Raw genomic sequence first — 72089 nt, forward strand, 5'->3', positions numbered from 1 at the left:
GCCTAAATTATTCACTCGACATTATTTATATGCAAGAGCACATGACGTCGTTTTAATTGGGTAGACCTGAATTCAGGGATATAACTCTTTAAATCAGTTTTGCGTTTGTAAAAGTAAAGTTTCATCAATGATTTTTAAGCAATTATTCGAAGCAGATTGGAAATAATCTATGTATGATAGAAGCTTATAATCTTCAGGTGTAAATAGTTGACACAAACGTATTGATGATTTTAACAGTTATTTCCCTAAACATAGGTCTTTTTCTATGTAGATATAGGAAGATGTGGTGTGAGTGCCAATGAGACAATTCTCCATCCAAATAACAATTTAAAAATAGGTAAAACATTATAGGTCAATGTACGGCCTTCAACACGGAGCCTTGGCTCACACCGAACAACAAGCTATAAAGGGCCCCAAAATTACTAGTGTAAAACCATTCAAACGGGAAAACCAATGGTCTTATCTATATAAAAAAAACGAAAAACGAAAAACACGTATATATTACATAAAAAACGACAACTACTGTACATCATATTTCTGACTTAGGACATGTGCAAACATTTGCAGCGGGTTTAAACGTTTTAATGGACCCAAACCTTCTCCTTTTTTTCTGAAATAATAGCATAACATCACAACATAGAAAAACACACGATAAAATATCAATTGACAGACTTAACTCAATTAAAAAACGTACATTAATACACAATGAACGAATAAATTTGATCTGCGATATCTGTATTACGTTTTAGTGTTGCCTACCTTTTTGTCTCCGCCACACTAAATGTATTGTTACTCTCGCCCAATGGACGATTTTATATGTGATACTGTGTAAAAGGGAAACATTTTCGTTTTCTTTTACATTACGCTTTAGAATAACCATACAACTATCTGCAGTAACGCATATGAAAGGATTGAACAGAGTGGTGTGGACAACTTTTTTAAGTGAGAAAAAAAAATGAAAATAAAAAAGAAACAATGATTTGTTTAATGTTAACATCGCAAGTGTATTACACATTTATAACGAGGTTAATTATAATTTGAAAATTAGTAGCATAGTATATTGAAACATGCACCTTTAATAAAGTTTGTATATGAAGAGTACAGTTTGTCCTACATAAATATATCTTTCCTTTACCAAAATAATCCATCTTAATTTGGAAATACAGTTGGTTATAGGGGCATGCGTTATTGTTTCGCAGGGAATAATGATGAATTCTAAATTGCAAATGATTTGTGTTTTTCTAGACACTAAGGAGATGTGGATTAAGCGGTGCACCAATAAGAACTCTGGCAGAATTCCTCAGCAAAAGTAATACATTACGGAAATTAGATATAAGTGGTACGTATACGTGAAAGTTGTGATAAGCGAAACAATGTTTGCCACTTTATCAAATCATATACATTTCCAATCAAGCTAACAACTATATCGTCAATTGTCGTTATTCAGTCTTATGATTTATATGTTAAGTATTGTTTTACTGTTAAAACTTTGTCTCTTGTTTGTGACACCGATCTTTGTCATTTTAAACTTATGAGTTTGGATATACCTTTGTTATAATTCCTCTAGTGTTAGCGTAGAGTACAAGTATTAGATTACTATACCTCTTTTCGAGTTGATTATACTGATTTGAGTGCATTCATGTTGAAATATCACACCAATATAGAAAACAGGTAAATGAATAAAGGGATGTCATTAAATTTGAATATTTTCAGGATTTTTGGAAAACTTTTTTTCTTACATTGTAGATAATCATTTTGACGACAAAGATGCTCCACACGTGGCAATGATTATTGAGGTATTCATTTTTTTGTAAATCAATTTCAGTTTTTATAATGTTATAGATCACTGTTTGTTCACGATGTTTTGTTCGAACAATTTTCCTCTTCATCAAACATTCATGTGCTTTTCAGAACCACATGACTTAATGGACCATCGTATCGGCTGATGGACAAAATAATACAAATGCTATGATAAAACATCCAATTAACGAGATAAATCGAGTTTTAAATTATATCATATTTATAATGTAAGGGTTAGGAAAAAATTAAAAAGAAATGAATATTTTTTTATGGGAAGAAAAACGAAGTACGAAAAACAATTCTTGCGATATCCCACTTTCTATGTATGCTGCTAACTGCATCATAATTACGATTATATATATATTAAGTTTATAACACCTAACAAACCCGGTCATGTTTTATCATCATATGATTGAAACGAAAATATTTAACTAAACAACCCCTTACATTATTTATCTGTAATTGTACGTTAAAATGTAACAGAAATTTTCTATCGAGTAGTTAAGATAATAAGGCTTTAACAGTATTAATAATACCAATATTAATTCACATACTCCGATCAAAACATAGCCTAATAATGCAATGTCTTCAAAATTACAGTAGACAATATTCGTTCTTTTCTGAGCGGGATACGTGCCAATGCTTCTGTTTCATAGTGGCAACGTCACTTGCACTGTGTCTAGCGTGTAACTTACACATCGACCAATATACGGCTTTATATGTATTTGTTTGTAAACCAAAGAAAAAAGAGAGTAAAGTAACGATTTTGATTTTTTTCCAGCATAATGAAAGCATAAGTAATTTGGATTTGTCAAGGAATAAGCTAGGAGATAGCGGCATTTTGATTGGAAATGCGTTGAGTAAGTATTATGTTTGCTTTTGTTAATACCATCAATTGTAAAAAAAGCCCGATAGCTTCAAGAAAGTTGAAGTATGCTGACAATAGAACAAAAAGCTTTCTAATGTGTATGATAAAATCGTAAAAGTTGATGCCGATAATAAGAATATAACAATGTTCTTGAATGTATTTGGCAAAATCTTTCGGGATTTTTAGCCCACATAGCACTTTAACTTCGTAGTTAACACCATTATTAGTCTTGTTTTTTATGAGTAATTTTACATTTCGAAGTAACTTTTAAACATTATTGCTTATGTGATACATGTAATAAAACAATGGATGAAACAAAACTCTTTTTTTATACATACATGCATTTCCAAATATTCTCTCTATTCAATTTAAGAGGACAATGAAATGATAACTACTCTTGACCTTAGTTGGAATCACCTTCGTGGTAATGGTGCCATTGGTATAGCGAGAGGGTTAGAGGTAAATACTTATAAACAAGAACGTACAGAACACTTTCAAATACCCGTAATGTTTAATGTAGATATACATGGTATGATAAATTAAAAATGTTTTGTTCGCAAGAACATGAATAGTTCAAATAGTTGAACACACAGTGATTAAAAAGGGAAGTCTGTATTCAATAAGACAAGCTTTCAATCGTACCGAAAGAGCAAAGTTGTAATAATTTACGAGAAACTTGTCATAAAACAAAAAGTAGTAGAACAGAACAAACAAACCAGTGAATAGGTTCGATACTTGAATAAGGCATATAATCCTTAATATAGTTTAAGTGAAGCATTTCTATGACATCATCCTTCAATGTATTGTTTTTTCTAAATAATTCATAGAATCATCCTTTCAGAAAAACTCAAAATTATTAAATCTTCAAGTGTCATGGAATGGATTTGGCTTTGAAGGTTGTGCAGCACTGGGACACACATTAGTTCATAACTCAACTCTTTCTACTATTGACTTAGCTAACAACAGGATACATAATCCGGCCATGTTTGAACTGCTGAAAGGAATTTGCGGAAATAAATCACTTTCAACAATAAGGGTGAGTTAGTTGTTGATGACTTAAAAATCTGATACGCTTTGTCTTGTCTTTTACTTTTAATTGCGGATCGAGAAAATACTATGATGCATGCTGAATTGAACTACATAGACAGGCCTATTTGGTTTTAACGTTATATTTGTTATTCTCGTGGGATTTTGTCTGATGCTCGGTCCGTTTCTCTGTGTGTTACATTTTAGTGTTGTTGTTGTTCTCCTTTTATTTTTAATGAGTTTCCCTCGGTTTAAGTTTGTTACCCCGATTTTGTTTTTTGTCCATGGGTTTATGAGTTTTGAACAGCGGTATACTACTATTGACCCTATCTATTTATATATCTCTTACTTTTTAAAACATGAGATACGTGATAAAATGTCAATGATATATCAGCAAAATTGAAAGGTCAAGGATATTACCAACACCATTGATTAACACCAAAACAGTATTGGAATAGATACCTTGATCCGAGATGACAACATTTAAAGCAATTCAAATGAAATTTTACCAAAGACATAGACTATAAGAAAATATGCCGGAGATCACCATAAAGGTATAAGAGTATAAGAACCAATTATTGTGCATTGAATCATATAGCTTCATGCCCTTTGTTATCTTAATATTGTCGATTTAACATTGATTAAACTTAAAATCCGCAGCTTGCTCAAAATCCAATCACAGCTCCTATGACCAGCATTATTCTCCAACGGATATCAAGCTCAAAGGAGTGTGGCCTGAAAGAATTAGATATGGAGGTATGTTTATATTTTGTATTGAATTCGTATTTATCTATTTCTGTATTCATAACAACAATTAAGTCATAACAGGGCACACTAACCAGTTATTTGAACAGGATACTAGGAGGACATATCTGCGGTTGCTGCATATGCAAAATCCAGGGTCTTCATAAAAAAACATGTGACAAGCTCTTTATCCACTGTCAAAATGAGGCGAACAATACTAAAGGAAGATTCATTATCATAATTCGAAAATATTTAAACTGACAACGCCTTGATGTATTTGTCACTCCAAACATTTGGAAAAGATAAATCACCAGTATTTCAGAAATACGTGATATTTCTACGAAATTAAATATTGTTTTTCATTATTTAGAATTTTATCCGACAATGACGTATATATAAGATTAAAATAACTTTGACAAATTATATGACATATTTTTCTTAATCAAATCTATCATATGATGTTTTGAATATTTTCAGGGTATTGTTGTTGATAAGGAGTTTGATCCATTGCTGGAAAATATACAGGACGAAAGGCTTTTCATGGCTAGATATGATATTTCACTCCCGGTTCGAAAGGGCGTGGTATCTAACATTGACTCGAAAAATGTGTTTAACATTGATCCAATCAGAATTTTATATTTCATGAAGGAACATATGAGGACAATTGACATGTTTTTAAAATTTGATAAAGACAACAGTAATTCTCTTTCAAGAGAGGAGCTACATTTTGCCTTTGAAGTAAGTTTAATTACCAAGATCTTAGAAGTGCTGTATTCAAACCTTGAACTTTTGAAAATCAAAACTTTGCTTTGTGTAAGTGTGCATCCTTAATCTCGATATATAGAGGCATTGGTTGCTATGTGGTCTTAGTAGTCGATTTACTATATCACTTTCCTATCAACACTGATGTTGGAAAATGGAATCCGGCACGTGAAACGCTTCAATCCGAATATTTGAAAGTCGAAAACATACAAGAGCCAAAAAAATAATTCATCCTTTTATTCAAATATAAAGAAACGTTCAGAATATCAGCCATCAAACTATTGCTAACTTTCTGTAGAAATTAATACGTGGATCTATTATGTCATACAAGTGAGAGGCTTAGCTAGCTATACAATCAGATTTTATCCACCATAATCTAAATAAGAAAATGCATGACCCAATGTTTTAATTGTTATCCATTTGTTTGAAGTGTTTCAGTATTTGATTATGCTATTTGACCAGGGACTTCTTTTTTTAATTTTCTTTCTTGGAGTTCAGTATTTTTGGGATTTTACTTTTTACAATTGGGAAACACTGATTACTGTTTACAATGCTCTATTTTACTCAAGCGATAATAACTTAAAATATAAATGCAAATTTTTATTACTGCAAAATGATCCTTTCTTATTTTTTTGCATTAATAAAGATATTGCAATAACTTTTGAATTTACTGTATAAAAAGTAGAATAATCTTGTGGTTAGTTTTATAAAGTGTTACAGTGATTTTTTAATTGAATTTTAGAGGGAAGGTTATCCCATCAGTACTAGTGCTTTAGATACAGTCATGGGTTATCTAGATACTAATAGAGACGGTGATGTAGACTTAATGTAAGTACTTTGTTTAAAATTAATACTAAGTACTAAGTACTATATAGTTATAACATGGTAAATAAATCAAGCAGCAAAAAACCCCCAAAAAACAACAACAAAAAGAATGGACAATCTACACCTCGTTAAAAGACAAATACAAACTCACAACACGTTTGAAAATATCATTAATGTCACACGGCATCCAACAAATAACAAAAGCAATTAAAAAACCAGTTAAAAAACAGAAAAACTACAAACAGCTCTTAAATGTACAAAACAATCACAATGAACAAAAACATAACCAGATTTTTTTGTTAGCCAGTTTTAAACTTTTTCATTTATGTCTATTCTATTGTTGTGACTCAATCGAATCTATTGTAATAAATTCTGTAGGATTTGGTGTAAAGTTTTCTTTCTTTCAGAGAACTTTAGAAAGGGTTTTATTTTGTATAAAAAATAATAGTCTGGGATATGACACTTTGATCTTTTTGTACGATGTAAATGTCATATAAATAAGCCACTTTGTCCGATTTCCAAATGATTTTTATTAATAATTGACAAATATTATTGGACATTAGGTCATTGCGGAACATTTGTATTGATATTTAGAGCTGCTGATGGTTCATTTCAACACGTTTGATTAAACTGTTGGGTGAAAACATTTACAGCTAAGACAAATGAAACTGTTTTTTACTCAACAAACATTGATTCCTGATTCCTGAGACTGCATATAATAAGGATACGTATCATTATAAAGAGTCACAAAAAGTTACGAAAGGCTCCAAGGAAATATTTCAAACTCATAAATCAAAGAAAAAGGAATTCGAGTCCTACCAAGATCCGGGAATCAGACGTGCTTGACAAGGGGAACAGAGCACCAAAATCTCTCAATTTAGAAATCTGTAAATAGTGTTTGTTTCATTTTGATTCATCATTTACTCTATTATTTTTGATTATCTTTGCTATTCAGACGGACAAAAATTGAAAGTGAGAGAAAACGAATAGAAAATATTATATCCAAGAAACGATCAGGGTAACATCAGCGCTTATGACCATACAACGCTTATATATAAATGCTTTGCTTCCTAGTGTTAAATAGATAGATTGCTATTATTATCACAATTCAATCACATATCTAAAATATAGTTATACGCATCTTTTGCTTTGTTTATCGCTATTTTGCATCATAGAAACATTGTACAGTAGATATGTAATATTACTAGAAAAAGCGGAAAAGTAAATCATATATTCCAGAAGAGCGTATTGTCTATCAACTCTTGTAGATCTTCCCTCTTACAGCAAAATGCATTGAGTGTGTAGGCAAATGATATATCTTTTGCTAGCTTGTTTATTAGCTGAACCGTAAAAACATCATTTTAAGGTAAACTGTCCTTTCGGAGAAGTCTCGTCCAAACGAACGAGAGAGTGTTTATCTCTCGGACTAGTCTACTCTTAGAGGAGGGTAGTATACATAACTTTATAATGACTGCACGGTTCAAGCTAACCAAAGACATCACGTTTACATACAGACTCCAGACATTTTGCTGTAATATTTAAAGTCTGTTTGCATATTTTGAAATACATGTTTGATAAGTAACTGTTAAAATAGAAATATATGCAAATAAACTCATCATAGATACCAGAAGTAAATTTAGTATATTCGCCAGACGCGCGTTTCGTCTTCAAAAGAACCACCAGTGACGCTCGAATCCAAAAAAGTTTAAACATGTTAAATGTGTTTTCACTTGTTTTGAATAGATGCATGTTTAGTTATTTCTTGCTGATTTATATGATACAATGATGCCTCGCCATTTTGATTCATTAATTTGTATTAAAACTTTGGAATGTATTTTTAGCAGTTATTGTTGTTTTTGTTTTATTCATATCTATGAACATGGGGCTTCATCAATGAAATTGTTGAATGCTATTTTAGATACTCGAGGGTATATACGCAAAAGTCACTTTTGAAATTTAAATCGTGAACATTTTACAACTTAATAAACATTTTACAATATGTTTGTGATTTAACTACTAAAAAGTTATTTGTATGGATACGGTTTTTCTCGTACTGTGAATTCATCTATTTTCGTGGGTACCAATTTACGTGGATAATGGAAAACTTGCATTTTCGTTGATATGTCATATCTTGGTTTTGCCAAACTCTGCATACGACCCGATTGAAAATTTGTACTTCGTTGAACATTTAAATTCGTGGTTAACCTGCATCCACGAAAATCACGAAAACTGGTATCCAACGAATAATAATGAATTCACAGTAACTTCAAAACAATGAAATATATACATTAATCAAAACATCAACAAGTGCTATTTAATCCGCCAGACATTTCTAGCAAAGTAAAAATAGTTGAAGGCAAAAATATTTAATCATGGGTTGATTCATTAATATATATTCAATATACTTTTAATATTTCATTTAAACTAACAGGGAACTTATAGATGGTGAGAGAAGATTAAAAAGACACTTGATTGCAGAAGCTCAAGAAGCGAGACAACATTCTTCAAAATTAGCTCCCTCGCCTTCAGAAAAGAGAGAATACTCAAAAACATACCTTAAACCAAGTGAAGCATTATTAATAAAACAAAATAGCGATCTGGTGTCACCGAGGAGAATTGACATTAAATCACCGAGACGAAGTGACATGAAATCTTCAGGAAAATTACCACAGATAAATGTACATACAAACTAAATTATATAGGATGTGTCTAATAAGTGTTTTTCAAATCAGCATATGTAATATAAATACTCATTAGGCTATGGTGATACTAACGTTTACAGAATTAAATATTTTGTCATTCAAGGAAGTTATCTGATTTAATTGGTGCTATAGTCATTATGAATAAAAGCTTAAAGTAGCCTTTTAGGGTAGACAGTCTTACAGGTATAAAACAATCGCCTCTTAGTATCTTTTGTCAAATACTATAAACAATTTTTATGCCCCACCTACGATAGTAGAGGGGCATTATGTTTTCTGGTCTGTGCGTCCGTTCGTCTGTTCGTCTGTCCGTCCGTCCGTCTGTCCCGCTTCAGGATAAAGTTTTTGGTCAAGGTAGTTTTTGATGAAGTTAAAGTCCAATCGACTTCAAACTTAGTACACATGTTCCCTGTGATATGATCTTTCTAATTTTAATGCCAAATTAGAGTTTTTATCCCAATGTCATGGTCCACTGAACATAGAAAATGAAAGTGCGAGTGGGGCATTCGTGTACTGAGGACAAATTCTTGTTTAGGACACTTTCGTTAAATAAAATCCCAAAAATACTGAACTCCGAGGATAATTAAAAACCGAATCCAATGGCAAAATCAAATGATAAAACACATCAAACGAATGGACATCAACCTGACTTAGTACAGGCATTTTCAAATGAAGAAAATAGTTGATTGAACCTGGTTTTATAGAACTAAACCTCTCACTTGTAATTCCGTTAAAATTTACAACAGATTTTATAGTTAAAATAGTCAAAATATGTGTACCGCAGTCATCACTGTGTCACAAACTCAAAACAAACAAATATTTAACAAAAAAGCTTCTGATCAAATCTAAAAACCACATTCATTGCTTCACGTGTTTGACGTCAGAAAATCCATTTAAGTACGCGGCGATTAAATTTCAAAATTTTCAAATTACTTGATATAGTTGAACATGTTAAAGAAGAAAATATTATTTGATATATATTCGCAACGATTGATATTTGAGTTATTTTTTATAACTTGGGACAGCCGCCAAAATTCATTATTATTGAATATCGGTAAATTTAAAGTATTATCAAAGTAAAAAAGCATGAAATAGAAATCTGATTAGTAAATTTTAAACAGGAAAACAATTACTGTAAAAATCTGGTGAAATATACTCCGTAACTTTGATACATTATTTTATTTTATATTCAAATTTTATATAAAAAAACAAGTGTCAGTGAACCAAAGAAGTCATTTGAGATTAACTTAAACTACTGTTGCCCCTAATTCATAATGTAGCTAAATAGAGCGACCCTTTTCATCAAGTGACATTTTTTGCATGCAAATCAGGTTATGACTAATACACACAACACTTGTACCAGAAAACGGGGATACAACTGATTTTTATGCGAAACATGTACCACAACAACTAGGGTGTCGATTATGTCCTCATTTAGAATCGCACAATAATTGATAGCAGACTATTGCAATGCACGGAATCAGCCGTTTCAGAATCCAAAGGTCAATTGGGAAATTTTGTCATAAAAATGAAGACAACGTCACGTCAGTTATGCTTTATGGTAGAACATCGATGATTTGTTTCGATATCGGACATTTCCAAATGTCATTATTCCTTTATTGACACGAATCTGATAGTCAGCATTATCATATTGGTCTGATTTTCAAAACAAAAAATGGAAACTTTGAACAAGCTGACTCGGAATGTCGATGATTGATTCATTTAACCAGCTTATATAACTTTCATTATTTAAATATTTTGAGACATATTGGTCAGAATAACAGCACGTGCCATTAGACGCATTGGACATTTCTATTGATGAAGAAATAGTTGTAGGCAAAAACAAAGACAGAGAACAACATAATGCTACTGCACTGGCAATAAGAGAAGTTTTAACTGTGAAGTATGTTTGAGCCCACATCGGGAACAACATAGCAAACGCCTTCTGAACACTTAACAAAGTTGTTATTAATACAGATGTCATATGGAAAGCATACGCACCATCGTCTAATACATGAAACACTACACATCCTGGATAAGTCCTATTCCATATCAAAACACTGTCATTCGAGTACGTCGACTTACTAATTCTATGTGTATCGTCATGAAATACATATTATCCACAGAAATCGGTGATTGCAGTCAAAACTGCAGTTAAGCTATCAGTAACAGCCAAACATGATAATAAAACAGTGGCAGGAGAACGATTTTCCTTTTGAGCGAATACATATAAAATACACAAGTTGACAAGTAGTATCTCCAAGGTTAGAGCAAGTTCAATGTTTAACATGTTTATGTCTGGAATCAATGTTGAAATTTGATTACAAATGCTTTCGGCCATGATGAAAATTGAAGCTGTTTTATTTGTGCATCGATAAAAATAGTGTTTACTCCTGTAGAAAATTATTCTGATTGTGTACACGTAAGCAAACATGCAATTTCCTTTGTTATATTCTTATTAATAGACACTGGGGCTATCTTCAGTATGAATTTACAATGCAGAATTATGTCACTGAAATTATATCATATTATAACAATACATGAAATGAATCTATCTTACCGTAACTTTGTATGCATATTTAGATTGGGATTTAGATTGAATCAGAATTGATTATATGAAATGATTTTTAATAAGAAGGCGTACATGTCTTATGAGTATCAAATACATGTACATGAAATATTGTCACGGTGTCTAGGATAGATTAGAATTCATTTACGACAAAATATGCTTTCATTTAAAATTGATTGCTTAGCATATTCATTGTGAAGAAGATTGACCCTTAGATAAACATGTTATCGGATACGAAAAACATAGCGGAATACACGTAAATGCGTTTTAATTGACATTACTCTGAGCCAAGCTGAAACCTGTAACATCAGAAGTCGCTTTGTTGTACCCTTAAAACAATGCGAATGTTTGATATAAATGTTTTTGAAATCGGATGGATGACTTTGATATCAATAATTTATTACGATTGCAGCTGTGCTATAAATCGATTTCATAACTGACATGTAATAAAGTTATCTTGTACCTTACATGATTGAATAATATTCCGGAAATGTGTGTCGCGCAGTTAATAAAAAAAAAAGTTTTGATAAACAGCCTAAGTGAATAAACATACACTTGTCTGTGTGAAGGGTATCGCATTGTGGTATTGATAAAAAAGTAAGAACACACGTTAAACGTTAACAGATCCTCCGTTAATAATTATTCTGTGTCACAACATCGTGCCTTGTGCTTCAAATGCTTAAATTTAAAACAGTAGTATAAGGAACACATTAGAAAACTACACTCCATGACCTAAAATGTAAAATCATAAAAGAGTTACAAGGGTCAAAGGCTCCCGACTTGGAACAGGCGCACACATGTTGCTGGGTGTAACATGTTTTGTGAGATCTCAACTTCCTTTACTTCTAGCCAACGTAGAATAAACAAACTCACAACAAAACGCTAAGTGAAACTCATTTTGTTCTATTGATTTCATTTTGAAATTGAGAAAGGAAACACCTTTTTCAATCTGCTTCTCTTAAAACAAACTGTATAACAGTAATGCAGGGATCAGGAATACAAATATATATGGTACTTGTCTATCCTAAATTCATGTATTTGGTTTTCATGTTATTTTTGTTATTCTCGTGGTGTTTTGTCTGATGCTTGGTCCGATTCTCTGTGTGTTGCGTTTCGGTGTTGTGTCGTTGTTCTCCTCTTATATTTAATGTGTTTCCCTCGGTTTTAGTTTGTTACCCCGATTTTGTTTTTTGTCCATGGATTTATGAGTTTTGAACAGCGGTATACTACTGTTGCCTTTATTTATAGATTTGAAATCGTATGGATTGATCAAAACTCAAGATTGCTGTTATATAATTTGTTTAATTTTACACTTACAGTTGTTTATGTTGTTATTAATAATTTTGTTCTTCTTGTTTTAACTTAAAGCTTGCGGAAATTGTGGAATGATTTTGTAAATACACGATATTAATTATAAAAACAGTTTTTGCAAATAAATCATCAATTTACAATATGTTTGTGATTGGAGAGGCGGAAGGCAGTAGATTACAATCTTCTAAATAGGCTCAATCGCCTTCAAATAAGAAAGAATAATCAGAAATATAAACTTAACCCCTTCACGTTCCTATCGGTACTCTGGTACCAATGGACTATGTTTTTGGGCAACTAGCTTGCGTAAAGTATTTAATCTTTGACATTTGTTTACGTACAGCAGTGGTTGAGGGCTCAAATACATACTCTATATCACAGCTGTGTGTTTCATGGTGCCTTAAACTTCTACTGAGTACAGTTTGGTATCAAATCTCCACTAACGGACAACATATACTCTGTGAAAACCATTTTTTTTTATTAATTTGAACTCAATATTTCCCTCGAGTATGGAAAAACATACTGTTGATTTCGAGGGAAATTTTACTTATAAACTATGCCGTGTATTTTGAAGGTAACTATTTTTAGTATGAGTAAACCGTGTACAAAAGTACCAACGCAATGATAAACTCTAAATTTGTGGTACATTTCTTACCAAACTACTTGAAAAAGAGACAAAAAAAAACCCAAAAAGATAATGAAATTGTTAGCGAAGTTGAAATAGATGTAACAGAACATTGTTTCTGAAGTGCCTGGTTATGGAAATACCGAAAACACTTTTGTTGAAATAACGGAACCGGTATATATTAAGAAAAAAAATGGCAGATATCATCTTCTATTTGCTCAAAATGATGAGATTTTCAACAATTGTATGTTGTATCGACACTTAATTTTTAAACGAAAGCAGGCTAATTATTTTTTACTTTCACTTCGTTAAGGATAGTGTTAAATACTAAAATTCTGATACTTTAACCTGGTATTCCAGTGGTGCAGTGTTAGGCTGTACAAACTAAGATTGCATGTTCGAATTTCAAAGCCGGATGTGAAAATTTTATTTCCTATATTAAAAGTAACTTAACTTAACTTTCAATTTCAAAAAGAGAGGCAAGGATATATGCAAAACTAAGATTTAAAAAAAAGTTTTTTTTTGTTTTTTTTTTAAGAATATGTGTCCTAATTAGACAGCTCCACATTATAGACCACAAACACCATATAACTATTGGTAATTCATTGAATCTTTAGTTTTAAAGTCAAAATTCTATTTGCTTCTTGCAAGAACATGATTGAAATTTGTGTTAAGGATGTCATTTGGACGAATCAAACGACTGAAGTCCGTTATTTTGCATGTTGCAGGCATCATCATTGCGAGGCATATAGAACGTTTATCCTCTATCCATACCATAATTGCAACTTTTCTGTTTCTATCAGACTTGAGTCATTGCTTTGACATTAAAACTATATCCTATTAGACAATAAAAATGTCTCGTAAGAATTTTGTATTTTTGGCCTTTTTTTCACGCAGGTCACTTGACTTTTGGAAAGATAAAACGTGACTTCAAAAGACAAATATTTTGAAATATTCAATCAAATTATTTTTCATAAGGACCCAAAATGACCTACGTGTGAGCTTAAGTGCGATTGCAATATTCGATTGAATTTCGATATTGTCTTTTCCATAAGTTAACGGTCAATTTGTCGGAACGTGAAAGGGTTAAACTCACTGAAACATTGGCATAAGAACAAAAAAGCGAGATAGTGTCAACAATACAAAGTACAGATATTGACCTTAAATCTTCTCGAAAATTAAAGATACAATCAAGGTCAAAGAAGATAAGTTAAACATGTATAACAAAACCGCATTCTAGTCCATTGAACTCGTATACTGTAAACGATCTCATTTTCACTGATACTTGATTTCGATTTGAGCTCATTCTTATTCAAATCGTGCCGATTTAATATTTTGCGGTTTTCAAATTACTTGATGTAGTTAATTCAGGCTGGTCTTGGGTGGAAATTTTCACGGTAAGTACTGTTCGCGTTAATTTGATCGATGGAAAAGCTGCAGAAATGAGATAGCCGGCTCTAAGTCTACATTTAACCTGTTGTGCTAGCCATGCTAGACGTCGCTGTGTTGAAACATCAAAACACACATCATCTACTGCATCAATACGAAAGTTTGATTTATACTAAACTTTCTTTTAAGCGAGCTATCAATGGATTTTATTACAAGACTTTTATGAATTTTTTTTCGAGCTTTAAACTTTACGAGCCATATTCAAGAATTGCGTAGTGCGTCGTGACCACAAATAATGAGTACCAGCCTAAATTATTGTACAAACCAGTGTCAGTTGAAAGGGTTTCGCTACTTTGAGTTAATAAAGATATTCATGAATTATCTAAAGGTGTATCATACGATTGTGTTGCTTCTATTCTGTATTGATATGTTAGGTCCTGTTCTTCTGAAGCTAAACCAACTTATACACAGACACGAGGAATCACAATTGAAAACTAAGACTACATAAATCCGCTCACCTTCTATATTTTGTTGATTGATACGATATGTGTGTGTTTTCACTCAGTAGAGACATGTTTTCGTGGTCATAGTTCTTAATGTACTAGGATTGTCGTCTGCATATTTCTAGATTTAATCCTTTGCCCGATTTATACATTTTCAGTTGCTGTGGATTTACCTGGGTCAAGATGCGTATTAGTTTCTCCATAGGTGGTAATGGTAACGATTTTCTGCTGTTGCTCAGTCCATATCGTTAACTTGGAAATGTGGGATGGCTGGTTTCGAAGCTGAGATATTTTAACGTATGTGGTTAAATTTTCGGGGTACGAAGTGAGATTACTTTTTTCGTAAATTAGCAAAGCTCGAGTATCCTTTTGTGATGCGGCTCCTCATCGTAAAAATCCAATTTTTTTTGAAAATTTAATACTTTAAACACATTTAATAGCTCCATAGAATTTACACATTTATTTTGTGTTCCCCTACTTTTAAAAGTAACTCAAATGGTTAAGCTCAGTCACTTGTTTATCATAGAAAAGTGTCAAATATCACTACACAGAGATTTTTTGTTTACACGTGACTTTTCCGTTTATGTGTGTGTTACATTTCAGTGTTGTGTCGTTGTTCTCCTCTTCTATTCAATGCGTTTCCCTCGGGTTTAGTTCGTTGCCCCGATTTTGCTTTTTGGCAATGGATTTATGAGTTTTGAACAGCGGTATACTACTGTTGCCTTTATTTTGAGTTCCTCATTTCAAGGCGCATTAGGGATATTGTCCCATATTGAAATCCGTACTTTTGATTTTTCCTAATATTCTTATGTGATCTTCATCGGTACAACATTCTGAATAAATCTGTGTATTTTGTACTTTTCTGAGAAAGAAAAAACAAAGTTGTTTTAGCACTATAAGGCATTGACACTTTCGTCGGTATCTTCATTTATTTTGAATACAATGTGTATGCATAATTAATTTCTTCCAGAATACCTTCACTAGTCAAAACAAGGACAAAACTTCTGATTATAACCTTAAATTACAACACACAGACCCTGTTAAAGCATTCTATAAAATTTTCTTGTGCCTGAAACATGTTAAAGTGCATTTTGACAGAAAAATTATGCAGAGAAATCATATAATTGGAGTGCAATATAGTGCAAATTTTCAAAACTTGTCCTTTCACATAATTCTATTTTTACATGTATTTCAGGAAAAACTTTTACTAGTGAGTAATCCACATAAGGTTTTAAATGAAACATTGTGACATCACATGCATTTTGGTGTCATTAAATAACGACAGGTCAAAATAGTACAAAATATAGTTTGCAGTGTTACGTGAGAAACTGTTGTCCTAAGATTTAACTCGAAATATTGAGTCGAAACCATCTGTATTAAGCCTTTTCATTTAATACCGAAATCATAGCAACAGTTTTCATATTAGCATATTTTTAACATACCGACTGTAATTTCAAGTGCATAAATACCACAAATAAACAATTTAGAGCTTGCTTAATAAAACAAAATGCTTACCAGTTATTCAGGACTTTTTAAAACCTCTAGTTTGCAATCTAAGGTTTAAAAGTAATGATATGTCTGGAACTGAAATAAGACAAAAAAATTACTCAGGCTGTATTATCATTTGATTTAAATACAGGTGTATTATTGAGAGAGAAAAATCTAATTCTTGAAATTGAATCACAAAGAAAGACAAATGCTTCTCCCTTGTGGCTTAGCCACCTTCATTTAAACCTTTTATATTAGAAGCAATGGGTAGTAGCTAACTAGCTTAATAGTTGAATAGGTACAGAAATATTGTTTTCAAAAAGGTTTGACCTTCCCCCTTTTTCACTGAGAAATGACAATATCTTTTGTTTTTCTCAAGTGCATTAAAATAATAGTTCATGATTTTCTTGAAACATGTAAATGTTTTTTTCTGTTTTTTGCATATGATATCTACTAACCAAGGTCAAATTATTGGATAAAAGCACATGAGATGATGTATTTCACTTTACTCGTATAAAGTGTGTTATTTCCCTTGATTATCAAGTATTCCTGTAGACCAGAGTGATCATACCATATAACAAAGACTGTGTCATGTTTACTTACAACTTAATAATATTTAAAAGTAATTTCTTGCCTTTTTCAATATAGTAAACAAATTCCTTTCGGATCTCTCGGAAGTAAACAAAGTGATGATTGTGCCTAAAAAAGTGTTCAGCCCCGTGCCAGTAATGCATTTTAAAAGCGAAAATTTCATTGAGATTTTTGCTGATCTTTATCAATAATATCTATCTTAAACCATTTTTGATAACTAGGTATAAATAATAAAACTACTAACCATCATTTTCGGTGGTGTACAAGGTGAAATCATCCATAAATAAGTCAGAAAACTTCTGAAATTAAGCCTCTAATTTGGATCAAGATGCGTATTAATTCTCCATAGGCGGTAATGGTAACGTTTTCGTCTGTTGCTCAGTCCATACCGTTAGCTTGGATATGTGTGATGGCTCGTTTTGAAGCTGAGACATTTTGACATATGTGGTTAAATTTTCGGGGAACGAAGTGAGATTACTCTTCCGTAAATTAGCAAACCCCGAGTATCCTTTTGTGATGCGGCTCCTCATGGTAAAAATCCAATTTTTAACACAATAAGTTCTTTGAAAATTTAATACTTTGAACACATTTAATAGCTCCATATATTTTACACATTTTTTTTTTATTTTGTGTTCTCCTACTTTCAAACTTTACTCAAATGGTTAAGCGTAGTCATTTGTTTAACATAGAAAAATGTCAAATATCACTACACAGAGTTTTTTGGTTACACGTGACTTTTGAGTTCTTCATTTCTAGGCAAATTAAGGATATTGTCCCACCTGGTGGAACATGTAGTCATAATTATTGGCACTCATACCTCATTTTCTTATATTTTTACAAAGAGTTCGGACGATTCTTTCAGGTTTTATTTTGTTTTATGGTAATAACTATTTGTTCTTTTTTTTTTAACGTGATTACTATATTTATTACACTCTATTGCTGTTAACAATTTACTTCGTGTACAGCATTGCACTAAGTATCCCTGTTATATTAGTTACTAGGTTTCCAGGGAGAATTTCTAATAAAAGTCAGTTGATTTTATAATACAATATTAGATCATATTACAATATTTTAAATTATTTTATGTTTAACGGAGAATTTCACTTCCATCCGATAGTGGTTTTAATATCAGATATTAACATTTTTAATGTTTTTAAAGATTCGAACTTAGTTAAACAATCGTAACTTCTGATTTATCAATTCAATCGTTAAATAAACAGGTACTGTTTTATACGTATCACTAAAACTTTTACTCACACACAGAGAAAGGCCACATCGCACTGCTAGAAATAATGAAAATTCAAGAAAAATCTGTTATACACAAATATAGATTGGAAATGACATAAAAAACGTAAAATTCTTCAATATAGAAAAAAATAACGTTTTTTTATTTATAAAATTTGACAGATATTAACCAAAAACAACCACTGAACTGCAAGTTCCTGGATAACTTACCAAGTGCATGTAGGCTATTTTATACAAAACAAAAAACCCCAATACCTATATATCTTGAGTGCAATATAACTATAATCGAAAAGACACTATGCACCCATTTGATTATTAATCTCGTGCGAATCACATATCAAACTAAAACAAGGTACACTGTCGATCATACTAATTTCATTGTTAAATGAACGCAACCTGCAGTTCATTTTGAATAATGAAAACAAATAAAAACATTAATAGTCCTGTTTTGTTTTTTTGTGTTTTTGTTGTTATTGTTGCTTTGACCACAAATGTGTGCATACCAACCCGTAACTTTTTTTTAACATAATGCATGTACTGTATTGAATCGATGAACGAGAAAATAAAATAATTTAATGTAAAACTTATAATTGTACGCAGGACATTACATAATTAGTAACATCAATTTCCTGTAATAATTGGTATTTAAACAATTTTGAAAAAAACCCAATTGTATTCGAAGTCTCGTATCATGTAAAAAAGAATTCTGTACAAGTATTTTAATTTTACACCTTTTGATCTATACATGAATTGATTCTTAAAAAAAGAATATACCTTTATTAAGTGCTATAAATAAGCTTACCTGTACACTTGGTCCACTTGAAAGTGTTTCCATATGAACGATTATATGATTCGACACCGAACCTGTCTGTTGTAAATATGTAAGTATTGTTTCGGATTATGATTGTATATCTGTTTAATATGTTTTTTACAAGAAGCACTGAACATATTTGTTACATATTGGTGCATTAGTATTCACCACTTTCTTAGTTTATATTAAATCGTATTTCAGAGGAGATGAAGACACAAACCTCATGTAACAAGTGGTTTGTTAAAAATTTATAGTATGTTAATCCAGGTTGATCTAATCAGAAATTATCATTCTATCGCAGAGAGAAAAAACTGCGACCCCCGAATTCATACATTGACTATCAGCCCTGCATTCGCAAACCTCAAAAATTGTTAGTTGAAAAATCATTTGATATCTAGAAAAAAGTTTTCCGGTGGTAAAGAGCAATTATGAGAGTATCGATAAAGATACAATGGTTATATAAATAATTATTAAATGATATGAGCAAATAAGCCCTAATACGGATAAATCAACAAGTGCAATACTAAAAACGTTCCACTGTCGATATAAATCAAGATTTAATATTGCTCTTCGAACAGGGCCAATACGGAAAAAAACAGGGCCAATACAGAGAAAAGCGGGAAAAAAGCCGTATTAGCCCTAGGGCTAATACAGGACGTTCACTTCCGGTTTCAATTTTCTTACGCCATTACTTAACTTTGGAAGTATCGTTATGCATAAAAACATTTGTATAAAATTGTTGAAATTAAAGTCATAAAATAAACAGGTTAAATGATGTGCAATGTTTTGTAACGTCTTTTAGTTTTGAAACGGAAAAAACAGGGCCAATACAGAAAAAAGCGGGAAAAAAGCTGTATTGGCCCATGGGCTAATACGTTCACCTCCGGTTTTTAATTCTCTTATAATTATTTAATAAAAGTGTTATGAACTGGCTGTTTCTGTATTGGCACTGGTATAGATTCTCGGTCAGCTGCATACAGCAAACCTTGAATCTATACCAGTGCCAATACAGAAACAGCCAGTTAATAACACTATAATACACAATGTAAAAAAAAAAACTAAAAAAAAACCTCAATACCACCCCACCCCCCAGCCCCCAATTTTTTTCAAAATCCAGGATATTCAATCGAACAATAGAAAAAGAATACAGTTACGTCTGCGTCATATTTTGAAAATGGGAGTCGGTTTAAAACAAAACTTTACGGCAAAAGAAATACGTCCAGCTTCCTCATTGTGAACTTCTTATACATTTTTCATGTAGTAACATCCAAGTTAATACGATATTCGAGGTTTCGTATTTCCTATCATATTTGTCTTGATAGATGGTTGCTGCTGATAAGGGAGTTATTAAACGAACAGGACTAAGAGGTGTAGTTAAAATCATCCCTTCATTACATTTAACCCATGGCGTTTCTACTTATGATTATGAAAGTCATCTTTGTTTTTTTTCTGGAAAATAAAATTGATGAAATCTGCTGATGTCTTCAAATCTATACACTTTTCCGTTAATTTCCTATGCCACGATGCTAAGGTTTTTACGTCACAGTTAGACTAATCTGTTGAAGACGTCGCTTGTAATGACTCTGAATAAACCACCGGTTTAACTTATTCCGATAGCAATACACACGTAAATAGTTATCAAAGATACCAGGATTATAATTATTACGCCAAACGCGCGTTTCGTCTACATAAGACTCATCAGTGACGTTCATATCAAAATATTTATAAAGCCACACAAGTACAAAGATGAAGAGCTTTGAGGATCCAAAATTCCAAAATGTTGTGCCAAATACGGGTAAGGTAATCTATGCCTGAAGTAAGAAAATCCTTATTTTTTTTTTTTAAATTCAAAGTTTTATTAACAGGAAATTTATAAAAAGGATCACATTTATTGATATTTTTGTTTACACCGTAAAAATTTAAATATTCCATTTTGTTTTTGCTTTCTTACAAATCAGGTTTACTGTTTGTGTCATATCCTTGCATTTGTTTGTATTCAGAATCTGCCATAGATTTGACATACAGTAGTTAAAATGGTTAAAAAAGGAATTCTGTTTGGTGTATCCATGGCAACAATACGCATTTATTTGCTATGTAATAATGCAATACGGGGGTAAAAGATGTCTCTGATTTCCCATGAATTTTGCAAGAAGTAGTACATTTTTGGTAGAATTCTAATCTCTTGGAATAATACTTGTTCTGAAACTGTTTTCATATATCGATCAAGAAATAAAACAAAATTATTAGGTCATTTGATTATAAAATAGCGTAAAAAGTTTCGCATAGAAAGTGTTTATAAACATTGCAATAATTTCTGGACATACGGCCAGTTTCGCTATGAAAATACGGACAGTCACAGAGAAAACATCCTATAAAACATGTACTTAAACTCGAAACGCGCGTTAAAAGATACCAGATACTGTTATAAACCAACTTCGGAGGCTACACAAGTCCTGAGCCGTATAAAGATGAATTTGATTGCAAAATAACTTTCATATTCCACAAATCAACAGGGACAGAAATGAGAAAACCACACTTAAAAGGGTGTATTGCTACCTCAAGAAAAATAAGTCAAGATAAATGTATGTTACTTTTATGAATATCAGCCGCCTTCAACCTTTGTAAAATGTGAACAAAATGTTGTTTTACAATGTTAAAAAGTCATCAAAAATATTTGATAACATATAATGTTATATCACCTAAATAGTTCATTTTGGTAATATATAAACCCAAAAACAAATGAAGTTCTAGTACAAGTTAGAAGTACATAATTTATATATTCTTAAACGGATGCTTTAAACAAAACGGTTTAGAATCAAAATATATGACGTTTCTCAAACTCGTCAGACAGACCGATTAAAAATAAAAAAAAAAGAACCAAAGTATCGTCATTTATCTAAAATAGACTTGACATAGTGTCGTGGTGTATCAAAAGACGCTCTTTCCTCGTCTTATAACATTTGTGTAAAAGGGTAAAATCTGGAAAAAATATCTTGTATTTTATTTAAACATATGTATGAATGTTATGGACACTCGGAATATCACATTTTGAAAATAATTTTTGAAATAAATAAATATGTACATAATACACCTATGTATAGAATTTAGAAATAAACTTCAAAAACTTCCTAGTGGTTTGTCCACATAGAGTCATATAGTAAACAAACATACTTGTTTGGCTCTCTTACTTATTTGATCTGAACGTCAATGATATTTTAATAAGTCGAAACGCTCATATGACGTATCAAATTATAAGCCTGATACATTGTACATATGATAACTATACCATACTACATCACAGCGTTAAACCTCTTATAAGAACCTTATAATGTTCCGTTTATGTATTGGTTACTTACACTACACATCAAACTAGTAATATGTCGGCCTCTACAACTAATCTTTTTTGTATTTTTAACTAGTTTCTTAACTCCTTTTACAGAACTTGGAGTAAAACATATCTTTCTACGGTTTGTAAGTTGTAAGTATTCATATGGGCCCTCATTGTGCATCTGTTATAGCCGACTTGTTTTGTACAGTTAATGAGCATTCTCAAACCCGCCGATTTCTACATGTATTTGCTGTTCTAAGTCAGGATCCATCATTTATTAGTTGTCGTTGTTGCTGTGTTACATAGTTGACATTCGTTCATTTTTTCTAAATAAATTAGGCCGTTAGGCTTCTAGCATGGTATACTTGTTATTTCGTGGCGTTTTAATAGCTGACTGTGCGGTATGGATTTGGCTTATTAATAAAGGCCGTGCGGTGACCTATAATTGTTGATTTCTGTGTCATCTGCATGATCTTGTCTCTTGAAAAAAGTTGTCTCTGCATCTTCTTTTTTTATAGTCATTTTTTTTATTTTTTATATTTCTTTCTTTTTATCATACTTGTTCATTATTATATAGTTTATTCTCATAAAACCATGCAAGTATAAAGGTTACAGAGAAGTTAAAAAAAATATACCTAAAAATAAAAAACTGCATTAAAAATACTAGAAACTAGGTTATTTTTATTTGTTATTAGAGGTATACATCGGTTAGGGCTGCTATTCGACTTTTCGTGTTGAGAATTCTAATTCAATCAGCTTTACCACTGTGCTTTTTATGCCATACTTTCGCCCTTATTGTATCAGATGAACCAATCACTCTACATGTGTTCTCTTGTTTGATATTCGCATTTATAAACATGTTTAATATCAAATGATCATATTCGACATACAATTTGCATTGGATTTGATTTAGAGCAAGAAAGCACCTGTATGCCTTTAATAGAGTGATACACCTGTATAGTTTTAATTTAAAAAAGATTTGAAAAAAGGAATTAAACCAACACAATACAAAGATATCGATTTCAATTTCAACTTGTTTAAATTATCTAACTGACATGTGCATTGAATGTCTCTCCAGCTATTTAAAGTGTCCGTATATCATTTAAAACGTATTGTTTTAGTGTAAACATTTTAATGAGCTCCAATGCATGTATTGTTTTTGATTTATAAAACACTGTAGTGTCAAAACGTCGCAGTTGATTAAACAACAATTTGATTGTAACTAAGAACAAATCTGCGTTTCTCGTTCAATTTCACTTAATCTTTACATAAATTTTGTAATCAACATACATAGGAACGGTTGTTAATAAGAAAATAAAGCCATTTCACTAGTCTCATTGGGAATCATACCTCATCTCATTATTTTTATATGTCATTATTAAAGATTCAGACTATTGCTCAACGAAATATTTTACGTCATTCATTCTAGGTAAAAGCTTTTTGTAAATGTGAGCATTCATTATCTAGTTTGATATGAATGTTGTCGTGTGCAATGTTAGTACATAATTATGTTCATTCTGGGCACAATAGTTATGTCTAATTGTTTACATGTTTAATTTGTTAACACATTGTTATCAATATAATATAATTTTATTCAACTGTTAGGGTTAGCTAGTTTAAATAGTTGTCAAAGGTACCAGGCTAATATAAAACCTTGTTTAATCAATAATTTTCTAAATAAGAAGATGATCGTACCAAGTCGGGCAGTTGTTTTGCATTCGTTCCGTGTGTTTGACCTTATAATAGTGTCATAAGTTGGATGAGGGAATTCTGTTACGAAAGTTACATTCTAGGTCGGTATTTCATTATTATTGACTAAACACGTGCTCTTAACGTGACTGAAGAACCAAGCGCAGTTCCCCCCCCTTTTTTTTTACTTCCGTCTTGACGTCTAAACCAAACATATTGCTGCAACATTGCGAAAAGTTTAATCTTGTAGTCTTTTTATTTGTTATCCAAGATGAAAAAGGGAACCAACATTTTGAACGTAGGAACTCTGACAAAACATCAGCTGAATATATCTTTGTTTGTACAAGTTTATTCTGCGTTCTTTACAGGTTATCATGGGTTACATTCCTACGATATCGGATTAAGCTGTGCCAGATATATACTCATGGGTTGGTATTTTGTTCGCTTTTATTATAATCTTTTATATACGGCGAAGGAAATACATTTACATATATATTATTTGTTTGATATCTTGTAACGTATCATTTGTAAAGACAATGTGAAAAAGCAATTTTCACAAACTCGAATTTTTTTATTATCTTAACTTGATTTCACCTCAATATGTACTGCACAAACATAGTGTTTCATAGCTATTTAGAGCATTAAGAACCTGCTGTGTTTTAATGATCATTCATTATCTTTATCATATCTATCTTAATGTTAAGATATTATAATAAGAGATCTTTAAGCATACGATGAAGAGGAATGTTCGTGATTGTTTGAGTATTTACGCTCTTTTAAAATTGGCTGTAATTTCATATATAACAATATATATTGTTGGTATTAAAAATGTATGCTCTCGTAAAATTGGGAGTTATTTCATATATTACAATACATTAAATTGGTATTAAAAATGTCCCGCGATAATTAAATTTACAAACTGGTGTTACATTTAAATGATGTGTTCCTGTTGTGTTGCATATTTTCCTCTTAAGGTTATGTTTTTTTTCTGACATCATTTAACATTTCACAGCAGTATACGAATGTTGACTTAACGTAATCACCCTCTTATTTTATTAATTTTGTATTTACCTGGGGTCATACATCAAATGTATTATTTGTGTTAAAGTGGTGTAGACGGAAATGAAGATACATTTTATGTTAGTTTCCCCAACGAGCATGTTTATCAACTTTCAACTGATTTTAAAGTTCGTTCTTATGTTGTACTGTTATACCACTGTCCCATGTTAGGGGGGGATGATATGATTGCCAATGAGACAACTATCCACAATAAACCAAAATGACACAAACATTAACAACTATAGGTCACTGTACGGCCTTCAACAATGAGCAAAGCCCATACCGTATAGTCAGCTATAAAAGGCCCCGATAAGACAATGTAAAACAATTCAAACGAGAAAACTAACGAACAACAAATGTATAACACATAAACAAACGACAACCACTGAATTACAGGCTGATTGAATTCTGACATTAAAGTGCACATATGGTCAGTTTTAATTACATCCGATCAAAACCAGACCTGTTCCAGATAAGCTCGTTAACTTCGAAACCAGTCTTGCCACAAAGTTAACATAAGTTAACTTTTGCTTTGACAAATCCGATCAAAACCATACCTGCTCCCAAGTTAACTTTTGACTGGTCTGCTCAACACTAAGTTAACTTGCAACCAAGACCGCTCTACGTCGATTTTTAAAAAAATATTTTTTAATATCTCTGTTTCGTAGTATGAACGTCGAAAATAAAGTAAAATTGATACTTCCGTATTATAAACAGGATTTAATACAAATATTTGAAAATAAAGTATCCATAAAACGTTCCTTGTAACACAAATTTATCTGTCATCTGAAAATCTTTTAATTATAAAAACGATATTGGTTACAATAATAACGGGTACTGAGTATATATTCCGATACCTGTCAAATTCAACCATATTTGCACTTTATTATGTATATCTTTGAAAAGACGTATATTTGATGTTAGTTGTATACGTCCTTGTTAGTTATACACCCTTAAACTATACAGCCACAATCAGCAATAATCTAATTCATTTAAACACATGACTACAAATTTTTGTTCGCATACATTTTGGGTGCCAGCATGTTCACCTTTTATTCAAAATATTGATACGTAACAAAAATTTCAGTGTGTTTGATACTTTATGCTAACATGTACAACAAAATTATTTGACCGCATCTACTAAAACTGACCATATGTGCACTTTAATTTGTAAATCTATATAACCGCATAGTAAATCAGCCATATTTTTGATGTCCATATTAAATGTATAATACAATGGACAGCATTATTGCAATACAATAACAAACAATTTTTGTTCGCATCAATTTAGGATGCCAGTATGTCCTCCTTTTATTCAAAATATTGATACGTAACAAAATTTCAGTAGTTTTGATTCCTCATGCTGACTTGTACAACAAAATTATTTGACCGCATCAACCAAAAACTGACCATATATGTACTTTAATTTGTAGATCTATAAAAAAAAATTAGAATGGAAATGGGGAATGTATCAGAGAGACAATAACCCGACCATAGAAAAAACAACAGCAGAAGGTCACCAACAGGTCTTCAATGTAACGATAAATTTCCGCACCGGAGGCGTCCTTCAGCTGGCCCCTAAACAAATATATACTAGTTCAGTGATAATGAACGCCGTACTAATTTCCAAATTGTACACAAGAAACTAAAATTAAAATAAAACAAGACTAACAAAGACCAGAGGCTCCTGACTTGGGACAGGCGCAAAAATGCGGCGGAGTTAAACATGTTTATGAGATCTCAACCCTCCCCTATACCTCTAGTTAATGTAGAAAAGCAAACGCATAACAATACGTACATTTAAAATTTCAATTCAAGAGAAGTCCGAGTCTGTTGTCCGAAGATGTAACCAAAGAAAATAAACAAAATGACAATTATACATACATAACAACATAATACTAGCAGTTAACTGACATTCCAGCTCAGACTTCAATTAAACTGATTGAAAGATTATGATTTCATCATACGAATATCAGGCACAATCCTTCCCGTTAGGGGTTAAGTATCATACCATCATAACATATATGAGAAGAACATAACCCGTGTCATGCCAACAATTGTTTTTTGAATAAATGTGTTAACTTCCGATGCAAAGACCCTATAAGTGAATTAATATTAACGCCAAAATATGCAATCAACCAAAACTGAACATATGTGCACTTTTATTTATAAATCTATAAACCGACCTAGTAAATCAGTCATTTTTTTATGTCAGGATTCAATGTATAATACAATGGAGAGCATTATTGCAACACAATAACAACAAATATTTGATCGCATAAATTTTGGGTGCCAGCATGTTCTCCTTTTTTTCAAAATATTGATACGTAACAAAAATTTCAGTATGTTTGATACGTTATGCTAACATGTACAACAAAATTATTTGACCGCATCTACTAAAACTGACCATATGTGCACTTTAATTTGTAAATCTATATATCCGCATAGTAAATCAGCCATATTTTTGATGTCCATATTTAATGTATAATACAATGGACAGCATTGTTGCAATACAATAACAAACAATTTTTTTTCGCATCATTTTAGGATGCCAGTATGTCCTCCTTTTATTCAAAATATAGATACGTAACAAAATTTGAAAAGTTTTGATACCTCATGCTGACTTGTACAACAAAATTAATTTAATAATTGTGTTCTTATTGATTTTTTTATAGATAAAAATGACAACGAATAAAACAAACATATTTGAATGCCCATTAACACCAGAAGAAGTAAACTTCTTACGGACAGCGAACTTAATACTTCGAGTGGCTCCTACTGCTGTCAGATTTAAGTTTGACAAGGAATTTGTCCCTATTGGTCTTCAAGTAGCACTTAATCAAGCAAGATGTAGAGTGTTAGAACCTTTGAAGAAAAAGAAAGTTATAAACCAGGCTCAATGGAACTCGATGTTTCCTGTATCAGGTCAGTTAAGAATAAACATATTTAACAACAGCAAGACGAGATAAAATAAAAAATATATAATCAAATTTGATTAAAATGAACTTTGGTTTGGGTCGAAAGCATGTATCTTTGGTGTTTTAAAGCAATTAAAATTCTATTTGGTGTTTCTCTATAAGACGTTCGGGAAATGTAATCGGATATTGTTACTTAAAACAGGAAGACTAATTTGATTGGTTCACTTTATATGCAATGCAACGTAATTTTGTTTTTTATGCACACTTAAAATAAAAAAGGCTATTAAACAGAGACGTACTTGGGGAAAACAATAGTGGTATTAAACCCTTTATCATGGTTCCAATAATGAAATTTTCTAAATTTCCTATAAATGTTTTGTTGCACACAATGCTATTCAAATATTACTTCAATACCTTATATAGGTAACTTTGAGTTAACATTATTGTTATAGGTGTCCATTCATTCATGTTTTACAACCTTTAACATATTTTCATAGACATCTGGTTTTTTACTCCATGACATATTAAACTAATTCCCCCGAAACGATATTGCCTTTCTAACGCCATGCCACTCTTCTGGGTCACAGATTATTAAAAATATCATTTTACAGAAAATTCTTAAAGATGTATATATATAATTGAGCTGATCTGTAATAATAACATCTCCATGCCTAATATATCATGTACAGTAATACGCTGCTAGATTAAAACTGACGAGGAAAGGTAACCCACGGCCACTGGAAGCTTTATCCTAGAGCCTAGGTGGTCGTGTGGTCCAGCGGGACGGCTGCAGTGCAGGCGATTTGGCGTCACGATATCACAGAAGCATGGGTTCGAATCCCGGCGAAGGAAGAACCAAAAATTTGCGAAAACAAATTAACAGATCTAACATTGTTGGGTTGATGTTTAGACGAGTCGTATATTTATACAACCCGTCTAAACATCAACCCAACAATGTTAGATCTGTAAATTTGCTTTCGCAAATTTTTTATTCTTCCCTCGCCGGGATATATACAACCCGTCTAAACATCAACCCAACAATGTTAGATCTGTAAATTTGCTTTCGCAAATTTTTGATTCTTCCCTCGCCGGGATTCGAATCCCGGCGAGGGAATTGTTGGGTTGATGTTTAGACGAGTTGTATATATATACAACTCGTCTAAACATCAACCCAACAATGCTAGATCTGTATATTTGCTTTCGCAAATTTTTTATTCTTCCCTCGCCGGGATATATACAACCCGTCTAAACATCAACCCAACAATGTTAGATCTGTAAATTTGCTTTCGCAAATTTTTGATTCTTCCCTCGCCGGGATTCGAATCCCGGCGAGGGAATTGTTGGGTTGATGTTTAGACGAGTTGTATATATATACAACTCGTCTAAACATCAACCCAACAATGTTAGATCTGTATATTTGCTTTCGCAAATTTTTGATTCGAACCCATGCTACTGTGATATCGTGACACCAAATCGCCTGCACTGCAGCCGTCCCGCTAGATCACACGACCACATGGATTCTAAAAAAAAGAGCTTTCGCTGGCCATGTGTTACCTTTCCACGTCAGTTAATATATATATATAAAAAATGACTGAATAAATAGTCAACGATCAATCTGACAGGGCGATGGATCATGTAATATGATTCTGTACACTACAAAATATAGTATATAACAAGTCAAAAAGGGTACAACATCACCATTAAATAACTATAAAATATACAAATATTAGATATTTCGGATAACAGATATCCTTCTTTGGTAAATGCACGATGACAAATGAATCATGTAAATTCAAATTAAGACTCTATCAAAATCTTGATTTATACAATTAAAGCAAACGCTGGAAAAATTTTAAAATTTCCAAACACACTGCAAAGACATAAAATATACAGAAATATGCCAAAAATAAAAATAGTTATTTACGATGTGAAATGGCACAACTCTAGATTTCCAAAGGTTGTGACAGTTGAGATGTTTTGACTGCATTGAGGGCAGTCTTCAAACAAAAAAATCAAAAATGTCCTAACCGATCCAGGATGGTATATATTAGACAACGGTAGGGCAATTACAACATTAACTACATATTTAAGCCTCCCAAACGAATAGCAGTCTAATAATGATTGAACACATAAGTTTTATATAATGAGGTAAAATAATTGAACGTGGCAACGTACTTATACATCGTCCCGAATCAATGGAAACCTGTATTTTAAACTGTTATTTTTAAAAATAATTTCGAACTGTAAAGCCAGTACTAAATCCGGCGTTGTTTGAAACAGGTGGTCAAGGGAATATGGTGGACTCGTTCTATGTTTTTTCATTTATGCCCTCTGGGGAGACTGACCGTAACTTTCTTATCCAAAATCTTTCCCGAGCGACTCTGTCGACCTTCGACCAATCCTCGTTGTGGTCTATGATCGTGATGGTAAGGTTTTTTTTAGATCAGCTTGTGTGTGTCCAGGTGATCTCAAATGACGACTTACGGGTAGGTCGGGCTTGCAAGTGTAGTCACTTCGATGACCATTCATGCGTTTGTTAAATGGCTGCTCTGTCTCGCCAACATACTGCATGTCACATCGACACTGAAGGAGGTATACAACATTTTGGGTTTTGTTACCTTGCAATATATAGTGTACACAGACCCAGTCGAGTGGCAAGTGAATGTTTGAGTATTCAGTATTTGTTGACAAGTCAGGCAACGTATGTTACCACATGACTTGCACCATTCTATGCATCAGATCGTCGATTTTTCTACATGAAAAGGTCATCTAATAAGTGAACATACTAACATTTAGAAATATAGGAAATAAAAATGAAAAATAACAATTAAGTTATTGAAAATGTATGACAGAAAACAATGTATATGCATTATAAAATTTTGAATAACTCTATATATAACAAACAATACTTTCGTTTAATGGGAGAATAACATGAAAAAATCATCATTACTGGATTATAAACTAATGATTAGGAGAATAATTCTTGAATGTTATTCCCCTAATTCATTTATCAAACGTTCTATTTTATACAACGTTGCAATTAGAAATGGAAACACTCTGTATATTTTTGATTTCTGATTTAAATAGGATATGTGATTTTTAAATAGGAAATGCTTCATCAACATCTTTTGACTTGACACTGATGATTTGTTTGATAAGAAACCTGACAAAAATAGCAGTAGCAGATGTTTTACCTCATACAACAGATAGCAGTGATGGGGCTGATCTATCTAGGTTGAAATATTATAGGAACAATATTGCTCACTGTGATGATGGTGTATTAACAGACAGCCAACTCAACGATTACTGGAATGACATTTCTCAGGTAAATCCATGTCCTTAAATTTATATTTCCCAAAAATCTTTTTTGAACAGAAATAAAAGAGCAAGATGCAGGTAACATATACACAACAAATTATTACAAATAATTTAGTAAGTGGCTACTAACAGTATCATCCCTGTCGAGTTAGTTAATGGCTTTTCCTCCTCCTCTCACATTTATGACTCCAATTATGATAATCTCGTCAGCTCCTTGAGCTCTAACCGGCTTGCCATTATAGCAAGCAGACTCAACTCCAGAGAAGGGCAGAGCAAACCAAAAGAATGTAACAATAGTAAGAAATTTCTGCTGAAAGCCAACTTCTAAATGATGGAAATCATCACATCCGCCTATTTGTTACATAAAATAATTTGACGGTATAGTGGGTACAACAGATAAAAACCCGTAAGTCATGTCATTGCAGAGACACGAGACAAGGTGCCCTCGGTACTGCTGCTTCAAAATTCAGATAAGTAACCTAATATGCTACCATATTTATCCGACCTATACATGATATATCAAAACAGTTTGATTTTCACTTTTTGTTTTTGCATATGCAACCATATTAATGTATGCTTTCTAGAAATAACCAAACTATTTTTTTTATATTTCAAAATAAATTGATTAACAAATTCAAGAACATGAAGACTTTTTTTTCAAGAATCCTTACTTAAATATCCGAAATTATATAAAATAAATTTAAGAATGAAAATGGGGGATGTGGCAAACGACAACAACCCGACCATAGATCAGACAACAGCCGGAAGACACCAATTGGCAATACCGTGCGGAAAATCTTAATATTTATAACATTTCTCCGCCATCTTGAAAATGGCAGCAATATTCAATTTTTTCTGAGTGTTTCCATAGCTGAAATCAAAGGGAATACAACAAAAAACTACTGTGCAAAATTCTTATGCTTTCCTCATCAATTCTGCTCTATATCTGCACCAATCAGCCGGACTAGACTAGCAGAAACCAGTAATATGTATCACTAGCATATCAACACTAAGGTTGTAGGTTAAAATCCAGCACGAGGCAATTGAATTCGTCTCGTTTCTTTATGGTATGGGATTGTCAGGGTTTTTTTCCCATAAAAAGTCGGTGGTTCTTTTTGACATTCCAGCGGCGTCCATTAATAAAAACAGAACCCATTAAATAACACTGTACTGTGGATTTGTTTTCGTGGGTATCATATTCGTGATTCTTCTGAATACAGTTAGAAAATATGTGTTCAATTCTGAAAACCAATATTTCCATTTGTAAGTATAATTTGTTTCTCGTAAGCTACCATCACTGTTGACCTTTTGTAACTAATGAGCAGCCATGGTGATTTGTTGAAATAAGTAAATGTGCCAATATTAATACAATAGATCTCATCCATTTATTGTTATTTCTCAAAATAAGAGTAAATTTAACGAGAGTTCTGTCTGACTTCGTCACAATCGTCGTCGTTATGGGCTATTGGACAAACTAAAAAAGTACGTACATGTACATATAAACAAGATATTTATTCAAAGACATATGTATACTTGAACATAAATTTAAATACAATAAACATACAGTGCTGTCTACTTTAATGTAACAGTTCCCAAAGTAAGAGCAAAAGTAGGATCGTCTGCTCGTTACAAATTCTTAGCCGTAGACTGCCTTGAACCCTATTGGTGACGTAAAATTTATAGTCCCTCGGGACTATCCAAGAATGTCCGATATCAGGAACGTGTAAAATACAGGAAGTCCCGACGGGAATAATTTTATGGCCATTCTCGAGAGAAAGAGATACGAATCTGTTAACTATTCTATTCATTGGGGGAAATAAGTTAATGCTAGTAACAAAAGATTCTGCAAGTTGCCTTTCAATTGCATATTTTAACACAGCGAAATGGGCATAGCGTTCGCACATAGGTTACAATACGTGTAGACTTACTTCGAGGGGGTACATTGAAACAACCAACTAGTATGTACATCGCTGTGTCTGTGCCTAATATAGATTTATCGAGAATTTATTTAAGGTGTTATTTACAATGCAAAAGCAGCACCTCATATAAGAATATTAATTTTCAGTTCCCTTATTATAAAAATATTCTTAATATGCCGAAAAAAACATATAAATGCAAATAGTGAATCTGTTTTGTTAAAATTCAAATTCAAATTACGAATAAATTACATTACAGATTATACATTTTAATGGAGAACTGTAACAATGTTGTTTTGGCGGCATGCATTTTGTTCAAGGTTATGGTTGTCTCTTTGAAATTATTTAAAAAATCACCCCTTCTTTTATTGATATTGTACTTGCATTGTTTCATAGATCGTTTTTGCTAAACCCATTGCATTTGTTTGCACATGTCCGAAGTCAGGAATCAGATGTTTAGTGGTAGTTGTTGTTTGATGTGATTCATAAGTGTTACTCGTTTTCTATATAGATTATACCGTTGGTTTTACCGTTTAATGATAATGACCTATATTAAGCATCTACAGCAAATATAAAACGGAACAGAGATAAATCCTAGGCTCAACATTTTAATAAGGATAATACCGTTTAAACAAAAGCAACAGTAGTACACAAGATAATCGCTGGTAATCGTTTGATTTTTTTGTCAGATTTTCAGATTCCTCTGGTTTTATCCATTTGAATGCCTCATAAAAGTTTGCCCATTGGCCCCCATTTTTCATTATATTAATAATTAACATGTATAATGATAAGCCATCTGTATTAGTTTTATATCATTTAAAAAATGTTTTAATAGTTTTTGAGAACCAAAACCTGTCAAAGAAAAAGCTATGAAAAGTCAAGAACAGTCATATTCGAGAAAAGATCTAGTTCGGTACCAAATAAACCGGACGACGTGCTCTGAATCTAGACATTATTTAATGCATTTATAATTACGATTTTGTCATTAAAGACTAAAATGCGATTTAAATTCTTGAGGTATTAGTAAAAGTCCTTTGTACATTCATATTGAAAAATAAAATCAAATCTAATTTCAATCATTGCGCTAACGATCTTGTCTCATGTTTAGCAAAACAAAATAATCGCAATTCATAATGAATGTTTATTTGCTCCTTTCTAATAAAAGTCCAAAAAAAAAATAAAAAAAAAATATGAAGCTTAGAAATGGAAAAATATTAAATACCAAAAAGCTAAACGTACGCAAGAACACCTGTATCGTCTTAAAAGACCCAATAAATGCAAAATTATCATTTATTAAAAACCTTAGGAAGCACAATTATCCTTTTAAATATTTAACAATAAAATTATAGAGGTAGTAAATAAGCAGCCTTGCGAATTTCATTTAAAGTTTGCACGATCACGGAAAATAATTGAATTAAATTGCATTAAAAAATTACAGACAGTCACCCCTCTCGGTCTTAATAACAATATAATGGGAATATATCAAAAACCGATTCTATTGATATTTTAGATATAGTTTCTAAACCTGTTCGTAAAAACCGTTATTATGGTCGTAGAAAAAATCGCAATAAAAAAAAAATTCGGACCAATCATAACAAATATTCCGGACCTAATTTCCATTTAAAAAAAACAACGGCACACACAATCTGTGAACAAAGCTCTGTTCCTTCACGGTTAATATGTGTAATAAAATATATTCGGATTGCAACACAATTTCATATAGCAGTCCTAGGTATAAATTTGTTCAAATTATAATGACATATTGTTATTCTAAACTATTTCCCAAAATTGATCGCCCTGAAGGTCATAACAAATATTTTATTAAAATAAAGTATGTCAATAAAGGTTTTAATTTGGTAGATATTGCCGGTATTTTTAACGACTATTCTGTTAAAGAACAAATTTCTCTATATATTTGGATAATACTGAGCTCCCTCTTATTTGTTATATTTATAAGAAATATTCCCGGAAATTTGTGTTTAATTATAGTCAATTGTGTAATTAATAACAACCATAATAAACCTATTTCTCATATCAAATATAAACTAAAAGAAACTAGCCAAGGAATTTGATTTTTTGTCGGCCAATAAATCTGCTAATAATATCGATATTGTTTAGCGAAAATTTTATATTGAGTTTCTGAAAAAAGAACTCCTCAATTCACCAAAATTCCAACTGAATCCATTTTCAGAAAACGAAATCTGTAACAATCATTATTTGTTTAGCTATCTCTTTATAAGCAGATCCAAATACAATGAAAGTCTCAACTATGTACTGGCTTCCTAAGCTACACAAAACACCTTACACATATAGATTTATTTCGTCTTCAAGCTATTGTTTCACTATTAAATTGTCTATTCTTCTTACAGTACAGTTGGTACAATCCAACACCTGATAAGAAATTGTTTAAATAAGGCCTTGGAAAATAGTGGAATTACTTTAAAAGTGTCAACGACTCGTTTTTTAGTAGCAATAAACAAAATAACAATTGCTACTAAAAAATGACCTAAAAGAGTTTAAACATATGTGTTTGAACTCTGACTGTTAAAATGCCCATTTGATTAGGTGTGTGAATTTCTTCTTAATGAGAATGTGAGACAATTTTGTTTATAGAATAGAAAACTAAAAACTGTGAATACATTCAAAATCACCAATATAAGCATGCAATTTATCAAGTACTTTCAACACCGTTAGATAGTGAGAAGGGAATGTCACCATCTCAAAGTAGATAATTAACGATAGCAAACGAAAAATCATCTCTTTTATCATTATGTTTTGTATTAACCGTTCAGGAAATGATATAGATAGCAACATCGAGGACAGGGCAGTGGTCATTGTTAGTATTAGATTTATTTGAAATATGTTCCACCGAATGAATTTCATTGGTTAACATTCTATAGTCTTCATTTTTGAGGTCCAAATATCTAAATGTATATTAAATTTGTATCAGATGCTGTTTCGTTGGGTCTTTGCTGATTTTAGTCATAGGTGTAACTCATAGCACTACAAACACAGGTCTGCAATAATTAAATGCACAGCAAGTATTCATTGGAATTCCGATTACCTGACGATATACAGAATCTCCGAAGCGAACAAAAATGTTATCTAGTAAAAATTCAGTAGCAGATAAAGTATCAAAGCATGTCCAATTGAACAAAGTAACGGTGTTTATATACTTGTACGATTCGCACGTGTATGTAAAATGTTTTAGATTTTAACGATACAAATTCATATATTACTGAAGAATTATTACACCAGGGTTTTTCATTTCACAATCTACATGCCCTAGTCGAAACGTTTACTAAGTTTTATCATCGGTACAAGGACATCATTCATAAATATAGCTCAGACTTCTTATAAACGGTCAGGTATTCCACATCCAATCTTTTATGGTGATATTTTTTATAAAGCACAAACATATCAGTATTCACCTCAGAAACCTTTGAATTTAATTATAAGGAAGGGTTATAGTTGCGACAATTTTGTTAGGTCATTAAAGATTGCCTATTTCGGATTTAATATTGATTCACTTATAGGGTCTTTGCATCGGAACTAAACAAACTTATTTAAAAACCAGTTAACGACATGACACTAGTTATGTTCTTATGATGGTATGACACCAAACCCCTAACAGGAGGGACTGTGCTTAATATTCATATGATGACGACATAATCTTCCTATCCGTTTAATTGAGTTCTGGAGCTGGCATGTCAGTTCACTGCTAGTAGTCTATTGTTATTTATGCATTATTGTAATTTTGTTTATTTTCTTTTGTTTCATCTTCTGACATCGGATTCGGACTTCTCTTGACCTGAGTTTTAATGTGCGTATTGTTATGCGTTTAATTTTCTACATTGACTAGAGGTATATGGGGAGAGTTGAGAACTCATAATATAAAAAAGAAGATGTGGTATGATTGCCAATGAGACAACTATCCATTAAAGACCAAAACGACACAGATATCAACAACTATAGGTCACCGTACGGCCTTCAACAATGAGCAAAGCCCATACCGCATAGTCAGCTATAACAGGCCCCGATAAGACAATGTAAAACAATTCAAACAAGAAAACTAACAGCCTTATTTATGTAAAAAAAAATGAACAAAAAACATATGTAACACATTAACAAACGACAACCACTGAATTTACAGGCTCCTGACTTGGGACAGGCACATGCATAAATAATGTTGCGGGGTTAGACATGTTAGCGGGATCCCAACCACCCCCTTACCTGGGACAGTGGTATAACAGTGCAACATAAGAACGAACTATAAATAAAAAGATGAAAAAAGGCTTAACTCATCAGATGGACAAAAATACAAGTAGACGATGCAAGGTACTTATACATCCTGACACAAACAGACACAATGAACAGATCTAAGAGTACTCGCAGTTATCTGACAGCTTGTTCAAAGCCACTAACAACTAATAAAAAAATCATGCATCTAAGACTAAACAATCAATTTGTACACATCAAACATCTAATGATTTAGTGTAAAGAAGTCATAAACAGCCAGAGAAAAAACATGACCTTGTGCAATGCAAAGTTACAGGTATCGACAGATTGTAGATCCATGAATATGTATATGTTTATAACATACCAGTAATATTTAGTTAGCTTTTAATTTACTGATAAGAAAATCAATGTTTATACCAAACAATATTCAATGATCTTATTACAGTGTTGAAAAGGTAACCTTTTAGAATAAGTTTATTTAAAGGAGCGACAAGTTTACATGGATCATTTCCGGGCACGGTTAACAACATTTCCGTACAAATGAGGATGTGCTATCCCGTTTAAAATAAGTTTTCTACCGGTACAACCAAGTTTCAATACCAAATCTTTATATTTATTTAATGAAAAAAAAGGTTTTAAGTAATTTATGGTAACGATATCCCTGGTTTAATAATTTACCAGTAATACATAAGTTGCGTTCGTTAAAATCAAAAACGTCACAACAGACACGGGCATAGCGAACAAGTTGTGAAAGATGGTGCCAAAAGAACATCACCATCTAAAAGTGGAAAATTAACAAAAGTAACGAAAAATCGTCTCTTTTGTCGTATACTTTAGTGTGGAGTTTCCCGTTTAAATCCGAAATATCTAAATCCAGGAAAGGACCCAATAAATTTGATATATTTAAAGTAAGTTCCTTGGGGTAAATTTCAGCAGTATATTGAGAAAATTCATAAATGTTTAACCCCGCCGCATTTTTGTGCCTGTCTCAAGTCAATAGAGTCTGGCCTTTGTAAGTCTTGTATCATTTTTCATTTTAGTTTCTTGTGTACAATTTGGAGATAAGTATGACGTCCATTATCACTTAGTTAGTATATTTATTTATTTAGGGGCAATCTGAAGAACACTTCAAGGTGCGGGAATTTCTCGTTACATTGAAGACCTAGTGGTGTCATTCTGCTGTCTGTTCTATGGTCGGGTTGTTGTCTCTTTGACACATTCCAAATTTCCATTCTCAGTTTTATCCACCTTAATATAAGTCGTGAAAACATGTCCTTTGTGAGTTTAGACACAGACACATTGTATGGATCAACCTAAAAGTGATGGTGTTCGTAGTGTCATTTTTAATCTTCCGTCTCAGTTTCTGCGTAAGGAACACACTCCTGTAATCCGTATAGTGTGAACATGCACTAGCATCAACTGAGTTATGAAAACACCATACGATGGGACAGAGGGTATGTTACTGCTGAAAAAAAGGGAAACCGATAATTGGAAAGTTAAAATCATCCCGTTTGTCATAGATTTTAGTGTGCAGTCGTCCTTCTATGTCAAAGTTGAGGAAGATACCAAGGTTTGAACCAGATCTCCAAGTATCGGTTATAACCTTGTTTTCTATGATATATGAAATTTTTAGTACTAATTGGTTATTAGAAGGCTCTGTATAAATTATGTTTCATATAAACACAAATCGACTAGTAGGGATGCACAATCAAAACCCATAGGAACACCGATTGTTTGTTGAATTAAAGCAATGCTTTTATGATGCATTATTTAGTAGCTCGAGTGTCTTCCTACATCTTAGAATTTGGAAATTTGAAAATAATCGGTCTAGATCTTTAATGAAGATTACCTTTAGTTTATATTGTGTCTAGTGTACACTTATTTGTCTTTTCTTTTTTAAGCTGTAGCGTTGTCAGTTTATTTTAGATCTACCAGTTTTACTGTCCCATTGGTATCTTTCACCTCATTTTTAACATGTTTAATGAAACATGCAAATTTCGTTATCAATATGAGTATTATTTTAGTATGTTATTCATGTGAAAGGCTTTTCAAGTTGATATACAAAATTGTGGTTTTTAACATATTTACGGCTGTGTTTTTGCAAAAATCAGATTATCTTTGTCTTATTCATTTTTTTTTTAAATTTGTGTAATATAAGGATTGATAACTCAGATGTCAGGGGACATAACTCGATAAAGAAACTTTTATAATAAGATAAGAAGAATTAGGTGCGATAAGGGCCAATTTTGGCCTCAAAAAGCAGGTTCAACTGACGAAAGATTTTGGACACATTTAAAACACTTCAGTGTCTATTTCAGATGTTGCAGTTGATTCAATTAGTTTATGTGAAAGATTTGAACTGATGTAGTCATTTAATACGCTCCAATTTGAGCATTGAAAATGACAAATCTATTAAATATGCCAAAAAAAAGATCACTTTTCAGATGTTTGTTGTCAAAAATTAAAGTGGCCGCACCCGTGTTCATCCTTAACCTGTATATATGTTATGTGTTATCATTTGATACAACTTATATTTTAATATTAAGGATGAACACAAATGCGACCACTTTCATTTAAGAAACCGTCTAAAATTTAACTAAAATGCTAAAATTGTGACGATTTTTAGTAATTTAGCATAACTTAATGATGCAATACCCGATATATGTGCATCATATTGTCAAAAACAGCCCATATTTATGTAGCAGGATCATTCTACTTTCCTTTTTTTATCTCAAAGTTTACATTTCATCACTTTTGTAAAACCGCTTTATTTTGGGGCCAAAAAGGGGTCCTACTGGACCTACTCCTTTCGGGTAGCAAGAGAACGAGTCCCGTCACCTCTTTTATCCTAATATTATATTGTGTGTTTTTTTTTATATATATATCACACAACATACGGCTTTCCATGGAAAATCTTAACAAAAAAGCATCATAAAAACCACATTTTGTAAAATAATCAAATTTATATGGATACAAATTTAGAAACCCTATAAGCAATCATGGATATGTCCCCTATTCATCCATTTACTTATGACATCTGTGTCGTTTTAATAAATTAGAAAGACAAATCAATCTAAAACATTGTTCCTTGGTGGTTCCAGCATCTTACAATAATATATGTCAATGAACTAAAACGATTATGTCCCTTTGGGTTAGACTGCAGCTAATACACTTATTACAGAAAACTCAACATCTAAAATATTCTTATATTTGTGTGTCATCACCACTCCGGTATTATATATTGTATCCTTATACCGGTACCGTATTGTTTGAATTACTGAATGGTGACTGTCATTACCCATAAGGTATATTAAAAGGAGTAGGTTCGGTAAGGACTGATTTTGGCCTCAAATTTCAGGTTCATCTCACGAAAGATTTTTTACCACTTTTCAAACACTTAAGTGTCTATTTCATGTGAATCAATTAGTTTATTTGAAAATTTTAAATGATTTAGTCATTAAAAATGATCCAATTCAAGCTCAAATATGAAAAATCTACCAGATGTTTTTTGTCAAAAATAAAAGTGACCGCATCCCTGCTCATCCTCAACCTTTATATATGTTATGAATTATCATAAAATACAACTTACATTTCATATTAAGGATGAACACGAATGCGGCCACTTTCGTTTCACACGAAAACTTAAATTTAACTAAAATGCTGGAATTGTGAAGATTTTAGTAATTTAGCATGACTTTATAGTGCTAGTTCCTGATATATTTGCATCGTTATGTCAAAAACAGCCCACACTTATGTAGCAAAATCATTCTACTGTCCAATAAATAACTAAAAGTTTACATTTTAACAACTTGGTAAAACTGCTATATTTTGGGCCCAAAAAGATGTCTTACTGGACCTACATTTTTTACTCCTTTGAATATACACATATTGTGTGTTATTGTTCATGTGATAACATATTTAAATTTCGAATTGTGTCTCTAAAACTTGTTTATTTCACATGAAGGGTTTTGAATCAACAATCAATTAAAATTTTAAAATAATCAGCCATATTTCGTTTAAGGCAATTGTGAGGCTTGGCGGTAACAGCTTGAAACAGAAATGCGATGACCTGAAATTGTGTACGCTAGATAACAATGATAGAGAAATACTCACAGAGATACGAAATATGGAGATATCACAAGACCCGATTCCAAAAGGAATAAAAGGTAAGTTGTACTACGATTATACATGGTAATTTATGCTTATTAACAAGAATAAAAGAAATATAGGTGTTGTGTCCAATGAATCGCAGTATGCAGCGATGCGCATAATGCGATGTATCAGATATGTTTGCTTCATCATCCTATAACTTATTTCCACCATTTTAGCATCATATAACTCACAGATGGAAACAAAATAGTTCAAAAACAGAAAAAAACGATTTTCATGGATCTACAATCTGTCGATACCTGTAACTTGGCATTGCACAAGGTCATGTTAGGTTAGGGGGAGGGTTGGGATCCCGCTAATATGTTAAACCCCGCCACATTATTTATGTATGTGCCTGTCCTAAGTCAGGAGCCTGTAATTCAGTGGTTGTCGTTTGTTTATGTGTTACATATTTGTTTTTCATTCATTTTTTTTTACATAAATAAGGCCGTTAGTTTTCTCGCTTGAATTGTTTTACATTGTCTTATCGGGGCCTTTTATAGCTGACTATATGCGGTATGGGATTTGCTCATTGTTGAAGGCCGTACGGTGACCTATAATTGTTAATGTTTGTGTCATTTTGGTCTTTTGTGGATAGTTGTCTCATTGGCAATAATATCACATCTTCTTTTTTATATTGTAAGGAAAATGATCCAAAGGCAAAAAGGAGAAAACACTATAAACTTTCATATTCCTGACTTGGTACAATTGAAAAGTCTGTTATTTGTTTCCTTTCTGTTAAACTCCATTTTTTTTGCGTTTCTGGCGTCAGACCACAACTATTCTTTCCCTTTACTATTATGTTTTTTTTTCTCGCGGTAAAAGATAAATTAAATTAAAACAATTGCACCGCTTCAAACGTGGAATAAATGGATCTGCTTATTATTGTTATTCTATTAAAAATGCTTCTCGGACACTCCATCACGCTTTTTCTTTTGAGAGCCCTATTTGAATATATTTTGTAGAAATGACTGTTTAAATAGCGAAGAAATTAGTCTTACAGGCTTATTTCTAACCTGCTTTCTTTTTTGCCAAATCACAACTTTTACTGTCAACAATCATTTTTGTTTTACATTAATGTACTAATTTTAATATATGCAAATGTTGTGTGACCCCTTCAACATTTCAGAGAAAACATATAGAATACTAAGGAAGCTTGACCCCATATAATAATTTGAAATTATATTCTAATACCACGAACAAAGAGAATTAATTGTGGTCTGAAGCCTTCATACAACTTTGTATAAATATGATCAATCTCTGAAAAAACATTAAGTCGAAAACATCATTAACAATTTGTTCTAATACAACTTCTTCGTGTATAACATTCTGAGGTTTTCTTTAGAATCAAAACAGTATTCTATCTCATCGTCGTATTATGTCTTGAGAGTATTTATATTACAATTATGTAGGGATCCATATCGGGATAATCGAGGAATGGGAAAAACAGAAAGTAGTAGAAACAAGAGCCGTTAAACATCTTCTTCACTTGGTAAATAAAGCAGATACCGTTGTTGCTGTTGGATCATCAGGATGCGGAAAGTCTACAGCAATTCAATATGTTGCTTTAATGTTACATCATCAACAAGGGTTTGAAATTGTACCTGTGCCCAACCCAGATTTTATCCTACAATATTTTAATCCTGAACACAGACAAGTTTTTGTTATTGATGACATTTGTGGTAAATCGACAATAGATATAAATTTAATAAATAAAATTGATAGAATGACCATTGAAATTAAAAAAGTGTTAAAAAGTAACACAGTCAAAATTTTATCCTCGTGTAGAACACACATTTATCAAGACCGTCTTTTTAAGAATGTCATGTTTATGGCTACTGCCATATGCAATTTAACATCTGACTTTTGCTTAACAAAATCAGAGAGAATGTCAATCGCTAAGTTGTATTTGACAAACGACGAAGTTAAAAGAATTCAGGTCAACGTTAACATTTTTGAAATGTATGACTTTTTCCCCCTTTTATGCAATATCTTTACAAAGCAAACAGGAAGAGATGTAGTTGCGTTTTTTTCTAACCCAGTTCAGATAATTAGAGAGGATATACAATTGTTATTTAATTCAAGTGATCAAACAACCTTCGCAACTTTATTCCTTTTCATTGTTTATAATAACAATTTACACGAAAATCTCTTGTCAGAAAAAATAGGTATTAAACCAGTTCTTGAAGAGTTATTTGACAACTTTCAAGTCCAAGGTAATTTATCATTTCAAGTTATAAAATATGAAATAGAAAAATTGTGCGAGGCATATATAAAAAAAACTGCTAATACATACAGTATTTTGCATGACAAATTGTTTACCATTTTTATGTCTTTTTGTGGTGAGCATAAGTTTGATCTTGTGCTTGATATTGCCCACACACAAGTTGTACGAGATCGATTCCTTTTGAAACGTTTGATAACAAAGCAAGTGGATATAACCAAACATTTTATAACAATTCCTGAATCAAAGGAAACAAAGTATCTTGAGAGACTTTTAAAAGATATAAATGACGGCTTTGTTGAGAATATATTTTTGAATACACAATTAAAGTATAAATCGTTCCGTCAGCAACTAATCAAATTTCTTTTAGACAGTGGTGATATACATAAAACTGTAAACTCATTAGACAGTGAAACACGTTCAACGTTGTTAATGTCAATGGCTCGTCAAGGTTTCAGTGACATGCTAAAACTATTATTATCAAAAGATGCTGATGTTAATTGTAACTCTGGCACTGATGCACTATTCAATACCCCATTATATGAAGCATCATCAGAAGGCTTTGTTGATACTGTAAAGATTCTATTAAAGCATAAAGCAAATACGGATATCATGTGTATACAACAAAAGACTTCTCTATATGTAGCCGCAGAGAATGGCAATAGAGCTATTGTAAGACTATTACTTCACCACAAAGCCAATCCAAACATTAAATGCATCGGAAAAATAACACCATTGTATGTAGCTGCATTGAATGGAAATGCCTCTATAGTTAAACTACTTTTATCATATAATGCGGACCCAAATACTGGAAGCTGGGGAAATGTAACACCATTGATTGAGGCTTCGAAGATGGGTTACTTAGATGTTGTAAAGTTACTACTAAAATATAAAGCAAACCCAAATTTGAGCGATAGGTACAGTCGTATACCTCTTGATATTGCATCGGACAAAGGTTACACAGAAATTGTAGCATTACTGTTAAAGTACAAATCAGAAACAGACCACCGCGATGAGGATAATGTAACCCCTCTATTAAGAGCGTTGATGGTAAACCATACGGACACTGCAAAGGTTCTCTTAGAATATGGCGCTGATTATAATATTTGTAATGTAATCAACATAACACCGTTGTTCGTAGCTGTAGAAAAGGATAACAAAGAAATTATAGACATGATGCAAAACTATGAAGCTGAGGAGAGTATTAAAAATAGTTATGATACAATGCGTTTTTATTTGGCTTGCAAAAAGGGTGATAAAACTACAGTTATGTCTTTAATAGAAAAACAAGTTAAAGTAAATAGTACTGATCACGAATTCAATCACTCAGCGCTGCACGTAGCTTGCAGTGTTGGTCATACTGATATTGTACAAATACTTTTAAACCAAAAGTGTGACATAAATATATGTGATAAATATGGGGCAACGCCACTCTTAAGATCTTGTTTCTCAGGTCATACAGATGTTGTTAAATTATTGTTAGATCACGAGGCATATGTAAATGCTATGGATATCTTTGGGGACACACCGATTTTAGCAGCTACAATGAAGGGTCAAATTGAGATTGTTAGATTACTGTTGAAATACAAATGTGATGCCAACATCAAAAACAGGCGCAATGAAACAGCATTATTTATAGCTTGTGAAATGGGTCATCTGGAGGTTGTAAATTTACTGTTGCAACATCATTGGGATCCAGAAATCTACAATAAACACCACGAAACTCCTTTGTTTATAGCTTGTCGTTATGGTCATATTCATGTTGTAAAGGTATTATTACAACACGATTTGCATGATACTAAGAATGGTAAAAAAGAGACATCATCCAGTGGAAGTTTTAAAACAGAACGAACCAAGTATATCAATATCCCTGATAAAAGAGGCACAACCTGTCTAAAGGCAGCAACTTCATTCAATAATGTCGGTCTAATAAAATTATTGCTAGATAACAAAGCAGACCCTAACATCAGCGATACTAAAAAAGAGACTCCTTTGTTTGAAGCCTCAAATCATGGTTATACAGATATGGTAAAGGTGTTATTAGAATATAATGCTGATCCAAATATTAGCAACATATTTGATAAAACACCAATATACAATGCTGCGTGTGAAGGAAATTTGAAAATTGCCAAATTGTTGTTAGAAAACAACTGTGATACTACTTTTATCAATACAATTAAAATAACGCCACTATGTATTGCTTCATCACAGGGTCATGTTGAAATGGTAAAGTTATTATTGAAATACAAATGCGGTTATAGTATTCATAATTTAGAAAACGATTCACCGCTTTTTAGAGCTGAGCGTAACGGTTACATAGAAATTGTAAAACTTCTTTTAGAACATAATATCAATTGCAAGTTCTTTCATATGAAACACACGACTCCCTTGTCCATTGCAGTATCTAATGATAATCTAGAGGTTGCAAACTTGTTGTTAAAAGAAAGTAACTGTGATACTGATATAAGTCATAAAGACAGCGACCCTAAGTATGCAACATCATTATTAGAACAAATGTGGGATATCGATATTATGAATGAAGATAATGAAACACCCTTATTTATAGCATCACGTAACGGAAATATAGAAATGGTAAAATTATTACTTGCCAGAAACGCTGATCCAAATGTACCTAATATGAAAAATGAAACCCCCCTCTTTGTTTCCTCAAGGAGTGGTAATTTTGAGGTTGTTAAAGTATTAGCAGAACGCAACTGTGATCTTAATATCTATAATAAACAGCACAAAACGCCTCTGTTCATTGCAGTATTGCAAGGTTATACCGACATTGTAAAATATTTGTTGCATAGGAACTGTGATGCTAACATATATGATGAGGACAAGATATCTCCCCTTTGCCTAGCCTCCCGCAATGGCAATAGTATGATTGTGCAACTACTATTAGACCATATGTGTCAGTTAGAGGTTTGTCGTGTGATAACTGTTAGCCCTTTGTATGCTGCATCCTACTACAATCATACTAGTATAGTAACATTGCTTCTGAATTATAAATCTCAACATAATTTCGATAACAAAACCTATAGTTTTGCTCTTGTTGCAGCTGTGTATAACGGAAAATTAGACATTTTACAGTTGTTACTTGCATATAATTGTAACGCATATAAATGTCATGCATATAGTGAAAATCCTCTCACCATAGCGACGGGTTTGGGTTATACCAGTGTTGTAAAATTATTATTAATACATAAATTTGATCCGAATACATGCAACAAAGATGAGGAAACACTTGTTTTTATTGCGTCGTTAAAGGGTTTTTCAGAAATTGTAAAATTATTGTTAGAACATGATTGTGATCTTAATATTTGTAATAAGTATGACGAAACACCTTTGAGCATAGCTGCAGGTAATGGTAATATCGATATTGTTAAGTTATTGTTAAAAAAGAACTGTGATCTAAATAGATGTAACAAAGATAGGGAAACACCTCTTTTTAAAGCCTCGTTCGAAGGTTTTTTAGAGATTGTAGAATTACTATTAGAATGTAAATGTGATCATGATATGTGTAACGTTGATAATGAAACACCTATTAACATAGCTTCAGTCAAGGGTTACATTGAAATTGTAAGACTATTGTTAAAACAGAATTGTGATGTAAATATGTGTAACAAGGACAACATAACGCCGCTTTATTCTGCCTCATATCAAGGCCAAACCGAAATTGCAAAATTACTGTTAGATTATAGGTGCAAAATTGAGGTATGTGATAAGATTAATGCTAGTCCTCTGTTTGCTGCAGCCTACTTTGGTCATACCGAAATTGTCAAATATATCCTAAACCAAAACGCTGATAATGATATCAGTATAGAAACATTTAAAATTGTTCTTTCTTTAGCTGTTGATAACTCTAACACAGATATGGTGGAGATATTGATGCAAAATAATTGCAATCCTAATATATGTAATTATGATTATGAAACTCCTCTTAGCACAGCTTCTAAAAATGGTCGTACGGATATTGTAAGATTATTGCTTATATACAAGTGTGATCCAAATATATGTAACAAAGATAATGAAACGCCTCTTTTTAAAGCATCTTTTCATGGTTTTTTAGAGATTGTAGGATTATTGTTAGAAAACAATTGTGATCCTAATCTAAGTGACAAGTATAATCAAAGTCCTCTACACATAGCTTCCAGAAGTGGTCATACCGGTATCGTAGAATTGTTATTACGCTATAATTGTAATACTAGTCTTCGAACCCAAGGCAATGAAAGTGCTTTGGATATAGCTTCAGAATTGAATCATACTGAAATAATGTTATTATTAAAACGCGAGAAAAAAAGAATAAGACGAGAGAAAGAAAAGAAATGTAAAATCTCTTAAACACTTATTGTTTGATTAATACGAAAAGTTCACATTTTTTTTCTGTTATGATGTGCATGCTTAAATTTCAATGAATAAACTGAACAAAATGATAGTTCTAGTGGAAACTTTTTCGGTCTACATGTATGATATATAGTCTTACAATCCACCAATGGTGACATCTTTTTGTCCGTATTACTTCAGCTGTACATGTAATCTTGGCTGCTTGCAACCTTTGTCACTTAATTTCAGATATTTTACAGTGTATTTAAATTTGTTTTACATGCCTGGTTGTTTATTTTGTGTATATGAAACATTTTGTTTAGTGTTTGTCTTACAAATGTATAGCTTATTGCTTATATACTATACGTATTGTTTTTGAAAATGTTTTGAAAATATTTTAAAAATGTTATTTGCTCGGTTTAGTATCAACATTTGGTTTCGTCCCTTAATGTTTATGATCTTTCGTTTTAATACAATAATTGTGAATGACCCAACAGATTAAAGAAATGGCATTAATTGCATCCCAACATTTGTGGTAAAGGAGGGATTTGTATCCATGAACATGTATAAATCATTCAAATGAATTTTAAACTTTTGAATCAGCGGTGATAAAATTATATAAAGTTCAACGTTTCAAATGCGATCGAATAATTTTACTATAGTTGAATATTTAAGATGTAATTTTAATTCCTTTCATAAAGTGAAATAAACATTTACATGATTAATAATATTTCATAAGACTTATCGTAATGTTTTAATAAATGTATACATTTACTTGTTCATGTTCTCTTTATTATATTCAAAATATTCAAAAACAGTATGAACAAGAGTTGAATTGTCATAACCCTGTCTGTGTGTTGAATGTCTAGGCCAACTGCTATTGTATATAGTTGCATTAGACTTTTTTTAGAACATTGATCATTTATCTAAGTATTATCATCAAAACTAAGGTTTTGTTTTTTTGAAATTTATGAATAATTGGCTGTTGAAAGTGTTTTTTGTTGTTGTTAAAGATAGCCTTGTTATTTCTCAGTATATTACATGAATATTCCAGCATATAGAATATCTTCCAGTTGAAACGGTATTCAAGCGTATTTCCCATTATAATTTTCTTGATACAGATTGAATGCTAACATTTATAAAAGTTCTAATTGGTGAGGCATAAATCTTAGACATTTGAATATCAGTTTTTATTTTTGTTAGCGATTCTCAGTTTTTAATGTTTAGTGTTTTCAATTTCTTTATATTCCTCCTTTGCTATCTTTGGTATCTTTGGTATCTCTTTGTCCACTGTCTTTAACTCGATGCGCAGACAATATATTTTAGATATGCATGTTCCTCTTGATTAACCTTTTGAAATTTAATTAAAAAAATGTGGCATGATTGCCAATGAGACCACTATCCACCTAGGTTCATATGACGTTTATGTTAGTAAATAAACGTCTTATTGCGGCCTTCGTCATCGAGAGCAACTCATACATTATTTTCAGCTTAAAAAAAAACCTACATGCAAATTGTGAAACTACTCAAAGGTAAAAAAAATTGCCTAAGTTAAAACGATTCACTTAAAAAAAATATAACATAGAGAAACCAACAACAGCCACTGAATAACAAAATACAGACTTTATAAAGGCCTAATTCATTCATTCTACCTTTTACCAAATATTCAGAATAAAAGGTGAATGTTCAATTTCAACGTTGTCATTTTCAGCGGATCACTGACCCAATTCTATATTGACACATATATATTAAGAATAAGTGATGTATACTATGTCTTCTCAAAAATCGGAGTTTTGTATCTAGTTGTTGTAACGAAGAACAATTTTATCTACCGCTGTGTAGGCCGGACATAGGCAAAATCCAATAACCCTAACAGCAATTAACAAATCATAATAACCATTCCTGATAAAACAGAAGTGGAAGATACCGACTGTAGAACATGTACAGACGCTTTGTGTTAAATAAACTCAGAGAAATGGAGACGAAAGATGGGTATTCAAATTCATCACTTGATAACAAATTTACAATGTCATGGCAAAAAAACAAAGCAAAAAAAAAACGTACAAAAGGTCACAAAATACAACATCGAAAACCAAATCAACGTATACCCAACCAAATACTGAAGGCTCATCATGTGCTAATAATCGCTCATAGTACAAATCCGACGATTAGTATCATTCGGCGGGTCATAATCAAAGAAATTTGAACAAATCAATCAACTTTTAAAAAGGTTTTTCTTCACGTTTATCTAGTTACCTTGTGATGACATTTTTGAATTTTCGAAGGGATAAATTCAACTTAAGCATATAATAATTCTTGGTTGGATAACTTCCAGATACATGATATAAGAAAGCAACCCTCTATCAAAGAAATCCTAAGAGGAAATGCAAATTCTTTAATAAGCATTCAAAAGGTGACATTTTTCTTATACTATTTCATTTGTACGATCGAAATGACGGAGAATATTTTACTACAAATAAATTCATCATAGATACTAGGACTAAATTTTGTATATACGCTAGACGCGAGCACTGAAGACAAAAATTCCTAAAAGTTTTGCCAAATACAGCTAAGGTTATCTATTCCTTGGGTAGAAAAGTCTTATTATTTAAAAACATTCAACATTCTGTAAATAGTTAATTTATAATATAACCATATCAATGATAATTCATGTCAAAACAAAAAGTGCTGACTACTGGGCATGTGATATCCTCGGGGGAATAAATCTCTACCAGCAGTGGCATCGACCCAGTGGTTGTATATAGACTCATCATAGATACCAGGACTAAATTTTGTATATACGCCAGACGCGCGTTTCGTCTACAAAAGAGTGACGAAAGATACCAAAGGGACAATCAAACTCATGAATCTAAAACAAACTGACAACGCCATGGCTAAAAATGAAAAAGACAAACAGACAAACAATAGTACACATGACACAACATAGAAAACCAAAAAATAAACAACACGAACCCCACCAAAAACTAGGGGTGATCTCAGGTGCTCCGGAAGGGTGAGCAGATCCTGCTCCACATGTGGCACCCGTCGTGTTGCTTATGTGATATCAAATCCGGTAAATAGTCTAATTCGGTAGCTCACATTCATGAAAGGGAAGGGGATTGTAGTTAAGACGTAATGAACATATCCGATATCATTTGTGAAACGGTTATTCCATAACGGTCAACCAACTCGTGATTGCGTCCGTAAAATTTACGAAGGTATGATTTTAACTTCACCATTGAAACTTTTGGTTTAATAGCTTCCTACAAAAAACTCATCAGTGATGCTCGAATCCAAAAAAAAATAATAAGGCTAGAAATAAAGTACCAACTCGAAGAGCATTGAGGATCAAAATTCCTAAACAATTTGCCAAATTCAGCTAAGGTTATCTATTCCTGAGGTAGAAAAGCCTTATTATGTAAAAACAAAAATCAACATTTTGTAAACAGTTTATAAATATAACCATATCAATGATAATTCACGTCAGAACAAAAAGTGCTGACTACTGGGCTGGTGATACCCTCGGGGCAATAAATATCCACCAGCAGTGGCATCGACCCAGTGGTTGTAAATAAACTACAAATAAATTCTAACACTCAGACCCACACTGCGTTAGAACAATCACCCAAGAAGGAAGACAACTCTCGAGAAGAGTTGTGTTCTTATAATCTTTCTGTTACATATACAAGACACTGACAAGAATGATTAAATGAAAAAAGTGCTATTGAATTGTATATGCTGTTATGTTATAATCTATATATAAATAGGCAGATGTAGTATTAGAATGAGTGACCAAACCAGGAAGTCAAGCTGATGTAGTCGATTAAAAAAAAAAACCCCAACAAGAGTGAATCATCAGAAGGGAGATAACAAACTTTATCTCACGTCCTTTACTTTTCAAGGAATGTGATTGGTTAAAAGAAATTCAGTGGAGACTATGATAAATTGATATCGGATAATCAGATATGGTTTATTTCAATATACAGTCTGTAGTGAAAAGACGTGGAAATGATATTTGACGGTTGAAATAAATTCATAAAACACATTTAAAGCCGACTAGTTGTTATTGTCGGCATTTGCTTTTGCATTTACCAAGTTTAGAAATAGGTCTTAGTATTGAAGACCTTATCCCTTTTATAGGCCACTAGTCTAACTACCACATTTTTATATAGTCTGTAAGAAAAACTCGTTACACAGATTGCTAGTGACCTAAAACAATACATATGTGGTCAAGTAAATTCCATACTGGGATTCGAGCTTCGCTTCAACTCCAAATGAGATTTAAATGAGCCTACATATATCGTATTAGTTCATTTATACACTATATATCTTACTAATAATAGTTTGCTTACTTAATTTAGGATAGAACGCCATTTTTCTAAAACTTATCTCAAAGGCAGCGAACCGACACATGATATAAAGGTTTTATAATTAATATTCCAATGAGCATTTGCTAAGCGACGATATCAAAAGTTCAATGAAGGATAAAAACTTAATTCATATAGTTTTTTCATAGACACCCATCCTCCCTCTAAACTTATTTTGGGAAAAAAAGGATTGACCAATAAGGATCTATATCAAATCGATGTCAATTTAACAAAAGTTGCAACACTTTTGACCCCCTTCCCCAACCTATTTGAATAAAGTTTTTTTTATCCTTCAATGATTTTTTAATGTCGTGGTCCCTAACTGTGCAATCTCTGAATATTATAGAAGCTTATTGGGTTTTATATCTTACAATTTGATAATCCTTCAGTTGTGAAGGCTTACCGAGCATTCGATGATGGTAAAAATGTTTGTACCGATCTGAAGTTTGTTTGAAATTCTTGTTTTTAATTTCATAAATATCCTTCATCTCAAGCCTTGCCTGCGCAGCAAGCATTATCGGCAATGAATGTGGTCGATACTGGGTTAATATAATGTCATGACTTCAGCCAAAGGCTACAACTGTTATATTATTAACTTTCAACTGTTGCATGAAAATTGTAGAATGCATTTTAGTAACGTGTTGTATGTTCTGTGCAATGAGCCTGACAAACGTAATGCTTGACACACAATTTTGGGTTTGCAAACTGAGTAAATAAAAACATAAATGGGATCAATTTTTAAGCAATCACAAATCCTTAAAAACAAAAATAAACGATTAATAAAACTAACTGATATAATGTCTTTCAAATACAAATTGGGTACTAAGCCGTCACCAAACGCCACTCTTTTTTTTATTTTAAAAGAATTTTAATGAACACTTTTTACATATGAAATTCGTACCATGAAATATTTATTAACCTTAACCCAAAGAAAAGTAGACACTTTGAAGCTCAATAATTATCTTTACGTAATCATAAATATCTTCAAGATAAGGTTGAAGTAATATAAAACCTTCTAAAGTTCCTAAACAATTCAATAACGTATCCTTATACTTTAAAACTCCGATAGCTCTTATTATGTTTCAGCTTAATTATTCTATCTAATATAAATTCAGAGAAATTTAAAACATTTATTTTTTCTATCCGATTCTAGGTCATCTTCAAAGTCACACAATAAATCAATCGGAAGTGTTGTGTCATAATGTACTTGTATAACGGAAGTTAAAACTAACGGTCAATATGTATAAGTTCGAGAAACTTAGTTACTTCGCGCTTTAAAACAAATCAATAAAAGGAATTATTTTTATTTATCTTAAAATCACAATTTGGACTTTGTGAGTATTGTATTAAACCACACGACTAATGGTATGTGAAATTTTCAGTGGATGTGAAAATACTAAAAAAGACTATGAGAGCTTGAAGTTTTTGACATTGGTTTTGTTGACGTTTGAAACTACTAAAGTAGGGTTTGATATCATAATATTGAAAAGTATGCCAAAAATGAAAAAAAACATCGTTTTGTTGCACTTTGTCATATTGCCATTGATTTTTAACGAATTTCTTTTTTTCGAGATCTAAATTTAAAATAATTTTATATCCAAGTTAAAAGTAATTTTTCGCAAATTTTACCATAGTCACGAACTATTTATAGCAAAGTGTGTTAATGTGAAAGCATACAAAAGAGCAAGAAAGAACTGGCCAGATAAATGCAAAGGTTAAGATTTACGTGATTTTAGTGCATGTACATTTAGAGGGGAGGGGTTGGGGTAAACACATATGCGAATGATGAATATTACTTTTATGGAAATTATTATATCAAACTCCCTTCCTAATTTGGTTTAACCTATGAATGCATTAATCGTGAAAGTAATATATTTTTTAAGGAGAAAAACAAGATAACATTTTCTATGTTTTTGTCGGTTGCTGAAGACTACTTGACAAAGACAACTAATATTACAAGCATACCAGGTAATTCAAACAGTTACGTATGCTAGCACATTTGACAACGTTTCTTTGTAAAAATGTGTCTTTCACCATACTTCATACATCTAGAAAAGACTTATTCCTCAAATTTTTTTTTATAAATTCACAACGTATGTAACTTGGGACTTCCTGTCACTAATAAAGACAAACACAACATCATCCCGTGTTTCGTTGGACCTGCTGTTCTAGATTTACACTATAGTTTATTCCACCTAAGGACATCAACGCGACTGTACTGTGTTACGGAGTTTCTTCAATAAATTCACCCTTAACATATTCAGCTTAGCTATATAGATATAGTTAGATATAGGTAAACTCGACTATGTTCTACATAATAACATGCTCATGCTGAATCAGACATCCGACAGTTCTTCACCATTCATTTGATGTTTTTGATCTTTTGATTTTGCCATCTCAGACTTTACTTTAATCAGCTTCAAGCTTTTAACAATCAAATAAATAAAATACAAACAAAATCTTTAATTGTATGTGCGATTCATGGCTGGCTTAAAAATTAAAAAGAAATTTTGTGTGTTGGCCGTTATGAAAAACCAGTTGAAAGATATTAAGACAAATATGTTCCATTGTCGTTTCGAAACAAAATTGAAAACAACACATTGAATAATTTCTTGCGTCCGAAGCGCTTTTCTGGATTTACCTTCATCAGGAACGCTCAAAGCAAAACATTTCAAATTCGAAAATACGTCCCGTCAAATGTTATATGAAGGAAGTAAAATTCAAAACGTTTACCTAAAAGTACTTTCATATTTCGATACTCTTTCGTTTACAACCTACCCCGAAAACATTTAATAGCAACTTTTGAAAAAGCAGTATTTCTCGTTCAACAGAATCAATGTACTTTGAGCTAGCTCTAGAGTTACGTATCAATTGAGTCACATATACTCCATATGCTGGAGCCGCTGATGTTGGGAATTGGTTAGATCGAAAAACAGTTTTTACACACAAGTTTCCAATATCACCATTTTTTTCTATTCGTTTCTTTGTTGTTGATATTTGTATAGGCAAAAATTTGAATTTTTCAGGTTTTATTAACGTTCAGTTTCTTTTTATTACCTTGGAGTTCACAATTGTTATTAACACTTTTTTATTGTATGTCCTAAAAATCGTGCTCGTTCCCTCTCATGGTTTTAAGTGCACGGAGCATTAACCGATGGTGACCTTATTTACTTCAGACTGACATCCTTGAAATTTAACAGCATAACTTAAACGGCGTCACAAATCAAATGTTTTATTTCTAAATTGTAAAAAAGACACATATTATGTACACTTCGAACCATGAGCTTATTATTTACCTTTACATTTAATCTAAATGCAAATGTACGCTTCGATACCCACTAATCAATTTCTATCAAAGATAGAAGATTCGAAGGTTTTTGGGGTTTTTCAAATTCATAAACAATTTAATTGCTTCCAAACGTGCAAGCGTTAATTTTCAACCACATCAATAAATGTTATCTTTAATGTATTGCACCACAATAACTTCTTTTTCTTTCATGTTCTAAAATCAATAAAAGTTGTATCTTTTAAAAACATCGAAAATATGATTAGTCAGCAGTTTCCTATTAAAAAAAACCATCACTTTGTCTACCAACTGTCTATCAAACGACTATAACTGTTACTTCTTTATAAACACCAGCACAGCATATTTTGGTTACGTTGCTTTGACAAGGTAAGAATTTTTATTTTTTATACAACCTATTATTTATTTCCTTTTTTTTGTCAAATACAATATTCAATACTTAGAAATCAACTGAGGCAAAACATCATTATACTTAACGAATTTGTGATAAAAGAAAAGTAATGTTTTGTTGTGCAAGAAATAGAAAAAAAACCATTACATTAACTATTCTAAAATTTGATATAAAACTGACAGGAAAATTCGATTATAACCAATCATGTGGTTCTTTTTTTTTGAAAAGGGCAATTAAATTTACTTATTGTCAGAAAAGTATAAAAGCATAAACAATGAAAGAATTCCAATTGTCTATAAACGAGATATCTATTTCATAAATGTTAATAACTTGTAATTCAGTATTTGTCATTTTATTCGCTGTTACCAGTCAGGGGCAATACTTAAACAAGTAACAATTAAAATTACCTATACAAGTAATGTTGAAAACGAGGCTAATTTAAGTATAACTTATATAAGTTATTTTTCTGAATATTATTTTTATAGGTGTCCAAGAATACAGATTTTACTAGCTTTAAATAATTTTCAAAGTTATCTGGTTATTTTTCCCTTGATATATAAAAACTAATTTTTCTGAAACACTAATTAACTTTCCAACGCACTTATCTTTCATACCGACGCTTTTGGGTCAAAGATTGGTCTCCTGGGACTATTAAATTATCATTTTCCTCTAAAATCTTGAAGGTAGACTGATATAAATAGATAGATACTTGTGAATTAATTAAGACCTGAAGTTATTTATAATTTGTAACCTAAATCAATTAAATATGTGCCTTAGATAAGTGTTATTGCTATTTTTTTCAAATGTCTTCTGTAAACAGGTATTTATTTCATAATTGTTAATATCTTGTAAATCAGTACTTGTCATTTTATTCGCTAAATCAGAAATGTTTGGCTTACCTGGTTTGTACAAAATGTCGGCCTTTTCTGTTTCGTTAAAGTTGTTTAACAGTTGTTGTGTTGCAGATGGTTATTACAAATCAATCTTTGACCAAAATATTTGTTTTGTCAATTAATAGTTCAGATAATTTTTGTTTCAAATTTTGAAAACAAATAAATTTAAAGTTTATAAAAGAACTAAACGCATTTTTCAAGTCATTTGTATGCAAGTTGTTTGTCAACTCGTCGATCTTTTGCTTTATAACGTTGGACACGTACTTTTTTATGGACTTCCCCTGTTTGAATTAACCTCAAAGTTTGGTATTTTTGTAATAATTTTTCTTTATCTCTTTATAGACATAAAAAAAAAATACATATTAATTGATGTTGATACTATGATGTTAAAAGCTTATTATATAGGTTCTGGAATGACAATATGAATATTTAAAAAAGCCTTATTTTGAAATAATGTCCTTAAGATTTTCAAATTGATAAAATTGAAGCATTAATTGAACAGCAGCCTTTTGATTAAAATCATATAAAATTAAATTTGACCTTAACTGATATTAATCCGGACTTCTGATTTAGCATCTTTTGTATGATAACGAATTAATACGTTTTTAAAAAATATACTTGTTTTTTTTTAAGGTTTATTACTATAATGTCCAAATAAGTAAACTTTATTCTTGTAAAATCTTTTTATTAATTCATATTTATGTTTATACAGCTGATGTTGTATTTTATTTCAGATTCATTCTACTTTCCACATTTGTTTAATTGGTGAACTACAGTCACGTTATTGTTTGCAATGTCAGCGGTGAGTATTATATTCATACTAGGATCCATTCATTATTTTCATTGAATAATAGATTTATTGTTATTACTTACAACATGATACTTCGATTATTTTGTTTTTGTTGTCTTCATATTCATTTGATAGAGTGCAAGCGATTTGGTGTCACTATATCTCAGTAGCATGGGTTCGAATCCCGGCGAGGGAAGAAAAAAAGATTTGCAAAAGCACAGATCTAACATTGTTGGGTTGATGTTTAGACGAGTTGTATATACAAAAATGTACACAACCATGTATCACCATCACTGCTGATGATCCGATGGATAATTTTGTTGTAGAGTTGTCACTGGCTCAGACGTACTTATAAATATAATTATTTTCTGTGACTGTATCGTATCTTACATTAATTTGTGGGAGCCTTTACGTTACTATAGATAATTAAGCTGATCTGTTATAGATAATGCATATTTTAAGGTTTTTCTTGTCGTAGAACACACCGAGGGGTGTCAGGATTGATCAAATGAAAGACCGACCGGAGGGAGGTCTTTCTTTGAACAATCCTGACACCCCGAGGTGTGTTCTACGACAAGAAAAACCTTAAAATATGCATTATCTGACTTATATACCGTAAAAAAATATTAATTTTATAAAGATTTGTAGAATTAGTATTCTTTTTTACCGACAACACTAAAGTGGGATATTCCTTTCTAATGAGTTCAGGTTTTAATACGCCCTGCGGCTCATTTAAAATGTGAAATAAAACTCACTAAATAATTTAGATATAAACCTTTTAAAAATTGTTATCCATACACAATAAAAATATTACTGTAACTGCATGAAGTAAGACACAAATGTATTGTTACCATCCGATAACGGTGTGTGACAAATACAAGACACATTGTAAGTTATTTATTGTACCACTTAGCTTATGAAAAAGGGGGAGGGGGTATGTTTTTTTTTCTATTTGTTATGTTATTTCTAGGCGGGAAAGGTGTTATTTATTTAACCATTTTACTTGAATCGAATGAAAAATTCAAAAAGATTGTCTTTCGAATAGCAATACATTTTATTAAAAGATAATCAGGATAAAATTATATACCCTCCGCACCCGACCCTTTCGTGAGTTACGTTAATATTATTCAATAGAATATAAGATTATTTTATTAGTTGATCATTTAATAGAGTAAAAGGTAAACATAAATTTTAAAAAGATAAAAACTGACACGAAGACGAATATAAATACATGTAGGTCACAGTATGATTTCCAATTCAGTGTGTATCGTTCTGAACATGCATGAAATATTTGCCACCAGACGTTAAGCAAGCAACCAAAAATCAATCAACCTATTCAGTTTGACTCAATAAGATTTTCAAAATCTTACCCACGAATATGTTAAATCTGGATTTGTTTTATGAAAGTCTACATTAAAATTCATCTGACATCTATGATAATGTTTCTTTATTATATAGCGATAAATCAACAAAACTTCACGTTACATGTATTTGTTTCTAAAATTAAATTTCGGGACTACAATGACGGTTTCTTTTACATCTATCATCGGTTGAACTTTAGAAAATAAATTTCCAAATCGGCAACAAAAAACTATAAGACGAATAAAATGTTGAAGTAAATCATAGATTGCATGTTTATCAAGGAAAATAATGACCTTACACAGGTCATTATTTTATGCCTTGGAGCATATACCATTGAAACATGGTATCGTCCGGGTTGATTCTGAAAAAGAATGACCTGACGTTCTGAAAGAAAATAACTCCATATAGGTATATAAGTAAGAATAACATCTTCCTGCCTTATATAACATGTACTGTAGTACGACGCTAGATTAAAACTGACGTGGAAAGGTAACACCTGGCCACCAAAAGTTTCATTTTTATAAAGTCCAGGTGGTCGTGTGATCTAGCGGGACGGCTACAGTGCAGGCAATTTGGTGTCACGATATCTCAGTAGCACCGGTTCGAATCCCGACGAGGGAAGAACAAAAAATTTGCGGAAGTATATACAAAAATGTACACATCCATGCATCACCGTCACAGCTGGTGATCCGATGGATGAATCTGTTGTAGAGTTGTCACTGGCTCAGACGTACTTATAAATATAATTATTTTCTGTGACTGTATCTTTCATTAATTTGTGGCATCCTTTACTATAGATAATTTAGCTGAACTGTAAGGATAACATCTCCATGCCTTACATATCATGTACAGTACTACCTGTGACTTTATCTTATTAATGGTGGCCATAAAAGATATATTTACCATGGTGGCTCTATGTGGCTATCATCATACCCCCTGTTGCTTTTTTAATACACAAGGTATTAATCAAAAACTAGTCAAGGATACAGGAAATCTTAAATGCATTGAAGTGTTAATATTATATAACTTACAGGTCATGTGTTTCAGGTAAAATATATACATGTATGTGTTTGTCAAATTTATTAACTGTGATTATGACAAGAATTTCAAAAATAAAATGAAATAATAAAACTAGTTGATCATGAACAAACAGCTTAAAAAAAATATGTTTCTCATGACTATGAGTTTTAATATTATACCTTTTAAATAATTTTTAATCAAGTTATTTTTTATATTAATTCTCTTTTTTTGGTAAGTGGAAAATAAATAAATATCATTTTCAAATATAACTGCAAACATTTACAATGACTTCATTTTTCTATTGAGAAGGTGTTTCTCAAATTACTTTTCTAAAATCAAAATGGTTTTATACTTAGATCATTGTAGACTGATCTGCATTCAACATTGTTTAAAATATGTTTAAGATTGTCTTTTATAGGACTTACGCTAGATAAAATTTAGGCAATTCATTATTTCTCTATTGAATAAAATATAAATTTTATATTAGAAATATTCATTACAGCAAAATTTGATAATACTTTTATTGTCATATGATATATTAAACATGATCAATGTTTTAGAGGTTAAGCATTTCTTTTACTTTTTGTTCTTCGGTCATGTGGGTAAGAGACATTATTATGAGAAGGTAAATAATTTTCATATAGATTATCTCAAAGTTGTTTTGGTAATTTTACAATCAAGGAATAGGTGTTCTTCATTGACCTACAAGAGGTACTGTTTACATAGTCTATCCTTTCTAGGAATTTTATATTGTCCACTATTTTCTATTTCTAAATTATTACCAAAAATTATCTACCTATTGACACAATCAAGTTAACAGTTTTTATCATAGGTTTTTATTCTTTGATTTTTCTTTAAATTTATTTCATTTTTTATTAAGGATTTTAATTGATTCAAGTCTCTGCAATTATAAACTTTATCTCAAAGGCCTACAGTGGCGGATCCAGAACTTTTCCTAAAGTGGGGGGGGGAAGGGGTGGGGTTGTGGCTCCAGTCATGCTTCAATGATTCCCTATATAATCAACCAAATTTTTCCCACGAAAGCTTGGATCTGCCTATGGCCTATGTTGAGTGAAATATTATTTGCAAATGTATACCAAGAATATGTATCATGCCAGTTCAGCACTCGACAATATAATACACTGAAAAATATGATTTAAACCTCAGTAGTATAGGTTCGAATCCCGGCGAGGGAAGAACAAACCATTTGCGAAAGCAAATTTACAGATCTATATGTTTCACTAATGATCAAAGATAAACAAAAATAGCAGAGTGATTGCTGTTATAGTCATAGGTTAGTTTATATCTAATTATGTATTTCGGAGTCTTCAATATTGAATAAAAAAATATTATAGATAAATATTCATGCACAAAGGCACACACACATTGTAGCATGTTTTCTTTAAAATTCAGACATTTGCACATACATATCTTTTATTTATTCAAAAAAAGAAACATGATTGTGATATACTCCCCCTTTGTCTTACTAGTGCATAGTTTTACGACAAAAGTAGGGTGTGTTTGCAAATAAGACAACTACTCCACAAAAAGACTTATGGACAAAGACGAATGCAACAACTATGGTCATTAGCACTTACTTAAATCATATCGTGGTGTATCAATAAAAAACCGGGCGAATAACTGCTATTCTGATTGTCAATAAAATGTAGACCAAGTCCGAAAACTACTTAAATGTAGAAATTGGTAAAACTCATACAGTTTGTTCCTATTGGCCCAAAACAATAAAATCCATACATTAACTATGAATTGTATGAAATGAAGTATAGACTTTTTTTTACGGACCTTTACATTAAACATAGCATAAAATCGATTCACAAATCACGTGAGACACACTTACTAAGTTTTTAAAAGTGTCAGATGAATTTTAAAACATTTTTTATTTATAACTTGAAACACATGTATGAATGGTTTATACATATTCAGGTAAAAAAACAGATTTGTTCTTTTCAGTATGTATAGTAAAGATCAAATGTAACAGTTACATATTACTACCATGGTATTTTTAGTATGTCAGTTGGTATCCTGTAGACAAAATAAAATTGCTTTCGGCTATTATCTGCTTTTTGGTCGTTTTTATACATAGATTAGACCGTTGTTTTTTCCGATTAAACGGTTTTACACTAGTGATTTTTGGGGCCATTTAAATCTTGAATTTCGGTGCGAGCCAAGGCTCTGTTTTGAAGATCGTACCTTGATCCATAAAGGTTAACTTGTTATAAATTGTGACTTGGATGGAGAGTTATCACCTTGTCACTTATACCACATCTTCCTATATCTTACAACCAATAGAAAAACTTGTAATAAACATGGCAAAATAAATTAAAGTTTCTTTAGTGATCCTTTACCAGTATTAGTATATGTAAAAACATATATAACTAGTATCTCAATTGTTTGTTAAACAATTGAAAGGTCTTTCCTGTAAAAGTGATGTTTTTGTAATATTCTTTGTATGACCTTTCGTTTGATATACGACAAGTGTACCTTCTGAAACTTTTCGCTTTTGGAACTTTATGACGATCCGCCTTCTTTTTGGGATCTAATCGAAAGTATGATATATAAAACATAGAAGAGATGAGCTTTCATTGGATATGCGCCAACGTATTGTTCTGGATTTTTGCACTTAATAACCCAATCCAACTATTTTTTGGAGGTCGGGAATTTGAAATTTCAAATGTACACAAAGGTATATTTCCATGGAATAGTTTTGGTATATTGTCAAACATATAACTATGTTAACCTCTTCAATTTCTTAAACATTTTAAGTGGTAAACTTTTGTTGAATCAGAAATACATGCCGCCGCTCACTAAATTCCAAACTGCATTATCTCTTAAACGACAATAGATATCTCGTATCTGTTAAATGATAAATGATTAACAGTTGAAGGAGACCATTATAAAAATGTATGATGCAATGCAAAACTTGAGAACCGGAATAGGTAGAGACATAGAACTATCACCGTTCAACCCAGGACCACTTAACCTTTCAAATATTACTATGTCAAGGTCATAGTATACTGTGAAGGTCAAGGTTAAATTTCATTTTGACTTGAAAGTGACCTCAAGTTGAAGGTCTTGATTTACTGATCGTCTTTGCAGGTTATAGTAGGTTGATATATGTTACCTTTAAAAATATATACATAAAATACTAAATACTTTGAAGAATCATCCCATTGTAACTTTTGAACAGACGGTTGAAACTTAATGGGCTTATTATATAAGATGTAGAGCTCGTCAAGAGGAACATTTTATACGCTGTCTGCATGCAGCAAAGTCTTATCGTTTTCCTAGTATGTAGGCTTGAAATTGCAGCGTACTTCTATTTTGCAATCTGTAACCTTTGACATTAGGTGCATATTAAAGGTCACACGAATTAAAAGATTATTTATGAAGGTTCTAGAAATATAATTTTTCTAAATTTGTGTACAATTTTTCAAAGGAAACTCCTTGTAATGGTTAATAATAGAATAATTATGTATGTGCATTAAAATATTTATTACCATCTGTTTCTGTACATTTTTTCTAATCGATTCTATCTCTTATACTTTTTGAGAAAAATGCAAAAGAAAGAAATTGTTTCAAGGGGATATAACTCTCATAGGGGACAATGAAGTCCTATTCATCCTTATATGGTAATACATTATTGTCAAAAAAGGTCATGATATCTTTAAAAACAACGAGGAAGGCATGTTGAAAAAATCAATAAAAGGGAGATAACTTCTAAAGGGGATGATGAAATCGTACAGAAGTTTATCAGAAAAAAGTTCATGATGAGGTCTATTGATGGTTCAAATTTGGTATTGATAACTTCAAAGGAACGGTAGGAGGGCGTGCCAAAAACATGCTGGAAGTAAAAAAAAAGAAAAAGAAAACATTAGAGAGACAATAAGGTCTTTCCTTACGTACATGACGTAGGGGAAAGACCTTTAAAATTAATGTTCATGAAAAAGCAGCAAAATTGTGATTTAACCATGAAAACTTAAAAGTATAAATAGGTTAAAAGCAGTTAAAATCAAACGACAGATAACCTTTCAATCCTAAAATATTCCTTTAAAAAGTATTTTTGTTGCATTGTTTCATGCATCAATTGTAAACAAAGTATTAGATGAGTGACGCAGGCTCCATGAAGTCCCTAGTTTGTAAAATCAAAAGTGGATTTTCTCACAAAATTCACCGGAACAAATAAATTCACCAATAATAATGTAAAATTGGATAACAACTGCCAGTCTATATCACAATTAAGGTTATAGTATATCCGACCGAGAGAAAATGATAGATAAAAAAGAAATACCGTGTTGTTACTTCGACTTAATAAAATTCACCCAAACTGTTTACAAGCATTTAAAAAAATATTGCATTGTATTATCAATCTCTTATTAAAGTTGAACAAGGGTACTTTATTACTAGTATACAAATTCACTTTCACTTTATTAAATAAACAGATACTTCAATTCTAAAAGTCTCATTCTGATTTATTGATCATGGTATAGTAAAATCGAGTTTCTGCACAAAATCATATCCCACACTATAAGATAATATTTGTACCCATAATAAAAGTCTAACTATATCATTCATACACAAACACATGGTATTTTCTTTTACTTTAATGTATGACAGGACATTAGAAATTATGTTTATTCTAATGAATATTGTTTTAGGGTGTTACAGTAGCGAATGAATGCGTAGAAGAATTTGAACGGCTGAAAATGAAAAAGGCATATCATTACATTACATTCAAGCTAGACAATGAGATGACACACATTGTGGTGGACAAGACACTCAAAAGCAACATTTGTGATTCAGGTATATATACATATTTGCCCTATGTTGCAACTACAATCCCGTTCTGTTTTATCAAATATGCCCTACTGAATTAGACTTTTTTCCGGGTTTGTAATAACATGACCAAGCGACATGTGCCACATGAATGTCCTTCTGGTATATTTCCCTCTCTTATGTAATTCAACTGCATTACTGCAGAAACTTATTCTTCTGTAGTGTGGATACAAAAACATTACATTAGGGACATAAAGACAACATTGAATTGATGAATCATCCATGTACTCCTCACAATTCCATTTTAAACTATTTACAACAATTTTATCAGCAATCAACGCGGGTATTCAGAGATACTTTTACTAATCTATTGAAAGGTCAATATTTATCAAATATGGCTACTGAAAAAAATCTAAAAAATTGTTCAAGTACATGACATTGTAGTTTCCTCGTGCATAGATATAAAAAAAAATAATACTTCTGTATTCTTTAAACTCTCATGCAAAGTTATTTCAATTAGCGCAATATAATATTCTATGAAAGAAAAACAAGTGTGAACAATGAAAATAACACTTCATTTATGTTTGCACATCAGAGACGCTTTTCTGGATTAACTTTTACCTGAAACGAAATATTTCAAAGCCCCCAATTTACAAAACACACAAACAAAAGTGAAATGCTTTAAGATTGCACTGAAAAAATAAAAGAATTTTGGTTGTGTTATCATGTGTCATGACCATATGGGTATATACTTATATGGTCCAACCATACGCGTATGGTCGGACCATACGCGTATGGTCGGACCATACGCGTATGGTCGGGGTAATTAACACTCTGTTACAGTTTACTTTTAATACTTCTAAACACTTCATATGGTATGACTGTTCATTCAAAAGACGATATCATATAGGTAAATTTATCATTATATTATAATAAAAAGATAAGCTAAATAAAAATATGAAGTTTCACATATTTAATTTTACTTAATTGTCAAATTTAAAGTAAACACATTTTATACCGATCGCCATTACCGATGGTCGTTACCGAATTGTTATTACGATTAAATGGCAATATGTCGACTAAAAAATCAAATTCCAAAAATTTCTTAATGAACTGTTATATAAGAAGTCACTGGAAAGTAGCATACTATTAGTTTATTTAAGTGGTGTTGTGAAGATGGTGTATTTCAGTCATTTTACGATATTTGAGATCTTCTTAATATAGACATCAGAATTGCCAAAGACCTCGGTATCACTGTACGCAGCTGCAAAAAGGCTTGTATTTCACTCGCAAACAAAATGTGTAAATGAAAAAGATCGTGCACAAATTTCTTGTAAATGCAAAAAATCTATGATACCGCGTGCAAGTGAATGTTATCCAAGCCTACATGCACGAATGTAACTAGCGATCAAAACTAACTATGGCATCAATATTAAATTTTTACATTTTTAATTATAAAATTAAAAAATTGTCATGTTTTAAACCATCACTGTTTTTTTAGATAAACTTTTTGTATTATTGAAACGTTTATAATGTAATTTGAAAAAAACATATACCTATATGGTCCAAATACTCATATGGTCCGGCCCGTTAATAACCAAACGAGTATTATACTCATATGGTCCGACCATACGCGTACGGTCGGACCATACGCGTATGGTCGGACCATATGAGTATACGCATATGGTCATGACCATACGCGTATGGTCCAAATACTCATATGGTCCGGAACATGTCCATGAATCTGTGATTGGGAGACTACTTTGATATTGTATACAGGTCCTTTGTAGCAATAATATTGAGTTCCTCTATAATAATTAAACTATTTTTTTCTTTCAATTTGTGTCGGGTTTTTGTTGCTCAGTTTTTACTTTTCAGTTTTCAGTGTTTATGATTGAAATATCCCTTTTTGTACAAGGCCTTAATTGTTTTTTTTTTTTTATTGGACGTGAGTTTTGTTGTCCGTTTTTTTTATATATTCACTGTTTTCTATAAATAATTAGATTTCAAAAAACATTTTTTCAGACGTTGCTAACAAACGATTCCTCCAGGAATTAGTAGAAGTGGGTGATTGTCGATACGCGGTTTTTAATGCTCAGTGGCAAGACCAGCTCACAATCAAGAATAAAATAGTATTCTTTGCTTGGTAAGTGTATTTAAACAAATTAATCATTCGTGAAATTGTACCAATTAAAGTGAAACTTCGCGGAAATCAGTTGACTCTTTTAAATGTCCTTCTATTCAACACTAACACTGATAGCTGTACACCGTCTTAAATTAAGAATGCAAAGGAGGAATACATGTCTGTCATATAGAAGACAACCGGAAAAAAGAGCCGATAACAGCTGATGGCTACCAGTTGGTTTCCTGCACCCGGTGGTGGTCTCAGCTAGCCCCTAAATAAAATTGTGTACTTGTTCAGTAAAAATGGACCTCATAATACACTCTTAAACATATTAATGAAGTAAAATACAAATAAAAAAATTACAATACTTACTGTGGCAAGAAGCTCCTGACTACGTAATTTTTGATATCATTTTCTCACTTTGTTTCATATTTTCCTGGATTGATAGTGACTGATTAACTGAAATTTGAGTGAAATCATTCAATGGTCATTATTGATTGTATTTGACTAAAGTTTGCAAATCTAATGCAGGTCATATTTTGAGTTGTCTAAAATGCTTTATTGAGATGTAAATTGTTTGAGTGAAAAGTATTGAACAATTATAAACATTGGTAATTGCAAATTAATTATGACCAACTCCATTATGAGTTGATTTAAAAAATATCATACTCAGAAGAAAAATCAAAATGGAAGTCCCTGATCAAAAATTGCAAATCAAAAGCTGAAACACATTAAATGAATAAAAAACAACTGTCATATGTATTACGATTATAACATGTATAAGACAATATTGTCTGCTGTAACCCTTTCTTGACATTATTACCCATTTGTACACTTCGCTGTCAATATAAAGAAATTTGATGTGACCGTCAAACAAGTAAGAAGTTCAGAATGATATAAAACCAGATCAAATCCATCCTTTTCTACCCAAATGGCTGTACCAAGTAAAGGATATGACAGTTGTTATCTATTTGTTTGATGCGTTTGAGCTTTTGGTTTTGCCATTTCATTAGGGAATTTCCATATTTAATTTTCCTCGGAGTTCAGCTATTTTGTTAATATACTTATTCCTTATGTAGAAAAAAATGGATTAAACCTGGTTTTATAGGTAGCCCGACAGTCGCATCAATCCCTATTCTATTGACGGCAATGTGTGATAAAAAAAAACCTGTAAATTGGGTAAAATGTAAAAAAGGGGTACATCAGTCAATATTGTGTAATAATCTTTATCACTATGACGACAATAAATATGTCAACATGATTTTAGTGCTGTTTCTTTTTCTAATTGTATCATATATTGAATGATACGGCTTTTTTTGTCAATTTGTTTTAGAATACAATAGCAGTAAGAAACCATTTCATTTTTATAAATAGCATGAACTCGACCTTTGGAGAGCTAGTACTTTAGAAATTTATTTTAAAGGAATTGAGGTGCCTTTTGCAATTTTGTTAACTGCCAATTGATAAAGTAAGGTTATTTGATTCGACATTATAGACGAGGGTCATTAAAAAGATCAATTCGCCCGAAAGCCCGTTGTGCAACATTCGGATTAATATGAAAGGCATAATCGGAGTGTATTAGAACAAAATAACTCAACTGTTTTAGAATTATTTGTATGTTCAATCTATAAAAGCACGACAAACTTACAACTGGACAATAATCAATTTCAGTCATAAGTTAATTCACACAATACAAATTAAATTTGCAATCATGATAAATCATTTACAACAAACCAATGCTAAAAAATTACCACCTCATCAACTATGTCCCCCATCCTATAATTGCCGTACAAGTTATTATTTTTATTCATTTAGGACATGCATGTATTTGCGCTAAAAGACATGAGACATAATTCTGGCGTTTACTAGTTGACAAGTTTTGGCGAATTACAATTATCGGACACGTTTCAGGGTTATAAAATTGGACACGTTCGGGCAGTATTGAGTATAACGACCATTTATGGAGAATATACATGTTTAGGGACTCGGACACAGTTGGGAGTGTTACATATCTATTCTTATAGTAAATTCAGTGCTGTTCATACTTTTGCTTGCCGCTGTTTCTGAACTGTCTCGTACTTGCAATTACAGTTAAACCAGTTTGGAGCGACCACTCAAGGGAGAGAAAAAATGTAGTCTCATAAGACAGGTGGTTCTTTATAATACAGATTAAATTTATATGAATTGTACTATAGAAGGATATAAAATTGCTGATCTTTTAATTGTAATTTAAAATATTCTCGTTTTATAGGTCTATATAAGCCGTTGAACAATCAGAGCACAGACTTATTGAAATATAACAGAAAAACTAATTGTTTGGTAAATTTAGAGTTGTTCAAATCAAAAGCATACGTACAGTTTGTAATTAAATTTCTAGCGTAAAAGATATCTTTTACATGGTTTAGTTGGTCTGAAATACAAATTTACCATTTTGTTTACAGGTCACCAGAAGACAGCCCTGCACGTCACAAGATGGTATACACTGCAAGCAAAGACCATTTAAAGAAGGCGCTATCAATCGTTTTAGAATTACAGGGAACAACCATTAATGAATTCGATTTTAAAGAAGTAATGGCCAGGATCATGCAAGGCAAATAAATTGGAAATTACAATTTTATAATTAACACTTATTACAGATTTGACTTATCTTTCGCAGACCCTTTTTTATACTTTGGGCATAGGAAATAACAACTTTTGTCTTTAGAGAAGTTTAAAGGTAGATAAGTTATAATTTGAGATAAGTAAATAAAGATACAGAAAAAAATTTAAAATCAGGATCAATATTCCTACTCTAATTCCATACTGTTTCTTTACAATTTTGAAATTATATGTGTTTTGAAAGGACGGTTTATAATTCCATTTATCCCTTGTAGATACACAATGTATATTGTTGTAAAATTCTTCTAAAATCTCTTCATACGAATTTTACCATACGTTTTTTTTGTAAATCTTTGGCAGAATCAGTAAAATCTTTTATCACGTTGAGACAAGTTATTTAAATTACACACACACAACTTGAATAATGAATACTACAGATACGCATTATACCTATACATTTTCATAAGGGACCAACTGGCTGCCTTAGAGGGGCCCACTCCAGTTCTGCTCTCTGTGTAAGCCTAGGTAATCAACCAATGTTGTCCAAAAAAAGGGGGGACTGGCCGCTGAAAAACCCTCTTAATCAGCCTCTGTACTTGATCTATGACGTTCATCTACTCCCCTTCTGATAAATAAAGAATAGAAATTGCGGTTGTTCCAGTACCACCACATTTTGTTAAAGAAATAACTGTGTGAACACAAGGGTAAGCAATCAAAGCACTGGTTACCTTACCGGTAACGTTACGGAGATACATGCGAAAAAAACTAGAAGCAGTTTATTAAGTTTTCATATCATCCTGATAAGCAATTTTACGGATTATTTGACATGTACGTAAATGTGTATATGTATTCTCTGTTATGAAGATTTTTTTAGAAAGTAAAATGCTCTTTTGGGATTCGAGCGTCACTGACGAGTCTTTTGTAGACGAAACGCACGTCTTACGTTAATATGAAATTTTAATCCTGCTATCTATGATGAGTTCATTTACAAATGCAAAACAATGACATGAAACGGATGATACAGACAAGCATTTGGTCGGTTCTTGCATTGCCTAATTTTGACTGGTACACAAACATACAAAGTATGACAAGTTTGTGTATTTTCATGACAACGTGTCAAAGTGTGTGTCTTTATGTCCAATTGTCTGTATTGTGACGTCATTGGTGAAAAGCGTTTGATTTTTTCAAATTTTATTTTACAAAATTTGAACTTAAAGACATCAAAAGTTTAAATTTTAGAAACATAAAAGGGACAACTTAAGAACATTATTGCACCTTTTTTAATGTTCCTCAAAGAAAATTTGTTTAAAATACTAATGATTTTATACCACAGGAATTGATAACCTGAGATGAATTTGTAAAAAACATCTCTCTCTAATTTGAATGCCAACTTGTCGACAATTAGTTTTTGGGGCAAAATTTGTTATCTTCAAAGAATTTTTGCCAAAAATTAAAACATTCTACCTTAACATTCAGGGTATTAGTATTATATATGTACAATATACCATGATATTTCAGATTCACTTTAAAATCTTAAAATACTTTTTACAATTTTGTGCTTCTATATGTTTAAACCTACATGGGTATCTTAAATGAAAACTTGTGCAAAATCACACAAAGTTATACATGTATACCTACTAGAGTTTTTGATCGATCTTTTAGCCTACCTGCAAAACTTTTCATACTCAAAATAGCCTAAATATAAAATAAAACATGGAACTTCAATTCGGCAGATAATGCATTGATCCCTACCCTTTCAACTATATACTAGTAAATATCAGAAAAAAACGAGACTGAAAATGTTGGTGTAATCAAGTCATACAAGTACTGCATTTAATAAAACAGATAACAAATGGTTAACTTTAGCATAAAAAAATGGAAAATCAAAATTAACTCACAAAAAAACTGAACTTCGAGGGGAATCAAACACGTAAAATGAAAAGAACCAAATGGCACAATTCAAAAGCTCAAACACACCAAGCATTTTGAAGAAGGGGGTAAATGATTAAAACAACAGTAGTCCTCA

At 31.8% G+C, this 72089-nt stretch overlaps 3 protein-coding genes across 7 annotated transcripts in view; all 3 read left to right on the plus strand.

The window, feature by feature from the left end:
- The window catches only part of LOC134695845 (leucine-rich repeat-containing protein 74A-like), a 24671-nt gene extending 15832 nt beyond the window's left edge, over positions 1–8839 (plus strand). For 2 of the 4 annotated variants that reach the window (XM_063557287.1, XM_063557286.1), the window contains 10 exons: positions 1246–1339; positions 1747–1796; positions 2582–2660; positions 3042–3127; positions 3510–3704; positions 4355–4450; positions 4916–5176; positions 5943–6028; positions 6981–7043; positions 8457–8839. In XM_063557287.1, coding sequence (XP_063413357.1) covers positions 1246–1339; positions 1747–1796; positions 2582–2660; positions 3042–3127; positions 3510–3704; positions 4355–4450; positions 4916–5176; positions 5943–6028; positions 6981–7043; positions 8457–8718 — 1272 coding nt within the window. In that variant the 3' untranslated portion in view covers positions 8719–8839. The remainder of the gene's footprint in view (positions 1–1245; positions 1340–1746; positions 1797–2581; positions 2661–3041; positions 3128–3509; positions 3705–4354; positions 4451–4915; positions 5177–5942; positions 6029–6980; positions 7044–8456) is intronic. The other 2 variants (XM_063557289.1, XM_063557288.1) reach the window with 2 other exon arrangements.
- Positions 8840–14079: 5240 nt separating this feature from the next.
- LOC134698102 (serine/threonine-protein phosphatase 6 regulatory ankyrin repeat subunit B-like) lies at positions 14080–48437 on the plus strand. The gene is made up of 6 exons (XM_063560394.1): positions 14080–14086; positions 28057–28254; positions 31355–31572; positions 41742–41886; positions 43282–43551; positions 44464–48437. The coding sequence occupies exons 1-6, from the start codon at positions 14080–14082 to the stop codon at positions 48435–48437; spliced, it is 4812 nt and encodes a 1603-aa protein (XP_063416464.1).
- A 7921-nt stretch (positions 48438–56358) lies between these two features.
- Positions 56359–71074, plus strand: LOC134697028 (uncharacterized). 2 transcript variants are annotated; one of them, XM_063559045.1, is made up of 5 exons: positions 56359–56459; positions 58109–58176; positions 65223–65367; positions 67366–67486; positions 69907–71074. In XM_063559045.1, exons 2-5 carry the CDS (start codon positions 58168–58170, stop codon positions 70061–70063), a joined length of 432 nt encoding a protein of 143 aa, XP_063415115.1. In that variant the 5' UTR covers positions 56359–56459; positions 58109–58167; the 3' UTR covers positions 70064–71074. The 2 variants fall into 2 exon arrangements, with proteins under 2 accessions (XP_063415115.1, XP_063415116.1); XM_063559046.1 differs by lacking the exon at positions 58109–58176 and having other exon boundaries at positions 56376–56459.
- The last annotated feature ends 1015 nt before the right edge of the window (positions 71075–72089 follow it).

The sequence above is a fragment of the Mytilus trossulus genome, chromosome 14 (assembly GCF_036588685.1).
Source record: "Mytilus trossulus isolate FHL-02 chromosome 14, PNRI_Mtr1.1.1.hap1, whole genome shotgun sequence".
In the NCBI taxonomy this organism is placed as follows: Eukaryota; Metazoa; Mollusca; class Bivalvia; order Mytilida; family Mytilidae; genus Mytilus; species Mytilus trossulus.

Bases quoted from the DNA above. Each gene is read 5' to 3' on its own strand.
- LOC134698102 (XM_063560394.1), top strand. The intron at 28,255-31,354 runs GTCAGTTAAGAA...ATTTTTAAATAG, and splicing joins CTCGATGTTTCCTGTATCAG to GAAATGCTTCATCAACATCT. The intron at 41,887-43,281 runs GTAAGTTGTACT...ACAATTATGTAG, and splicing joins GATTCCAAAAGGAATAAAAG to GGATCCATATCGGGATAATC.
- LOC134697028 (XM_063559045.1), top strand. The intron at 65,368-67,365 runs GTATATATACAT...ACATTTTTTCAG, and splicing joins AAGCAACATTTGTGATTCAG to ACGTTGCTAACAAACGATTC. The intron at 67,487-69,906 runs GTAAGTGTATTT...TTTTGTTTACAG, and splicing joins AAAATAGTATTCTTTGCTTG to GTCACCAGAAGACAGCCCTG.